Here is a 72,089-nt window from a genome sequence, read left to right as displayed (position 1 = left end):
TCAGATTTTTCTTAAGCACTCATTTACTTAACACTTTGTGTTAGGCATTGATGATTGTATAAAGACAAATAATTTAATGATTGAAAACTTAGACTTTAGAGTCCGACTATCTCAGTCTGACTTCCAGCTCCACTTGTGGTAAGTGGAGAGAGATTGGAAAGTTATTCAACCTGTCTCTGCTTAGTTTTCTCATCTGTTAAATAAGAATGACTAGAGTAACTTTCTCAGGGTTATCATGAGTATTACATGAGTTAATATTTGTAAACGACTTACAACAGCTCCTGACCAGTGAAAGTGCCATCTATTTTGCTACTATTAATGTTATTAGCCATGATACCTACTTTGAAGAGGGGAATGATTATAGAGATGAGAATAACAATATATTCAGCTGTTGTTCTGATAAAGTTATTGGTACAAAGGATACAGCAGTCAACTTGTGTATGAGCCAGAAAGTTAATAATAACTTACTTGAAATCAGAAGTAATCAATCAACCAAGAATTGCTATGGATCACCACCCCCTTCCCCACCAAAAAAAAAAAAAAATTGTAAAGAAGCTATTAATGTGTCCAGGCATTTCAGGTCTGGGCTGATGCAGTGTCCTGTTATGGAATAGGATCCACCAGGGCCCCAGAGCTCCTAAGTGGATCCCTTCAACTCCATCTACCACCATAAGTAGCATGGGTGAAGTGGGGAGCAATCCCAGGGAGAGAGCTGTGGGCCCCTTGTGGTGGTCCCCTTGGGGGTCAACTACTCAGTCCAGGCCAGCCGTCTGTATAATCCTCTCTCTTTTCAGAAGCACAGCAATCTATGCTGGCCTTTCCTATTGGACTTCCCCTTTCTTTTCCCAGATTCATTTCTCCAGAAAGAGAGATTAGGAAGAATAAAAAAATCGCACAACTCTTTCCTTTTCTGCCTTTGCTAAAATTATCCTGATGCGCTGGCCACAAAATACCGGTAACTCAAGAAGAGGAGTCGGCCAGGAGTGTGTTGGGATAGAAGATAAACACGAGGACCAGTTGGAGAAGGCAGGGCAAAATCAAGAAGGCAAGCCAGAGTCAGAGACCAGCTGTCAGCACTGCACTAACAGCTTGCAAGGGTATGGACACATGAAAGTTAAGCCAAAAAAGGGAACAAGCAGAGATAATTATTTCTAGGGTAATTTTTTTAAAAAAATAGTCATATTTTTAAAAAAATGTAATCAGCCTGCATTCATAGTTATCCTATGGGATTTCTTAAAGATACAATTTGCTAGGTTTGACACAGTGTGTGTGTGTGTGTGTGTGTGTGTAGCTCAGTAATAAAAAATATACATTTTATATATCTATAAATATATATTTACATAAATAAATACATTTTACTATTGAATTTTATGAAGAAAGTTATAGAGTCCAAAAAAATCATTAAAAATGTACAGTACTAGTCTTTCAAGGGAGAAGAAATTCTCAGTTTTTTCTCCCTAAATGCAGTTAACCATTATGAACAGACAGTCCATAGAGAGAAGCCCATAGAAGCACCATGAGGTTGAGTCAAGCAGCAGGGTAAAGTGGTGGGGGGTCTGGAGGCAGGATGACAGACCTCATGTGGCATCAGGATTGAGTGCCGTCCCTCTCTTGACCCAGGTGGATACCGAAAGCCCATTCTCGCTAGTCCTCACTTGCAGGTGCAGAAGCTTTCCTTTCCAAACTCCATTGCATTTCTCGATGTCAACGCCCCAACGTCTTTTTAAGAAACCTTTATGGATGTCTTGGGCCATTGAAGAGAGGGAAGTTCTGATTGAGGACACCTGGGATAGGACTGTCTTGGTTCACAGACAGTTCTTCCTGCTGAATGATCAACAAGTGATAGGTGGGTGTTTATCTTTGTATGATAGCCAGGAGAGTGATCGAAGTCCTCCTCAAGAGATGTGTACAGAGCTGTCTTAAAGGTAGTGGACCCTGCAATTATTGGCTCAGCTTGGAATGGATTGCCATGTCTCTGGCAGAGGTTGGGCCATCTTCCAACTCCTTTGCATCTGGTCCCTTCAGGTGTGGTCCCCTTGCATGGGGGTCCACTGACTTCCTCCCGGGTCATGTGCCCTCCACATCGCAGGCCTAGCTTCCCTTATGGGGAGATGGTGTTCAGGTTTTTCACTGAATCTCCTTGTAGGATAATATTAATGTCATAAACTCTATCCTCGATTCCATCAGGACCTAGTATTTTTTACTCTTAAAGTCTGTGTTGGCAATGTTCTTTTAAGAACTTGTTAATTTCTGTGCCGTTTGTCGGGCTGGCTGGCTGGCTGACACCTGTGCTGGATCTTCATTTCTGTCTCCAGCTTCTTGCTCACAATCCCTCCATAGAATCCCACATATATCAGAATATGGACTGTCTTTGGCCGTTTTTACACAGCTTACCCTGCATGTTGAGACCTAGAGACCCTCAAGCAAGAACCTGAGAAAAATAACCTTCCATTCCAAGTTCAGGCACAGCCTCCACAGTAGATAACTCCTGGGGACAGACAACTATGTTACATTCAATCAAATATTCTATGTTTGAAATACAACTTCTTCAGAATTGGAAGAAAACACTTTCAAATATTGAATTTCCTTCCATTAGGTTAGCATCATCTACTTTAGCCCTGGGCCTAGGGCTTCATCCTAACATACCCAAGCATTCTGGCCTCTACCTCGATGATACTAAAGTCACATCTTTTGCTTTTCATTATTTCTGACCCAAATTAAAGGAATTAAGACAGTTTCTCTTGCCTTCAGATTCCCAAGAACCACTGCCATGGCCCTCCAAGATTTCAATGGATTCAATATTTTAGGGTTTAGAGAATTTAAGAAGTGGAGGGTGAGATGCAAGAGAGAACAAAGAGAAAACAAAGACTTTATCCTTGCTCCCAAGCCATAGCCTCTCTCTTTCCCCTCATTCTCCTATTTATCAGCCTGATTTTCCTCAATAATTCTCTTCATTTGGATGATTAGGAGTTTTACCAGTTCCTTCTTTATGACTGTGTGGAAAGCAAGTTCTAATTAACATAAGGAGGAGGCCTGGCCCCTGCTCAGGCCTCAAGAGACCAAACCAGGACTTCTTCAGTTCCTCAGATTTTGGGGCGTATGGGAGCTCTTCAAATCCCAGCTTCATTATGTCATCTTTCACATTTGGAGAATATTTTTGAAGGAGTTGATCCCCTTAGGTGATTCTGGTGGAGGCTGGTGTGTGGGGAGACTTCTCCCCAGCTCCTTGCTCTAACTGCCCTGGGTGTGGCTGGAGGTCTCAGGAAGGCCTCGAGTCAGGAAGAGTACTGAAGCCCAAATTTTATTTTGTCCACTCCAAGGGCCATTTTGAAGTAGAGTGGTCACGTTCTGCTAAATCATTTGGGAAACATTTTCTGAAATTTTAGCTTGGGATTAAATGGTAGGAGGAGACCCCGATCTCTGGTGAGTTGAATGGAAATACACTTTTCCAAAACAAGTGGGAAAACTTCTTCAGCACATAACTGAAGACTGAAATATATGTCCTAAATATCTTCCACAGACTAACGGATTCTCCTCTGGCTAAAAGACCCCAAAATGCTAAATTCCTGGCCATGGCAGGACAAAGGCTGGCCATCTCCCATTTGCCTCCACCTCCCTTCTTGATAAATGACTGCCGGCTGCAGACTGGTTTCAACTGGTCTCCAGAGGATGCACAGTTCCTGGACTTGTTCCCTACATTTCACCTTTTACCATGTAGGACCTATTTATAATGCATTAAAATGTTAAATCTCCATCCCAAAGCGAACATGGGTCATTCGTCGCCATATGTCTCATACACATAATATGCATATGTTTGGTGCTTTTCATGAATATTCATAACATGTTCCTATATCCTATTGAATGTGTATGTTCTGCCTCCCCACTTAGCATAAATAACTACTTCTTCTTTCTCTCATTTGAATCATGGCTTTACATTCAAGGTTGGAGGCTCGCTTTCCACCTGCAGGACATACCCCCCTTAGAAATAAAGTTCTCCTTTGCATTTGCTGGCATTGTGACTCTTTTTTAGTTACATACATACCTCATTTCACTGTTGACCCAATCTGAGCATGGCATAACACATCCTATTTTTAGACCTGTGATGCTAATTTAAGACACTGATTTTACGTTCATTTATTCAGTTAACAGAAGAGCCTAAATTCAAGTGAGGGCACTGCCTTCAGTGCAATAAGACAGTCCTTGCAGTCCCCTTCTAAAACAACTAATTTGAATGCATTGCCTAAGCAAACCTTTTGAAGTTTCATATGGTGTAAATTAGGAAAGCAGTGGAACATAACATCATAAAAGCATTCCGAGAACTTGAGAATGAAAAATAATCTTATAAAGAAAGAAACAGAGTCCTAAAATGAGAACGTGAGACTAAAGTCATAGATTCACCAACTTCATAGCTGTCAAAACTCGAGAACCCATTCTGATTTTTATTTTTTCCTCTTTAAGTGATGAAATATTTCAAACACATAGAAAAGAGTAGAGAAGAACATATTGAACATTCTTCACATAAAGTGTTGCCCTATTTTAGCACAAAATCTTTCAACCTGAATTTTAGAGCCCTGTATACCCCTCACTGTCTCTATTTTTCTTTCTTCCTCCTCAGAGTTAACATCCTTCTCAGTTTACTGCTCATCATTTCCTGACATGTTTTTGTTTGTTTGTTTTTTCTGTTTTGAGACGGAATCTCGCTGTGTCACCAGGGTGGAGTGCAGGGCAGGATCTCGGCTCACTGCAACCTCCGCCTCCCAGGTTCAAGTGATTCTCCTGCCTCAGCCTCCTAAGTACCTAGGACTCCAGGCGCCTGCCACCATGCCCAGCTAATTTTTGTATTTTTAGTAGAGATGGGGTTTCACCATCTTGGCTAAGATGGGCTCGATCTCTTGACCTCGACATTTTAAATATAAATGGAGGAGCCCATGAAGAAGCCAGAAGAAACAGGAGAACAGAAGAAAGATTAAGGAACGTGATGTTGTCACAGCGCATCACTGAAGAGTTGAAGTGGTTAACACTGTCAACAGGAACAGGCGCTGTTTTAGGAAGTATTATGAGAATGCTCAGTTTTCATGTAGGAAGGAAGAGGGGAATCGAAGAATTTATTCTACCACAAGGAAGAAAAGCATTCAATCTTTTTCTCTGCCCACAGCCCCTAAAGCACACAATTAAGTTCTTTCGTTTAGAGAAATTTATGTGACAGTGCCCAGAATAAAAGAATTGCAGACTTTATAAATAAACTACACATGAATAGTCTCTGTGAAATAGTTCAGAGTACAGTTTCTTCTTATCTGTTAATATTTCCACCTATAAGAATATCACTTCAAAAAACATTGCTTATCAAAACTAAACCCTGTACAAATCCTTACCCAGTATGTTTTGTTGCCTTCTCCAAAAGAAACTTGAGAGTTGAGGTTTGGAGCCAGTTGGAATTCCATCATCAGCACTTCACTGGGCAACATTGGACATGTTATTTAACCACTATGAGCTTCAGCTTCCTCTCTCTTAAGTGGAAATAATAGGTTTGTTTTGAGGATAAGTCAGTTAATACATGTAGTAAGTGCTTAACAAGTTGCAATAATGCTAAGCTCTCATAGATATTTTAAAATGTCATTGCTTTTCCTTTTGGTACCTCTTCTTCTCAACATCTGTATCCAACTTTTCTATGTTTGCAACCTATGGCTTTTGTTTACATGTACTTATTTGTAATTGCTATTCATATAAACAGTGTGATGTCTGCTTGAAATAGTCGGGCTCCTGCCCGCCTCAGAACTTTTTTTTTTACTCCCAGCACTTGTATGGCATCTCACTCTTAGTATGTGACACAATAATAGACTGAAGAACAAAATCATGATAATCTTGGCAGAAGAAGAAAACGTGTATGATGAAATTCAACATTCATGATTTAAGAAAAACACATACTCTTAGCAAACTAGGTTAAAACAGACCCTTGATAATCTGAAAAAGAATATCTACAAAAAACCAAAAACAACAGAACTTCAGCAAATGTCATACTTAGTGATAAAAATAGAATTATTCCCTTTGAAACTGGGAACAAGGCACAGGTGTTATCTTTTCTATGCAGCATTTTGCTCAAGTTCATAGTTAAATAGTCAATATAATAAGGCAACAAAAAAGACATGAATGGTATAAAGTTCAGAGATAAAGAAGCAAAGGTAAACTTCTGATATATGCAGTCAATATGATTCTATGTAAAAATTAAAGTAATTCACAGACAAATCATAAGAATTAGAAAGAGTATACAGCAAGATTGCTGTATACAAAAATATTTAAAGATCAGTTCATTTCTCTATATTGAAAACTGTCAGAAAATAAAATTTAACAAATGCTTTTATAATAACATCACAACGTCATATACCTAGGAATAAATCTTAACTGAAGTTGTGTTAGGCCTCTATACAGAAAGCCACAAACATTAAGAGAAATTAAAGAAAACTTAAACCTACACTGTGTGTTATAAAATATGAATGGATTATAACACTCCATCTTATATCAATTATCCTCAAAATGATGTGATTAAAACTCTTATAGGCTTAAATCTTTTGTATTTTGGCAAGCTGATTCTAAAGTGTGTAAGGAAATTCAGACGAATTAAGATAGCCAAGACCATCTTAAAGAAGAAATGCAAGATGAAAAGACTTATTTATCAGACACCAAAACTTATCATAAAGCTACAGCAATTAAAATAGTGTGGTATTGTCACATGAATAGGCAAATATATCAATGTATATTAGAAACAGGCCAGAGAAACCAGAAATCATCTGCTGCCTATGAGAACAGCTGACACTGCAAAATACAGCTTCTCAGATCTGGCTGGACTCCACCTTGCACTGGAGTATTCTGATTGATTAGGGGTTCTGGGGACCAGGAGCAGCTGTGTTGGGATATGCTACACCTACTTCTGCTCAGTTTGGCTGCCTTGCTCCCATTACATTTCAGTGTCTTTGTCTAGAAAATTGATCTATAAGCCCATCTGAAATTACTTCATAAATGTTATTGGTGTAATGACCTCATCACTTTGTCTACAACTGGGGATGAATTCCAAGATTCTCTAGGAGAGAAGGGGAACCAGAGGATGTCAGGTTTAGATACAATAGTGCACGACAGGAGGCTGCTGGTTGTTTGGGGTCAATTTTTGTGAGCAAGTCATATCAGTTGAATTTGTCTACTAAACCCCTAAATTCGACTGGTAGGGCTTTGGGGATAAATAAAGAAGGACAATTGCTACAAGGAATAGATAGATACCCCTAGCTCCCAATATTGGTAGCGAAATGCTATGAGCATAAATCACCCAAGCTTGAAGGATGATTACAATCTCCAAAGGAAGTTGAAACAGCAAAGGGAGGAAAGACTGGAGTTCAAGTTTCACAAGCAGAAGTCCCATCTCCGGGAGCCTGAGATGATAACATTAGGGAGGAAGGAAGATCTGAGTCTCTCTCAAGTACTTGGTGAACTGGCATTTGTGACTTTTCAATTAGAGAGTAATAAATGCTAGAATTGTGGATGCAGGAAGATGTGAGTGGAGCTTTCATTCCCCCTAACCCAACTCTCCATCTAGAAGGGGCTAGACATTCAGAGGCTGACTACAAGACAAAATGGAGGTTTTAATGCCTGTGTTACTTCTTTTAGTTCAATAACCTTGTTTATACATGGAAGTTAATCTTTTTATTCTTCCCAACAACTCTTCTGCCTTTTGAAAAAGAGCTGGATGAAGCTCTCAACTAGTTTCTATAAAAGCATTTTGAGCTGTATGACATTTAAAAAATTTGTGTTCAGATGATAAAGTCTCAAATAGTTTCCTATTTGGAAAAGATACTCACAAAGTGGAACATTAAGGAATTTAATGAAGACATGGATCATTTATTAGTAAAGTACAAATATTTTTGATAATAATTTTTAAAAGGGAAACATTTTATTGCTGGATAAGGACAGAGGAAAAGCAATAGAGAGAAATATGCCAAAAATAGATTTTAAAAAGTTTTTCATTAAATGAAAAGTATGAGAATGGTTTCCGGTATAGCTGAATCCACATACTCTCATAACATGACCAGAAAATGATCTGTATTCATCTCTCATCTCTGAATTTCTTTTCACTATTTTCATTCTCTGAAAGACCCTTACTGCCTGGTGATAAAAATGAACCTGAACAACTTAAGTCTTCATTCTCCCAGCTTCGCAACTCCAGTGAAAAGAGTGCATTCCTGAGTCATGTAGATAAAAAAAATGTGAAGGAGGATTTTCCCAAAGTGATGCTATGCTGATAAACATATTTTTTCTACTGCAAAATAGTTATTCACTAAATGGAGCTGCTATAAACATCTCTCTTAGAAAGTATTTGCCGTGTTTGTAAACTTCATCAGTCTTGCCAGTATACCTTCTTTACTCTTGGAAGATACTTGGGTTGTCTTCACTCCTGACATTTGCCTCCTTTTTAGATCTTCACAATTTCAGGTGGGTAGAGGTCACTGAAACCCATGGTGTATCATGTTTTTTCCAGGGATTTTTTTGTGGTTTTAAAACCAGTGCTATGTTTCCAGTTGCTCTTTTCCTATTTAATAAAATATTTAATTTATGGAATTTTAAAGATGTGGCCCATAATTATTTGGCCCATAGTTTTGGCCAAGTCTGTCCTCAAAAGTATGTTTGGTGAGTTACTTTAATTCCAAAAGTAAACTTCCCCACCACTAAGTCATTCAACAGCCATTTACTGAGTGCTTGCTAATTACTATAACTATTTAGGCACAGAGTCTATTCATTAACAAATTAGGATCTCTGTCCACAAGATCCCAGAGTAATGAATCTATTTCCCCGACTTCAGATCTATTCCTTCCTTCCCTAATGAAACCTTAGACTTACCTCTAAGAAATTCAAACTTTGTCCCCAAGAGTTTGATATTTCATGTTAAAAAGTTATATTTTAAGGCAAGTATCAATAAGTGGGGTCTGATATAAATGACACCATTCATAGCAAACAGAAACAAGACACTTGCCAGCTTTGAATCGTGTTTTGGTAAATTGTACATGCACCCAAACTCTCATCCCCATGTAATATTTATGCAACTTAATTAACATAGTAAGTGTTAGAAACTCCTTAAAGCTAGCTTACATATGAGAAACTCTAACTGAAGTGGTCTTACCAGGCTCTGTGGTAATTCTATATTCTTCAAACAAGCTATAACAAAAGATATACATAGATAGACAGATAGACAGATAGATGTTTTTTTTCTTCTGCTATCCTTGGTTTTCAGGAAGACACAAAAGGCAACCTAATGAATTGGAGACAATTGGTGGTAGTTTATAATAATTTAGTCCAAAGGTAAGTTGGAGTTTGTAGAAAATAGCATGGAATTATCTCCCTTTGTTCCTGCCTAGGCTCTTGGTGGCTGCCAATGTTCTCAGTTCTCTTCAGGTCAAGAAAACCTGCAGACAACTAGAAGAATGCAAGTCACAGCATCTAAAACATACAGTTGTTACAGTAAATACAAACACAGTCAAAGACTACTGCAAATTGGCATTTTTGAAAATAGACACATCCACGTGCCATGCTCGGCAGGGGGCATATGGGCAACAATCCAGGCTGGCCACTAAGTGAGAAACCAGCTCTCTTTGGTCTTGTTTCAGGGATCAAATTTCCTTTGCGGACTCTGGGTAAGCTTTGAGGACTCTGGGTAAGCTTTGAGGACTCTGGGTAAGTCTTGCCTGCCTGGCTGACCTGGAAATCTATACCATGCATCAAAGGAACTGGTAGGTGATGAGATAGGGTTCAGATTTTTCGTCTTCTAGATAGGATCTCTCCACTTCATTCCAGAAAAAAGTCAAAGAACTCACCCTCTGCAAAACTGACAGAAGGTTTTCCAAGGGAATACAAAATCCAAGTTCAGCTTAGATTCAGAAAGTCACTGCACCAAAGAGTCCATGAACCTCTCTCCCTGCAGAATCGAGGGAAGCAGTTCTGGGCCAACCACGGTCACATTTCCTAAGCAAAATGGCCTGCCTTCCTTTCACCTTCTTGTGTTTGCAGCTCTGAGTTCAAGAGCAAGCTGATGACACCAGTCTAGAGGCATAGAGGGCTGTTCCTATTCATTGTTGGCATCTAAGACAGTAGATATCAGAATGGAAAACTATTAAATTCAGAGATTTCACCCAAATGTCTGTTATACGCAAAGCACTTTTAATGACAAAATGCTGGGGAGGATTTGATGAATGAAACCAACCAACTCACTAATGCATTTTTAAATCCCTCTTTCATTCATATTCATTTGTACAGTGAATACACTTGATAAATTCAAGCAGAGGCACCCTGAGATTTCTTAGAATAATTCATAAACAAGTGGTTTTGCTATTATATCACTATTCCTGATGACCCCCAGTCTAAGCCTTTCTTTGTATATTGTACCCCATTATTATTTATTCTTTCTATTATGTGACTTGCCTTTTCAGCCTTTTCCTCCAAATAAAACAAACTTTAGCTTATGGCTTTGGCATCTATTTAAACACAAGTTCTCATTCAGGTATTAATCAATATGATTACTCTTTTCTGCTAAGATGTGAACTTTAGTATCCTATCAGCTGGGTATAGAAAAGAATAATCAAAGGCAGGGCCCAAAATAACCCCAACCAAGTTCACCAATTTGCAGACTGCCAACTAAATCTGTACTGAAAATATTTTGTTTGGCTGGCCCAGTTATTTTTGTTTTGTTTTGTTTTGTCTTGGTTTTGTAATTGAATTTGAATGACTTCTGGCAGAAGATACTTTCTCAAATTTCATAGGCCCACCACTCTCTATTGCCTTATACCCCATCCTGGTTCAAATATTTATGTAACCTTCATGAAACTTACAGGTATTTGGGTTTGTGATGCCTGTTCTATACAGTAAGGAGTGGTAGCATGTATCCATATTTCATTCCCAATCACATGAGTAAAGCTGTCACCTCTCACTTTAATAAGATTATTTTTTGTTTACATTTGTATGTTTTTGAGATGCTCATTATGAGATTTAAAAATCTTTCTATTTCTAATGTACTATGTATGAGTCACTATGAATGTGTGTTGAATTTTACCATGCTTTTCCTGCATACATTGAGAAGACTATATAATTTTTTTCTTGTTAATTGCAAAATTACACTGCTTGATTGTCAAATGTTAAACCAACATCATATGCTCAGAATAAGTCCTTCTTGCACATGATATATTATCCTTTTTATATATAGCTGGATTGTGTTTGCAAGTGTTTTGTTTAGAATTTTTACCTAAGTTGAAGAAAGAGCCTTGTCTTTAATTTTCCTTTTTAGAAAAGAGAATGTCTTTGTTGGGTTGTAGGAATCAAGAAAATGTTTAGCTCTTAAGTAAGTTAGAAGGCGTTTCCTCTTTTTTATTTTCTGGAAGACCTTGAGTAAAATTGATGTTATTTCTCAGTGTGTGAAGGGTTTAAATTTCAAATTGAATTTCTTTAATAGATATAGAGGTATTTATAACTTCCTTTACTTCATATGACAATAGCAATTGTTTTTCTAGAAATTTGACCGTTTTGAAAAATAAATTTTAAAATTGGTATAGTGTTCTAAATAATATCCTCTCATTATCTTCTTGATGAATGCATGATTAGTAATGTTTTTCCTTTCTAATATTGGTAATTTAGAGTTTTTCTCCTTATTTTTCATCACTCTTGCTAGCAGTTTATTGATTTTATTTATCTTTTCTCAGAACCAACTTTTGGCTTTATCTTCTCTACTATATTTTTTTAATTTAATTAATTTTAATTCCTAATTACTCAGATACAACTGTGCCATAAGACATAATTAAGCATCCAGATGTTTGCAGTTACATGTAGAGTCATTATGAATGTGATAGTACAAATTCTGCCAACACAGGCATGTTGTGTAGGTAGCCCAAATATCCTGAGCAGCATTGCTATCAGTAACATAATTTTCTGTTATGGTGAACAGCTTGAGAAAGTTGTCAGAGTAAAAATGAAGTCACTAATACTAAGAAAACCCAACTGGGCATGATGGCTCATGCCTGTAATCCAGCACTTTGGGAGGCTGAAGCAGGTGGGTCACCTAAGGTCAGGAGTTCGAGACCATCCTGGCCAACATGGAAAAACCCTGTCTCTACTAAAAATACAAAAATTAGTCAGGCATGGTGGCACGCGCCTATAGTCCCAGCTACTGGGGAGGCTGAGGCAGGAGAGTCACTTGAACCCAGGAGGCAGAGGTTGCAGTGGGCGGAGGTTGCAGTGAGTGGAGATCGTGCCACTGCACTTCAGCCTGGGTGACAGAGTGAGACTCTGTCTCAAAAAAAAAAGAAAACCCTGACAAATAGAGCCAGGGAAAGGCATGAACAGAGGCTTCTCACACTTGTGTGCCTGATAACAAAAAAGACGCTAGAAAAACCACAAAATTGAACAAAGGCCATTTGCAATCTTATACAAAAAAATACTTATGCAAGTACATCCGCACAGCAACTGCCTGTCCAAACTTGGCCTGGCATCACCCTCCTTATTGCTCTTTCTAGGCAATTAAAATAATTACTTTAAAACAATTAGGTAATCCTCCTCATTTTTTCCTTTAAAAACCTTTGTCTTTCTTTACCTCCCTGAATACGCACATAGTTTGCATATTCCTATTGCAATGTCCTATTCCCAAATAAACATCTTTTCTTTTAGAAACTTCTCTTTGTTATTTAGGCTGTCAAGTTTATGGAATCATTCCAATCAATCCAAACACAATCTTCTCTCAATTTACAGTTATTGTTGGAAGACTCAATGTATGCTCAAACTATACAACAATATTTTGTGTTTATTTATAAAAGAAGTTGGGCTCTAGGCTCAGAAAATATAGGTAGAATTTACTAATCTAGGTAAACATCTAGTGAGATAACTTGGAAGTTGTGCAGTCTGTAGCATAATTATTTGATTGCAAGATGCATTATATCCCTGACTTTTCTCACTGAATCTCAGCATTTCTGAGTCATTGTGACCAAAGGAAAAAAGCTTCCTAAAATTTTGAAATGTCCCTGGCTGGCTCTACCATCTCCATTGAGGTATAACATCTGTGATAAGGAGAATTTATGTGGCAGATTACCCTCATTTTTTCATTGTCAAAAGCTGCTCTTCCTTTAACTCCTCTATATCCACTATCCTTTGGCATCCACTACTTGGCTCCACTTTGGCTTTTGTGCTAGAACATGCTGTGATTTCCCAAGGACTGCCATAGCAGCAGCTTCCTCTAGGATATATTCCATCCTAACTAGGTAACAGGGCTTGCTCGCTGCTGCTGCAGGGAAGCTAGTATAGTCTCTTCCCAACCTGCATTTCGGTCCCTCAAGGACCTTCAGTGTATGCTTCCACTACACTTCTTTTTGGGCCTTCCTAGATTGACTTCCAGTATACCTCGGGCCCTTTCATTGCAGCAGATGGTCCCCTCCCTAGAGACCCTGGGTGATTTACAGATCCAATATTTGCATCAGGGCTGAGTGGAGAATCAACAGGGTCCTGACTGGGTTTCATGCTTAATTTGGTACTCATATTTTAAGTACTCATATTTTAAGAACATTACCATGGACTGTCTGTCAATTTCAACTTCCTTCACCCATGCTTTAACCTGGTTACTACTTGTGCCTCTTTTGGCCCTTAACTACCTCCTTTCTCAGGCCAATGTGGTACTGTGTACCAATTACAAAGCTGGCATTCTCTAGGCTAGTAGCAAATTCTAGGATGATGATAACCCACCAAATTACAGGGACTACAGTTTCCAGTACCATAGCTAGCTGGGATTTCCCCCACTGTGGGTCCCTGCCACTAATGAATTCAACATGTGCTTGATACTAGTTGATTCCCTGACACCCTCAGCTCAAGGACTTGTGGCACCACTTGTATTGGGACAGGTTCCCTCTTGCATGACGACCTACCCAGATCATACACCAACTCTCTTCCGACCTTTTCCTTGACATGAGTTGCTGCTTTTCTACCAAGCTAAACACGAGGCCATCATTATTAGCAATTTGACCAGTGGCTTTCTGCTGCATGGGCTATCCAGGTACTCACCTGACCTCATGAAATTCTTCCCTGGGGGAATAAACAGCTATTCCCCATTGACCCAGAGATTCTTATAGCCAAGCAAACCATGTCACCAGTTGCTCACCAATACATTGCCAAAATCAGAATTAAAAGAAAGTCTGATCTTTGCAGGAGTATCAATTTTTGTTTTTGCTTTTTCTTTTAGTTCTGCTTTTCTCATCCCACTTTCTTTTTGCTATGACCCAGCAGCAATTATCAGAGTGATCTACATAAACCAATTTCAACACAACAAATGGCCGATAAATTGTTGGTCTTTCCCCAAATGTAAGCCTGGCTCATAAGATGAGGCAGACCTGGGTAAAGCATTTTTCTGTAAGGGATGCCAGTTATCTAGGCAGGTTTTCCGATACCAGATCCTTGATTGCACTTACATTCGTATCACCTTTTTTCATGTGTGTCTCTGCATTTTTATTAACTGTCCTAATCTTCTGTATCCTAAGAAAAATACTAAGTTCTGGAATTCAGGTCTTAATCTACCTCCCCCCTTGCCAGGGTTGGCACTATTCATCTTCTATCAAGTGCAGACATCCAGGCCATGTGTACAGATGCCACATGTGAGTGGCCTGTTGAGAAGATTGGCTTTATTCCAATTTTGGCCACTCCTCTTGTGTGTAAACTGCTCCTAAATTAGTTGTTTGAGATAGGCAGTACCAACAATGCATTATGAAATGAGAACATGTCGAATGGACTCTGGGGAATATCAGTATGTGTAAGCTACATAGACACTGACTACATCTTTTCTTTGTAAATGTTTTCCCTATAGTTAGTCACTAAAAATTACAGAGCTTTGGTCACCAAAAATGTATTTCTTATGCATAATCATTGACCAGAAATGTAACCTGATTCTGAATTTGAAACAGGGCATTTTATTCTGGTTTTCTTCATGGGAAGTGGCTGAATTTGGTAGAGTAGAAATAGAAAGTTAGGAGTTTATGAAGAAGAACGAAAGATGCATAATGCACGAAGTACCCATTGTAATGTTCAATATATCAAATTTTATATTTAAAATTCGAAAGGCTAAAGAATATTATAACACTGGCTTTTAAAAGAACCAAGCTATACCTGAGTCAAACTTTTGGCTGCTCAAAAGCTTTCTAAAATATCTAGGAGGGGCTTTGAGATGTCTAACCTGAAGCATCTGGTACTTGCCTTCTTCATAAAGGGGAACCAAAATAGCACGTAGAGAATTACACTTCAAATACATCATCTAAAAGAGAACATTCGAATTCAACAAAGAAGTGACACAAAACATCAAAAGCATGGAAGGAGAGGGGAAGCAAGGCAGCCTGCTTGCCGGGGATGGGCTAGGAGTCTGAAGAGGCTCTCCAAAGTGAGGAAGGGGTAAGTGAGAGACCTCTAATGATTTACATTCCCACCACGAACTCCTAAAATCCTTGCCCTGAAAGAATCCCTTAACCACCATGAGCCGTGAGATTAATGTAGGGGGCTGCCTGGAGACCACACAATTGCATTGATCGAGACAGGGAGCTCACACTGTGTCCTACACAACTCTGAGTCCTAAGTAGCTACAGCAAGGCAGCCCCTGAATCTCCATATCCCTGGAGACTCATTGAAATTCTCTGCTTGCAGCTACTGCTGTGGCTGACTGCTGTTGCCAGGGCTGAAGCATGAGCCATTGACAGTGACACTTATGCCCCAAGCAATGGAATCACCATGCATTTTCACATGGCCCAGGGACAGACTCTCTTGCCCACAGCTGCTGGCACCAAAGGGCAAGCCACTGGCAGCCACGCTGCTTCCCCTAGCAGCAAAGCCACCACACATTCATAAGCACCCCGAGGATAGGCTACCTCACGTACAGCGAACACTTGAGGCCAAAGAACACACTCCCCACCTGCATATAGCTGCTGCCACTGAAAGAAATCCCACACTCCCCAGTAGCAGGACCACAGCACAGCCACTGCTGCCCCCAGTCTCACATTCAACCATGTGTCTGGTGATCACCCCACCTGCCTACCACAGCCAAAGCCTCACGTACCACTGGGAGGCCTGAGGACAGGTCAGCCAGCCCAGCCTTAACCACCACTGTTGGGACCTGAACACTCCTCCCAGGAGCCTGCGTTTGGCCCTGCCTGAACTGCCACTACCACCATAGCTGGCACCCACCTGCCCCTGCCACCTGCAGGCCTGGGTATTGGTCCACCCAGCTGATCACAGCCACCATCACACCCTGCATAGATCACTTGGGAGACAGGATTCTCCCACATTGTTACTGCCATCGCCCATGCAGCATTTCAAGGGACCTGAGGGTCCACCTACCCACCTAGCCCACCATTGCCACTACCTACACCTTAACAAGCTGCCTGGAGGCCCAAGAATCAGCCTGCCTAGACCTGCCAACACTGGTGCCAGCGTATGCCACCTTGGAACCCAAGAAAAGGTATGCTCAGTGCACTGCTGCCACTCCTTGAACTCAAGAACTGTTCTTCCCAACTTGTTGCAGCCACCTCCAACACCAAAGTGGACAGTTTTGGTTCCAGTGGATTGCTCCACCATTGCTACTGACATAATTCACATCACATCAGCTGCTGAGGGGCTTGAGAACCTGACCACACACTTGGCCTACTGCTGCCACTACCAGCATCTGAGAAACCCACCTGGAGCCCAAGAATCAGCCTGCTTAAACCCAGTAACACTTGTACCAGTGTAAACCACACTGGGGCCCAAGGACAAATATGCTCAGTCCACCATTGCCACTGTGTCCAGAATTGGTGGGTTCTTGGTCTCACTGACTTCAAGAATGAAGCCGCAGACCCTTGCAACAAGTGTTACAGTTCTTAAAGATGGTGTGTCCAGGGTTTGTTCCTTCAGATGTTCAGATGGGTCCAGAGTTTCTTCCTTCTGGTTGGTTCGTGGTCTCCCTGACTTCAGGAGTGAAGCTGCAGACCTTCGTGGTGAGTGTTATAGCTCATAAAGGCGGCACAGACCCCAAGAGTGAGCAGCAGCATAACTTACTATGAAGAGCGAAAGATCAAAGCTAACCCCAGCTGGAAGGCGAGGGAGCGGGTTGCAGCTGCTGGCTCCGGCAGCCTGCTCTTATTCCCTTATCTGACCCCACTGACATCCTGCTGATTGGTCCATTTTACAGAGAGCTGATTGGCCCATTTTACAGAGAGCTGATTGGTCCATTTTGACAGGGTGCTGATTGGTGCATTTACAAACCTTGAGCTAGACACAGAGTGCTGATTGGTGCATTTGCAATCCTTTAGCTAGACACAAAAGTTCTCCAAGTCCGCACTAGATTAGCTAGACACAGAGCGCTGATGGTACCTTTGCAAATGCTGAGCTAGACACAGGGTGCTGATTGGTGCATTTATAAACCTTTAGCTAGATATAAAAGTTCTCCAAGTCCCCACCTGACTCAGGAGGCCAGCTGGCTTCACCTAGTGGATCAGGTGCTTAGTGGATCCCACACCCGACGGAAGGTGGGGCTGCCTGCCAGTCCCATGCAGGCACCCGCACCCTTCAGCCCTTGGTGGGGGGCGGGGATCCTGCAGGCGGGCTGCAGGTCCTGAGCCCTGCCCGGCAGGGAGGCAGCTGAGGCCTGGCGAGAATTTTGAGCATGGCGCCAGTGGGCCGGCAGTGCTGGGGGACCTGGCGCACCCTCTGCAGCTGCTGGCCTGGGGCCATCACTGCCTGGGGCCAGCGGCACTGGCCGGTGACTGGGAGTGCAGGGCCTGCCGAGCCTGCGCCCACCCGGAACTCACGCTGGCCCCGGTTCCTGCCATGCCTCTCCCTCCACACCTCCCCGCAAGCAGAGAGAGCCGGCTCCGGCCTCGGTCAGCCCAGAGAGGGGCTCCCACAGTGCAGCAGTGGGCTGAAGGGCTCCTCAAGCGTGGCCAGAGTGGACGCTGAGGCCAAGGAGGCCTGAGAGAGAGTGAGGGCTGCTAGCACATTGTCACCTCTCACCACTACTGGAGCCTGAAAACTGGCCCACCTGGAATCCTGGTTTCCAGAACAACTTTACCACAGCCTCTACTGCAACCACACCCAATGCCACTGCAGAAATCACAAATACCACTGATGCTATTCACAGATAAATAAATCATTCAGAATGATTTGGCCCCCAGAATCAAAGTCAAAGTGCCCTGCACAATTAACACCATAAATACACCTTCAGGAAAATGTCCTGCCCTACAAAAGCAAATTTTTAAAAAATGGAAGAAGTCATTATTACACTAGATGCACAGAAATAAATATTAGGACAAAAGGAACATGAAAAAATCTAGGCAATATGACACCTTTAAAGGAACACAATAATTCTCCAGCAAAAAATAAATTTATGAAATCCTCAAAAGAGAATTCAAAATAATATTAAAGAAGCTTGGTGAGATACAAAAGAACACATAAAAACAGTACAAAGAAATCAGAAAAACAATGCAGGATATGAATTAAAAATTTACCAAAAAGATAGATACCATAAAAAGAAACCAAACAAAAATTCTGGAAAAAAAAATTCATTGAATGAAGTAAAATTACATTCAAAGCTTCAACCATAGGCTAGATCAAGCAGAAGAAAACATTTGAGACCATGAAGACATGTCTTTTGAAATAATCCAGTCAGACAAATATTTGAAACAGAATGAAAAAGAATGAGCAAAACTTATGTGACATATAGGTCACCATAAAGCAACCAAATACTCAAAATTTAGGTGTCCCAAAAGACGAATTTAAAATAAAAAGAATAAAACAAATCTATGTAATGAAATAATAGCTGAAAAATTCCCAAGTCTGGCAAGAAATTTAGACATCCAGATAAAGGAAGCTCAGAGATCTCAAAAGAGATACAATTTCAAAAGGCTGTCTCCATAGCACATTATAGTCAAATTGGTAAAAGTGACAGACAAAGAGAAAATTCTAAAAGTAACAGGAAACCATCTACTTATGTGTAAGGAAACCCTCATCAGACTAACAGAGGATTTCTCAGCAGGAATCTTACGGGCCAGTAGAGAATGGAATGATATATTCAAAATGCTGGAAGAGAAATATCTAAGGATACTATACCCAGCAAAGTTATCCTTCACAAATGAAGGAGAAATAAAGTCTTTCCTAGACAAGTAAAAGCTGAAGGAATTCATCATCACTAGACTGGTCCTATAAAAAATGCCTGAGGGAGTTCTACACCTGGAGGAAAAAGAATGATATCTACCATCATGAAAATACACAAAAGTATAAAACCACAGGTAGAGCAAATTTGTGTTTAAGGCAAAGAAATGCAAAGAAGGGACTCAAATTTACCACTACAGAAAATCACCAAACTACAATGATAAACAATATAAGAGAAAGAAGGGAACAAATGACATACAAAACAATCCTAAATCAATAAAATATCAGAAATAAGTCTTCATGTATCAATAATATTGTTGAATGTAAACAGATTAAACTTGCCAATTAAAAGGTACAGACTGACAGAATGGACTTTAAAAAAAAAAACCCATATGACTATATGCTATGTAAGAGAAACTCATCTCAATTGTAAAGACACATATAGACTAAAAGTAAAGAGATGAAAAAAGATATTCCATGCAAATGGAAACCAAAAGTGAGCAGAAATAGCTATATTTAGATAAACTGAACTTTAAGTCAAAAACAGTAAAAATAGACAAAGAAGGTCATTAGATAATGATAAAAAGATCAATTCAGCAACGATATAACAATTCTTAAACATGCATGCACCCAACACCAGAGTACCCAGTGTTAGATCTAGTATTAGATCTAAAGGAAGAGTATATATCCAATATAATAATACTTATAGACTTCAATATACCACTGTCAGTATTAGACTATCTAGACAGAAAATTAACAACAACAATCAAAAAATCATTTTCCTTAAAAGGTACTTTGGACCAAATGTACCTAAAAGACTTTTACAGAACATTTCATCCAACAGTTACAGAATACGCATTCTTCTCATCAGCCCATGGAACATTCTCCAGGATAGACCATATGTTAGGACAATGTCAATAAATTTTTAAAAATCAAAATCACATTAAGTATCTCTTCAGATAACAATGAAATGCAACTAGAAATCAGTAACAAGAGGAATATTGGAAACTTTACAAATACATGGAAATTTCACAACATGTTTCTGAATGACCATTGGGTCAAAGAAGCAATTAAGGAGAAAATAAAAATTTTTTTGAAACAAATGAAAATCAAAACATGACGTACCAAAACCTATGAGATACAAAAAAAGCAATGTTAAAAGGAATGTTTATAGTAATAAAGGCCAACATCAAAAAAGCAGAAAAATGTCAACTAAACAATGTTATAATTCACCTTTAGGAACTAGAAAAACAAGAACAAACGAAACCCAAAATTAATAGAGAAAAGGAATAATAAATATCAGTGCAGAACTAAATAACATAGAAACTAAAAAATACAAAGGATCAACAAGACAAAAAAGTTTTTTTAAAAAAGGTAAACAAAATCAATAAATGACTCTCTAGATTATCCACAAAAAAGAGAGAAGGCCCATATAAATGAAATCAGAAATGAAAAAGGAGACATTACAACTGATACCACAAAAATACTAAACATCTTCAGAGACTATTATGAACAACCACACACTAACAAACTGGAAAACCTAGAGAATATGGATAAATTCCTGAACACACACAACTGCAAAAATTGAATCAGCAAAAATTTAAAAAACTTGAACAGACTAATAGTGAGTAATGAGGTTGAATCAGTAATAAAAAGTCTCCCAACAAAGAAAAGTCTGGGACTAGATGGCTTCACTGCCAAACTCTATGAAACTTATAAAGACCTAACACAAATTCACCTCAAACTATCCCAAGAAATTGAAGAGATGAGAATTCTCTCTAACTCATTATATGAGGCCAACATTACCCTAATACCAAAATCAAACAAGGACACAACAAAAATACAAAACCACAGGCCACTGTTTCTGATGAACATAGATACAAAAATCACTAACAAAATACTAGCAAATTAAATCCAACAGCACATGAAAAAGATAATACACCATGACCAAGTGGAATTTATTTCAGGGATGCAAAAATGATTCAATATATGAAAATCAATAAACAAGATATATCACATCAACAGAACAAAAGACAAAAACCATATGATCATCTCAATAGATGCAGAAAAAGCATTTGATAACATTTAGCCTACCCTTACGATAAAAAAAAAAAAAACTCTCAACAAACTAGGCACAGAAGGAACACACCTCAACATAATAAAGTCCAAATAGGACAAATCCACAGCTAACATCTTATCAAATGTAAAAGCTGAAACTTTTCCTCTAAGAACTGTAACAAGAAAAGGAAGCCCACTTTTACTATGCCTATTTAGCATAATATTGGAGGTCCTAGCCAGAGCAGTCAGTCAAGAGGAAGAAATAAAGACATCCAACTTGGAAAAACGAGGTCAAATTGTCCCTCTTTGCAGATGATATTGTTTTATATCTAGAAAAACCTAAAGATTTCACAAAAAACTATTAGATCTGATAAATTCAGTAAAATTGCAGGATACAAAATCAACATACAAAAATTATTAGAGTTTCTACATATGAATAATAAACTAGCTGAGAAAGAAATCAATAAGGCAATTCCATCTATAATAGCTAAAAAAAATTCTAAGAATGAGTTTACCCAAGGAGGTGAAAGGCCTCTACAAGGAAAACCACAAAACATGGATGAAAGAAATTGAAGGGGATACAAACAAATGGAAGGACATGCCTGTTCATGGACTATTAGAATTAATATAATCAAACTAACCATGTTGCCTCAAGCAATGCAGATTCAAAGCAACCTTTATCAAAATACCAATGTCATTTTTCACAGAAATAGAAAAAAAATCCTCAAATTCATACAGAACTAAGAAAAACCTTAATAGCCAAAGCAATCTCAAGAAAAAGAAACAAAGCTGGAGGCATCACACTATTGTACTTCAAAATATATTACAAAGCTTTAGCAAGCAAAACAGCATGGTATCAGTATAATAGAAAATACATAGACCAATTAAACAGAATAGAGAACCCAGAAATAAATCCACATATTTACAGCCAACTGATTTTTGACATAGGCACCAAGAACATACATTGAAGAAAGGACACCCTTTTCAATAAATGGTTCTGGGAAAACTGGATATCCATATGAAAAAGAATTAAACTGGACCCCTCTCTCTCACCATATGCAAAAATCAACTCCAGATGGATAAAATACTTAAATACATAGACCCAAAACTATAAAACTACTAGAAGAAAGAAAGCACAGGGGAAATGCCAGGTCTAGGCAAAGACTTTTTTTAAATTTTATTATTATTATACTTTAAGTTTTAGGGTACATGTGCACAACGTGCAGGTTTGTTACATATGTATACATGTGCCATGTTGGTGGGCTGCACCCGTTAACTCGTCAAAGATTTTACGGCTAAGTCCTCAAAAGCATAGACAACAAAAACAAAAATAGAGAAATTGGAGTATATTAAACCAAACAGCTTTTTCACATCAAAGCAAACAATCAAAAGAGACATGGTTGACTGAAAGAAACTATTTACAAACTATTCATTTGACAAGGAACTGATATTCAGAATACATAAGGAACTAAAGCAACTCAATAGCAAAACATAAATAATTCATTAAAAATGGGCAAAATACATGAATAGACCTTTCTTAAAAGAAGACATAAAAATGACCAATAAGTATATGAAAAATGCTCAACATCACTAATTGTTAGGGTAATGCAAATCAAAACCACATGAGATATTCTCTTATCCCAACTACGGTGGCTATTATTTTAAAAAAATAGCAGATGCTGGTGAAGATGCAGAGAAAAGGGGACTTACACACTGTTGGTGAGAATGCAAATTAGTACAGCCGCTGTGGAAAACAGTATAAAAATTTTTCAAAAAACTAAAAATAGAACTACCATACAATCCAGCCATGCAACTACTGGGTATTTATCCAAAGGAAAAGACATCAGTATATCAAAGGGATACCTTCACTCCCATATTTATTGCAGTACTATTCACAATAGCAAAGATGTGGAATTAACTTCCATCCATCAAAGGATGACTGGATAAAGAAAAGGGATATATATATATATATATATATATATATATATATATACAGATTATATATACACATATAAATGTATATACAGATTATATATACACATATATGTATATACAGATTATATATATACATATATATGTATATATGTATATACATGTATATATGTATGTATATACATGTATATATATATAAAAGGGATATATGTGTGTGTGTGTATATATATATAAAAGGGATATATATATATATATATATATATATATATATATATATATATATGTAATGCTGTTTGGTCATACAAAATGAAATCCTGTCATGTGTAGCAACACAGATGGAACTAGAGGTCATTATATTAAGTGAAATAAGCCAGGCATAGAAAGAGAAATACTGCATGTTCTCACTTGTTTGTGGGAACTAAAACAGTTGATCTCACGGAAGTAGGTATTAGAATAGTAGATAGCTGAGGCTAACAAGGGTATGTGGGTTGAGGGAAGATGAAGAGAAAGGTTGGTTAATAGGTACAAACATACAGTTAGATAGAAGAAATGTTCTGATGTTTGACAGCAGAATAGTGTGACTATAGTTAACAACAATGCATTGTATATTTCAAAATAGCTAGGAGAGAGGACTTGAAATGTCCCCAACACATAGAAACGGTAAATACTCTAGGCGATGCATACCCAGAATACCATGACTTGGTTATTCAACATTCTATGCATGTAACAAAATATCACAGGTACCCCATAAATATGTACAAATGTCATGTATCAATTAAAAAATTCTAGTCATATAGATTCACTTGCTCAAACACAGCCAACGTTGCAGATGCACTTGTAAGGTCACGATTCCAGATCACACATATTTCTTCTCGATGTCTTTTTATATTCCATGACTCTGTCACCAACGGCCAGAACTGATATCTGACAAAACATTTTGCCATGTGACAGAAATCCTTTTTAAGGAGAATTGCAGACTAAAAAAAAAAAACAAAAACAAACCATGTCACTAACAGAAAAGTCTGCCATGGATATAAGAAAGTCTGCAATGAAAAGTCAATAAAGTACTCGTTTTTTAAGGAGCATAAACTGTGGGACATTAGGAAAAACAATTTAAAACATACAAAAATTCTACTTCTAAGAATTTTGACACATATTTCCTTAGTATAAAGATATATATTCAAAAAATCAACAAAAAATAATATATGACAGAAAATTGGTTAAGAACATTCATACTCCATACAACAGAATACTATGTTATGATATTTCTTAATGTAGATCGATATTAAATGTTTTTGAAAATATTTAAAAGAGTATCAAGTGAAAAAAATAAGTCATGAAACATACCGGGCTGGTTAAAGTTTTATAAAATATATTCATATGTTTTTATAATATCTGAATAGAGATACATCAGTACGTAAAAGTGGTGATGACCTCTGAATGGTGGGGCTTTAGGCAACACTATTTATTTATTCTCTACTACTTTTAATTATTCTGCAATGAATTTGGATTGTTTATATAATAAATATGCTGAGTGCAATAAAAAAGGATATTTCCCAGCGCCCAGTCCTTAGTCACTATGAAATGAAAGTAGGTCCATAAATTTGTAGAGTAACCTTGTGGCCTTTCTAACTTTTGTGTAAAGTACCAGCTCCTTTGCTTTGGAAACTCCTGTCCTACATTAAATGCCAGATGGGTCAACAGAAAACCCTTGATGGCCTTAGCTTTTACTGTAAGTGAAACGACCTCATTTTAACATGTAGTTTGAATAAAATTTACAGTCTAGATATAGAATGATTACCTCCTCTTGTTTTTTTTTAATACAATCTCACTCACATCTGTCTGTGGGATTTAACCTCTTCCTAGTTCCCTCTTTTTATTAAAACATTTTCTCCTCAACACGGACAGGAATACTCATCACCACTCACTGAATTCCATGATGGAGAGTAAAAAGGCTTTTTTTTTTCCCTGCATATTTATATCATTCAATACAGTCAGAATGGGAACATGATCTGTTTCAGAAATAGAAAATTTTCTGTGCATGTGTACTTGTTTTCAAGAGAGAACGTTTACTTATTTAATGCTTTACAGTACACTCAGAACTAATCCTAAGAGATGGGTACATTTAACAAGTAAAATAAATAAAGCATAAGGAGATTTTTGCCCATCAAGCTAGAAAAGGGCAGATCAAAAAAGACTTGATTGAGCTCATATCTTCTGATTCTAAAGTAAATTCTTTATACTATATAGCAATGATCAATCAAGTGTATACTTCATAGAAAGCAGTCCAAAACAGCTGGTTACAAGCATAGCCTGAGGTTATGTGCCTTAAGGTTGCTTCAATGTGTTTAATTGCATTTTAATTATTCACTGCTGATTTTAAAACAAAAGACCAGGAAGAGAGGCCATTTCCTACATATTTAGCTTAAACTATGCAGTGTGGCATATTCTGTATTCTGTGTCCTTTAGAACTAAGGCAGGGCTATATTTTCTCTAATAGCATAATCTAGTGTACTTACCTTTGCCTCCCTCTTAGTATTAGTTATCTAAATACTGAAATATGAAAACTCATAAATACTTCAGTTTTAATAACATATAATTATATAAAAAACCACTAAATTTAAATTTTTTTACTATAAGAGAAAAGTTATCTGTCACTATTGATTTGTTTCAGGTTTTTCTTCAAGAGGTTGAGTTGATCGTCTATAGGAGCACCAAGTAGTGATATTTACATAAGGAGAAAGAGGTCTAATATCCAAAAATGCCTTTACTCAAAGTCAAGTGGCGGAAGTTGCTGATCATAAGAAAGCAAATGTGAAAATGACCATTCTTCCACATATTGAATGTATACTGTAGGCTATGTGCTTTAGGCATTATCTTTAAACCTCACTGCAATAGTGTTTGACAGGTGAGGGAAGCAAAGTACAAGATAAAGAATACCCAACTCAACAAGCTGAGAAATGGCAGAGTCAAGATCTTAGACAATTTTTGATTGATTTCAAAGTCCCACTTTCCATGAAACTGAAGAACCCCTATAATTCCACCCGGCCCCTACAGTAATTCCTATGCTTTTCCCAATGTTGTCACATAATAAATATTTTACATATTTGTTGCTGAGATAGCAATTAAAACAAGTGTTTATCATTATATTCACATGTATGGCCAATGGGAATTTCTGCAACACACAAAAATCTAAAAGACATGAAATTTTTGTTACTATAAACATAAATCCTGCATATTCTTTCCTGAAAGGTGTAATACAAAATATTTAAACTTGCTGATTGAGAATAAAGAAGTTTTCTGTTCAGCTTTGAATCAATTCCAAACCAGTGAAACTCTTGTGTTGCGGTTTGAAACAAAGCGCTGAAATGATACATGTCCCTTGCTAGACTGTAAACCGCAGTCCCTCCATTCAGATGACCTCAAGGCCTGACCAGAGAGTACTCAGCTGCTTCTTCCGGTTACCTTTTTATGCTGGCTTGTCCTTAATATAGCTAATGCTCCCCAGATGTATCAGCCACTGGCCCTCTTTAACCCTTGCTGGTCTCTCATGCCTCACTGACTGCTTTTCACAGAAAATGGAGAAAATAGCACATCTTTTCAGTGCCCTGGGGGCAAGGCAATGGCATGTAGGAAAACCTACCAAATGCATGGGTTTTTATTTTAAAGATTTTAATTTTGATCATTTCAAAAATGTAAAAAAAGGATCAGATAATAAACCCCCTATATGCCATTATCTAGCTTCAGCAAACTTGTTTTATGTATACCCTTACTCGTATTCCCCATCCCAAATTATTTTGCACTAAATCCAGACATTTTACTTTATAAATAAACATTTCAGTACGTAACTCTAAAAGGAAAAATTATTTTCTTTTGACATAACAACAATACCATTATTATACCTTAAAAATTTAATTCCTGAATATCATCAAATATTAAGTCATTGTTCAAATTTCCAATTATCTTTTTTTTTCTTTTTGAATAAAAGGAAGAAAAGTACACTTGGAAGAGGGCCAAGTGAGCAGCTTGAAAGACAAGTGACTCCAATTAACTTTTTAGTGTTACAATTTTTTCTAGTTTCTTTGAATCAGGATCCAAATAATGCCTACATGTAATCCTTAATATGTACTTTATACACTTTTTAAATCTTTTATCACCTATTGGTTTCCTCTTTCCATCTTTCTTTCACCCTTGGCAATTTATTTGCTGAAGAAACACAATTATTTGTCCTGCAGGATTTTTCTGCTTGCAACCCCATAATGTAGTTTAACATGTTCTCTGTCCTTTGTATTTTCTGTAGTTAGTAATTGCATATAGAGGACTGATCAGATTCAGGTCTGCTTTTTCTGAAAAGACTCCTTTATAAGAGGTGCTTTGTTTCTCCATCAGGAGGCATCAGATATCTGGTTATTTTTCCCTTTTTGATATCGGCAATAATTGATGCTTCATGCCTACATCCATAATTCATTTTGAGTTACAAAAAGGCACTATGCCAACTCTATAATTTATTTTTCATTAATTTGCTGAAATGCCACAATAAAGAAAATCTTGCTCTTGTCTACTATTTGATTACCCAGGGGTTCTGTTGTCTATGAGTTTTCAAAATAATGAGTTGGTTCATTAATGTCTCCCGGTTACTAACCAATGCTTTTTCAGTATTACTTTGAACTCACAGGTTTAAATTTATTTGATGTATTTCAGTCTTTTGCAGTTTTTCCCTAATTGATCCTCATATTACCTCATCTTTGACAGTCTCTGTTAGTTGACTCTCAAGTCTTTGACCTAAAGCTAGTAATCTTTGATAGCTTCCTTGTCATCTGGTGTGACAAGAGTTTCCAAGATGATCTTGTATATTTCCTGTCCCCAACCTGGCCGTAGCCATTTCTCTGGGGAGCTCTGGTTCCTTTTTGAAGGAAATTGGATTTCAACACCAAACTTTGAGTATTGAGGGCACTTAATGCTACCGAGTGTGTTAGTATTTCTAGGCCTTTTCAGTTGAAAAATTAGAATTTTTTAAGCAGAAAATGTCATCAATTTAATTGATATTTCAAATTAAGGAGTAAAAGGTCCTACTGAAGACAGCTTTTCTCAAATGAGCTTAACTACAAAGCAAATGCTGAGGCTTATAGTGTTGATCGTACAGTCACCATGGTTGCTGCATCCCAAGGACATGGTCACTTCCTTAACTACCTAGCCTGCCTGACTACCACCTATATATTATTACTGAAAACTGTCTGTACTTTCTGTGGATGACATGGTTTGGCTGTGTCCCCACCCAAATCTCATCCTGAATTGTGGCTCCCATAATTCCCACGTTTTGAGAGGGACTTGGTGGGAGATAATTGAATCTTGGGGGTGGGTATTTTTCATGTTATTCTCGTGATAGTGAGGAAGTCTGACAGGATCTGATGGTTTTATGAAGGGGAGTTTCCCTGCACAAGCTCTTTTCTCTTGTCTGCTGCCATGTGAAACTTGCCTTTCACCTTACACCATGATTGTGAGGCCTTCCCAGCCACATGGAACTGTAAGTCCATTAAACCTCTTTTTGTATGTGTGTGTGTGAATTGCCCAGTCTTGGGTATGTCTTTATAAGCAAAGTGAAAATGGACGAATACAATGGAGTATTTTTTTTGTCCTTAGGGAATATATCATTAGAGATGTACAGTTACACACTATTTTTTAAAGTTACTTGGATTAGTTATTTTCTGTGTGATTATGCCAACAACTAGTTACACATTTATATTTATTTATTTTATTTAAATATTTTTAGGAATTTTTAAAGTGCACTTTTTATCATGTAAAATGCTTACATGGTTTCAAAGTCAATTCTGTAAAACAAGATATATTCAGTGAATCCATCTCCTATCCTTGTTCCTTCACCCTACTCACTCTGTGCCCTTAGAGTGAGATAGCAACATTAGGATTGGTATGTATAACTACTACATACTATATTTTTTATTTTATTACAATCACATATTCATAGTGCTACAATTAACTATATACCAATGCTCACCACCAGACCTTAAGTTGATACATTTCTAGTCATTTTAATTGTCTGAAAGTTACTCTCTAGGAGATACTTCAGGAATAACTCATTGGATGTCCATAAAAGTTTGGCTTTACACTTGAAAACCAGTTATAAAATACTTGGCTCAGATTTTCTTTTCTTTTTTTTTTCTTTTTTCTTTTTGCTTTTTATTTATTTTTTATTTTTTTTTGACGGAATCTTGCTGTGTCGCCAAGGCTGGAGTTCAGTGGCACCATCTCGGCTCACTGCATGCTCCGCCTCCTGGGTTCACGCCATTCTCCTGCCTCAGTCTCCCGAGTATTTGGGACTACAGGCGTCTGCCACCATGTCTGGCTAATTTTTTGTAATTTTTTTAGTAGAGCCAGGGTTTCACTGTGTTAGCCAGGATGGTCTTGATCTCCTGACCTCGTGATCTGCCCACCTCAGCCTCCCAAAGTGCTGGGATTACAGGTGTGAGCCACTGCACCCGGCCCAGATTTTATTTTCTAGTTTTCTCTAGAAGGCATAAAGTATTGCTATTGAAAATTTTAAACAGTCTAATCTATTTGTTACAAGTGACTTAGATAGTTTGTACAAATACAAAAATAATTCATTAACTTTTTTAAAATACTAATCATTTTAGTAGAAGTTTCTCAGTGTTCTCAGTCTACTTTCCCAAATACATGATGTGACTTGTTAACATATATATATATACACACACACACACACATATACATATGTATACACACTTAACTTTAGGAAAGTTTGTTTTTAATTATAGATTTTTTTCATATTTCTCTAACTTCATTACTTGGATTTTCTTTTTATTATACATATGTTGTTTCTTCTTTTCGTATCTTCTATAAGACCAAATGTGTCAGAAGTTTCCAGAGGGCTGATATCTGAATTGTGCCCATCAGTAACCCAACTTTGAGTGAGAAAGCAAATTTTTGTGAACATAGTCCAAGTATAGACACGATTGACAATAGGGTAAGTTGAGTGCATATTCTCTATGACTCAGACAACCAGCAGGCTGTTTCCTAGTAATCTTATGTCTTCTTATTTTGTTAAGTGGTCAAAATAAAAAAGTACATGAAAATTGCATTTGAGATTATACAGAGTTTCCAAAGTAAAGTTTACTAAACAGTCCCAGGGGAAATTATTTATAATTCATTTCTAAGCAAAACTTTGTTTTTCTTAAGTGCCATGTTTCCTTCTCTTGATGACAGTCATCATAACTAGGCTTTCCGTTATCCCCCCTGGCTGCTAGAAATCTTAGCCAAATTGTGGCTCAGTCTTGCAATAATAAACATAATTATGCAGAGATTCTTGTTGCATGCATGTATTCTTTAACTTGGTCCTAGCTTCTACTTCAAAGATTTTTCAAGCTTGCAGAAAAGTTGTTATACAATATTTAGTTTGAATATGTATTTTTTGGAGGGAAAGTCTGGATATTTCACTAGATTCTGGCTCCTAGAAGGGGTCTGTGATGCAGAAAGAATGTTTTTATATTCATTATTTTACTTATGAAACAGAAGCTTCTCTTCTAGTTTAATTTTAAACCCTCAATGATTTATATCAAGAAGAGTGGTTTACTTTCTGAATTTTGTTTCAACCAAATATAATTAATAATGAACTGATGAGTTTACAGTTTCAATCACTGAAAATAAAGTCATGCTTTTATAAGTCTAGACCATGTAACACAGGGAGAAAAAACACTAAGCTCTTTCACTACAAATATTATTAAGAACGTGATAAAAATTTATCAACTGGATTCAGTTTTCTTTGGAAAGAAGGTTAGTATTACATGTGCTTATTCTAAATAGTATCCTCCTTAAAATAGGTTGAGACATGAAGCACTTCAATAAAGTCACTTATTTCTACATAAGTTAATTCTATAGTCTTTTTATTCTAAATTTCTCTTCCTCCTATCATTGCATTGTGTTTCCTTGAGCATGGATACATGTCTTGCAGTCTTTTGGTGAACATTTATTGCATTGGTCACGGACTTATTACCATATATCAGAAACCTCTGGAGAAATGCTTCCATCTACTTAACCAAAAATTTAGGTCTACAAATATTTCCCTTGTTTCATGATGAAGACAAAAAACATTGCAAGATAGCGTCCTTAATAGAAGGGTGTTACATCAAATATATATCTGGCTCTTACAATGACTATATCTAAAATTTGTTAATTTTATCCCCAGCTATATTTTAATATGGTTGCTTGTTTACAGACCATAATACTCTGAGACAAACTGAGATGTAGTAACAAAATATTATCTGGAACATGGATTGATAATGTATCAAGCTTCAACCTCATCGAAGAAGAGAGTTAGACATTGGCAACTTGGAAATCCAGTGATCAAACATTAATTTATAGATGTCAGTTAGAATGTGTAGGCAGTAACCTCAAATACGTATGATGAATTATAACAAACACTACAATTCTATTATCTATCCATCTCTCTACCTACCTATCTATCTATCTGATATCTCAGAATGGGTGGAGAAAGGCATGCAGTACTTGTTAAATCAATGCTGACCTAACTTGGAAGGTATTAATTAAGTATCTCAACTAAATGTGTAATGGAATGAATTCACTTAGCTGGAATGCATTCATTTGTGTTTCACCAATTATTTATCTTTAACTATTTGTAGCAACCTTTTCAGTCTTTTTCTAAAAAATTGACTTGTGATTGACAAATAAAAAATTCTATTTATTTGAGGTATATAACATGGTGTTTTGATATATCTTGTGTAATGATTCTTACAATCAAGCTGACGTATCTATCACCTGACCTAATTATCATATTTTGTGGTAAGAATACTTAAGATCTACTCTCTTAGCAAATTTCAAGTATATGATACATCACTATTAACTATATACCATGTTATGTATTAGATCTCTAGAACTTATTCATCTTAAAACTGGAAGTTTGTACTCTTTGAACAACACTGCCCCAGTCCCCCAGCTCCCCAGCTCTGGTCAAGCACCATGCTACTCTCTGTTTCTCTAAGTCTGACTATTTTGGATTCCACATGTAGGTGATATAATGCAGTATTTGTCTTTCTGTGTATGCCTTATTTCACTTGGTGTAATGTCCTCCAAGTTCATCCATGTTATTGCAAATGGCAGGATTTTCTTCTTTTTTAAGGCTGAAAAATTTTGCATTGTACATATATACGTACGTATGTTTCATAATTTCTTTGTCTACTCATTCATTGATGGACACTTAGATTGTTTTCTTATCTTGGCTATTAGTATACAATAAGTTTGTAATTCTGTGAACAACAGATTAGCATTAAAAAAGAGGTTTGTTCACTTGAGAAATAATATTAACTTCTGATTTTGAACCCATTGGAAATACAGTTGTAATTCACATTTTCCTTGGAATAGCCTAAGAAGTTAACTCTGAATAATTTCTTCCTTCCTTGCTACTTGGTGCAATTAGATTAATCTCTTTAAAATTTAGATAATTTAGATTTGCCCTGACATTTCGAAGTATTTAGAAAGTGGCTGATGATTAAATGTTGAATAGTATTAATATATATAATTTTCCATGACATTAATAAAAACATCTAGGTAGAATTTCCCAAATCAGTTGCACTTTAAACAAATGGTTACACAGTTTTAGTTTGTTGAGTTATTCAATTGACTAGAATGAATAGTTAACTTGTAATTTGATGGACCTGAGGTGGGGAGAAAAATATTTGAGGTTGGAATTTGTTTATGTAAATTTTTAAAATAAATTGTTGAGTCAGCTTAAATGCCAAAAGTGGACTCTGACACTGACGCTCTTTTCTTTCTTCCTGCTGATTCGATTCACGGAGCCAGTGGCACTTAAGTGGCCAGATAGTTAGGTTACAAGCTTATTAAAGTAAGCAAAGGCTCACCCATTGCTTGTGGTGAGACATGTGATTTTAATTATAGGAGAGGTCAATAAACATTGATGCTATGGTTAGATAGGAGCTCATTAGAGCTTATGGCTTGCCAGTTTACACATACACAAACATAAGTACTCTGAAATAAAGGCTGGTTTCTGTATTTCTTTCTCTATTCTACCGATAATCTTCTAGAGGGATCATACAACTTCAAATGTAACACTGTATTAAAAAAGTGAAAATACAAAGACCAAACATGGACTAGCTTTCAGTTTACCTCTCTCACACCCATCCTCCAACTCCCACTCCTAAGTCTCATTGGGGCCATATTACTCAGTTATTTATCCTTAAGTCACATGATCCAATTTCTCTACTGCTTCACATTTTCCCTATCTGTACTCTAACTCCAGCCAAAAACAAAAGACAAAAACATCAAATCAAATAAAAGAAAACTCCATAAAAGTTTGGTTTAACTTCCCTCCGACTCCTCCTCTCATCAAATGAATTCCTTAGGAGTCAGATCATGATAAATAATGCTGGCTTTCAGTAGAATCATTCTACTAATTTAACAGAAATCAGAATAATAAAGATGGAAAATTGGCCGAGCGCGGTGGCTCACGCCTGTAATCCCAGCACTTTGGGAGGACGAGGCAGGTGGATCATGAGGTCAGGAGATCGAGACCATCCTGGCTAACAAGGTGAAACCCCGTCTCTACTAAAAATACAAAAAATTAGCCGGGCCTGGTGGCGGGCGCCTGTAGTCCCAGCTACTCGGGAGGCTGAGGCAGGAGAATGGCGTGAACCCGGGAAGCGGAGCTTGCAGTGAGCCGAGATTGCGCCACTGCAGTCCGCAGTCCGGCCTGGGCGACAGAGCGAGACTCCGTCTCAGAAAAAAAAAAAAAAAAGAAGGAAAATTGAACGCCGTTCACATTTTCTTATTCTTCTGCATTTTATGCTATCGTCCTAAAAAAAAAGGATCCCAGATTTTTACTGTGTCATCCCTACATCTGAAGCACAGCAGAGAAAATTTATTAAATGTAACTTATTTTTCAGTAGCCTCATCTGGCTTAATTGATGTTATTTTTCTTTTTTTTTGATTTTATTTTATTTTCAATTGACAAGTAATAATTGTATTTATTTACGGGGTACAATGTAACATTTTGATATGTGTTTACTAAGGAAGGGGAAGAAGAGCAGGCATTTGAAGTTCAGGAAAGCTTCAAAGAAGAGTTGGATCTTGGGCTGGTGTTTGAAGGAGGCTGCTACTCTTTCCCTTCTCTTCATTGCTGGGAGGAAAATAAGTCTAAGTTGGCTGCCCATACTCCTTTACTTTTCACTCTTTATTGTATCAGCATCTTGTATCTGGTTTTAGGACTCCACAGAAAATTACATTTTTTAATTACCAGAACCAATCACCTGCCCTCGATATTAATCTTCCTCGACCCCAACCTTTTAAACAATTTTCCCTCTTTACCAGTTTTAGGTGTCCAGTTCCGTGGTAATAAATATGCTTATGTTCTCTTTTTTTTCTTTCAACCATCATCAAACCCAATTAAAAATTATATGCTTACTAAATAGAGTGTGGATAACTTTTCATCTCTATTTTCTACTTCTCCATACTTTCTGTAGTCCCACTATCCAAAACTAAGCACTGCACAAAAGTTTCCAAGGCTGTGTGATATTGATCAGCTTTTTGAACACAGGAGATAGGCAGGAAGTATATGCCACGTTCTATTGCCTCTGAGTAACCATGTGCACAACTGACCATCACTGGCTGAAGGAAGGCTCTGAATCCTGCAGACAAGATATCATGTGTGGTTACAGACACCATTTGATAGATTAGATGAGCTTTCATTTGCTTTGGGCAAGCTATGTAAAATAAATCTGTTCTAGAGACTCCACCTGCCACATAGGGTGGATTATACAGTTTTATGTAAAAACTATCAGTGGGAAACAAAATCCTATTACAACGGCTAAATTTCAAACAGAACACTTGCCAGTATAATGCATGTTGATTCCCACATTGTTATCTGCTTTGGGAGGACCTGTAAAACCACAGTACCCTTAATAGGGTGAAGTCTACTGTATGTAAATTATAGCTAAACAAAAAATTTATAACTAAGTACACTGGATTCAAGAAAAGTTATACACACATCATCTGTTCATACTAAAATACTTGAAAGTACAGACAGTGTAGCAGATATAAGGCAGTAGGTTGGCTTTGCTACTTTTCCAAAATTAAGTGGCAGCAAAACAGAAAACACATTTCTCTATTTTACCAGATGTGCTTCTGTAATTTAAAGGCATCAGTAGTGGGATCCTCTGTTAGCCAAGGCTACAGGAGAAGAGAGAGAGAGAGGGAGAGACAGTGACCAGAACCTGGCAGCTGAGTGGGGTTGTTCATGAGCTCATGGGTACCACATGCAATACTTGAGAAAGAGGCCTTATGGACACTACATTTGCAGGTGGGCAGCAGATATAGGCAATTGTGTCTGTATTATAACGTTTGATGTACTTGTTTTCACAATTCTTCCCTATGGTCAGAGAAGTTTATTTAGGACTCAAAATACTCAAGGCTGTGCTATAAGTGGTAACAAATACATGGAAACAAATTATTTTTCCACTGCCCACACTCATATTTCTTCAAGGGAGATTCTGAACACAAAATTACAAAGTAGAAAATAGTTTCATCATTTTCCAAAATATGGAAAAATGTTCAAAAATACATTCATATAGTGTTGAATATAAATTGTAACTAATATGATAAGCACTTATAGGAATGCATAAATAAAATGCTTTCCCAAAGATAATGTTATCACTTTGAGTAATAGCCATTTGGTTGCTGCCTTTGCTTTTGACACAGTGATAGGAGCATGTTATGGTCTCTGCAGTTTGATAAATGACTTTCCCATCATATTTTCATTTTGTGGCTTTAGGTCAGACACCCTATTGTGACTTGGTTGGTGTGGAGGCTGGTGTTTCACTGTATTTTTAGAATATTTAGTCTATTTAGAAAGTTTACATAATTTTGGTTACAGTGACTAAAGTGACTAGGATTAAAATAAGACTGGCTTTTACAAAAACAAACTCTTATAGCATTAGAAGATGGCAGTTCAAGCCAGTGTGCTTTTCAAAGTCCTTCAGATTCCAGGATTCAGTGCTTGAGATTGCAAATAGGGGTGCCCAGGGAGAAGAGACAATGCTTTGTCTCTGTTGTTATAGGAATGCAATGTTCCTGAGAGGCAAAATGAAAAAAAAAAGTCTATTTGATCAGGGTTTTTGGTCTAGTGTAGAGATGGCAAGTGAGTTTCATTTGTTTAACCAACTCTGAAAAATTGATAGTGGCTTCCTGAAGTATTCTATGGAAAAGGACTGAGATAGAGATTTACTAGAAAAGATAGCTACCAATGGTTGAGCATTAGAAGACAGTCAGGCTATGTGTAACATATTTTGATATTTCTGTACTAATGGGAAGCCAGAGAGGTAAACTCAAATACTCCATTTCTAGCTGATCTTTTCTGGAGAGTTGATGCCATACTTCAAATCTATTGAATTATAAATTCCCTGTGGGCTGATTTTTCAAAATAAATTCTCATATTTATAATGTATAAAGATGTAAAATATACATTCACAGCTATTACCTGTATATGTGTGAATGTGTGCATAAGTTACATATATGTATGATGCATATATTGCTTGCTTTTTAAAAACAGTAAAATACTTTTAATTTTTTAAGAATTGTACTTGAAAAATCTAGTTGAGATGAAACCAACTTTTGCTTAACAGTTAAATTAAACGGTATGTTAAGAGTATTTTTTTAGATGAGATTTTAGTGAGAGTTGAAATCGCTGGAAATTATACAGAAGGGTTCCTAGATGAGCAATATGTATGAGTGGTGGTCTATATTCAGAGTCTAAAAACCAACAAGCACCTTTTCTGCCTCAATGGGTATATATCTAGGTAATATAAATTTTTAGACACTTCCAGTTGTATTACAAGTTGTTTCTAAAAGATTTATGTTCATGTTACAAAATATGTCTGCTCATGTCTTTTTTTATTATAGAAGTGAAAGTGTTAGTGTTTTCTTAGTCATTTATAAGATTTCCTTATATATGCTGGTTACCAATCCTTTGTAACTGAGAATTTCAAATATATTTTTCCAGTTTGTGGATTACTTGTTCATTCTGTTTATGGTGACTTTTGATGACAAGAAGTTCTTAATTTTAATATAGTCAAATTTCTTCATCTTCTTCTTTGTGGTTTATGCTTTGTTGAACCTTGTTTAGGAAATTCTTCCCTACTCTGATGTCATAAAGATATTCTCTTATATATGATAAATGAATTCTCAAGACACAGTTACTAAACAATCTATCCTTCCTTCAGTGATATCTGAGGCACACTGTTGTGAATTGAGTTTCCACATATGTTTAGGTATTTGTCCAGTTCTCTATTCTTTTCCATTACTTATTTATCAATTTTGGCAGCAGAATTATACAGTCCCATTTCCTACAGCTTTATAAGTCTTCATATCTGATATTGCAGGCCCACTTAATACCACCACCCATTTCCCAACATGGTTTGTCTTCAGAAGTTTCTTGGCTATTGCTGATTTTGTACTTTCATATAAATTTTAGGATCAGCTTGTCAACTTCCATGGTAAATGCTTGTCTTTGCTTAGGTTCCCTACAAAATGGACTCTGAGATGGGAAACCCCTCTGTGCAGGGGTTTATATTCATGCAATCAATACCAGAGGAGTGAGACAAATGGGAGAAGAGAGAAAAATTGAATTGTGGCACAGATGCATCAGAGGCCTCAGTGAATATCATGGGGAGCTCTGGAGCTGGGAAGATTCTTCAGAGAATACCCAAATCAGGTTAAAGGGGCCAAGTGTCTTAATCCCCATATCTATGAGTCATTGCATGTGGACTGCTTCTGCGGAGGAAATAATATTTGGCAAGGCATAAGGTGTAAGGAAGGGATCCAGTTTCAGCTTTCTACATATGGCTAGCCAGTTTTCCCAGCACCATTTATTAAAAATCAATTCAAGATGGATTAAAGACTTAAACGTTAGACCTAAAACCATCAAAACCCTAGAAGAAAACCTAGGCATTACCATTCAGGACATAGGCATGGGCAAGGACTTCATGTCCAAAACACCAAAAGCAATGGCAACAAAAGCCAAAATTGACAAATGGGATCTAATTAAACTAAAGAGCTTCTGCACAGCAAAAGAAACTACCATCAGAGTGAACAGGCAACCTACAACATGGGAGAAAATTTTCGCAACCTACTCATCTGACAAAGGGCTAATATCCAGAATCTACAATGAACTCAAACAAATTTACAAGAAAAAAACAAACAACCCCATCAAAAAGTGGGCAAAGGACATGAACAGACACTTCTCAAAAGAAGACATTTATGCAGCCAAAAAACACATGAAAAAATGCTCATCATCACTGGCCATCAGAGAAATGCAAATCAAAACCACTATGAGATATCATCTCACACCAGTTAGAATGGCAATCATTAAAAAGTCAGGAAACAACAGGTGCTGGAGAGGATGTGGAGAAATAGGAACACTTTTACGCTGTTGGTGGGACTGTAAACTAGTTCAACCATTGTGGAAGTCAGTGTGGCGATTCCTCAGGGATCTAGAACTAGAAATACCATTTGACCCAGCCATCCCATTACTGGGTATATACCCAAATGACTATAAATCATGCTGCTATAAAGACACATGCACACGTATGTTTATTGCGGCATTATTCACAATAGCAAAGACTTGGAACCAACCCAAATGTCCAACAATGATAGACTGGATTAAGAAAATGTGGCACATATACACCATGGAATACTATGCAGCCATAAAAAATGATGAGTTCATGTCCTTTGTAGGGACATGGATGAAATTGGAAATCATCATTCTCAGTAAACTATCGCAAGAACAAAAAACCAAACACCGCATATTCTCACTCATAGGTGGGAATTGAACAATGAGATCACATGGACACATGAAGGGGAATATCACACTCTGGGGACTGTGGTGGGGTGGGGGGAGGGGGGAGGGATAGCATTGGGAGATATACCTAAGGCTAGATGACGAGTTAGCGGGTGCAGCGCACCAGCATGGCACATGTATACATATGTAACTAACCTGCACAATGTGCACATGTACCCTAAAACTTAAAGTATAATAAAAAAAATATGTATTTGGCAAGGCAACTTCCTTCAGGCAAAGGCAGTTCTTACAGAAAGAGTCAACAATAAACTCTCAGCAGTCAACGCTGAAGGCAGCTTGGAGAAAGATGTCTTAGTCAGTACAGGCTGCTGTAACAAAAATACCATAGACCAAGTAGCTTAAGCAACAGACATTTATTTCTCACAGTTCTGGAGCCTGGGAAGTTCAGGGTCAAATTGTCAGCAGGTCTGGTGTCTGGTGAGAGCCTGCTTCCTGGTTGGCACTCATTGCTGTCGGTGAGTTCAGTTCTCCAGTAACAATTCCAAGCTTAGAGAGAAGAGTTTCTCAGTGATGCTGCTGTCTGGCTCATGAACAAACTATTTATTGTCTAACAGTTGGAATGTCCTCAAGGCCCGCCTGTGAAATCACGTGGCCTTATAGGTTTTTGAGGGTGTGTTTTTGTTTTTGTTTTGGCTTTATATAGTGTATCCACTTTCACATGCCCACATCTCTAAACTTTTTGATCCTTTCTTTTGCTGTTAGCATTCCAGCATCTCTACTTTACTTGGTGGGTGCTACTGAATTTTCCAGGCATCCAAGAACTAGCATAGCAGTGTATTAACATTATTTCCTGGGGTCCTTGCTCAGTGATTAAATCATGTAATGTACAAATGTGTTTCCAAATTTGAAAAAGTCTCCCTCATTCAAATTATGACTGACTGGCTTGACTCAGCACCTTCAGATGCACTGCGTATGTCTTCCACCACCTTTGCCTACACATGTTGACCAAGCCCTGCAGCTCCACAGTGCTCTCTAGAACATTTTTTGGTATGAGGTTGGTGCAAAAGTAATTGCGAGTTTTGCCTTTGCCATTACTTTTAATGGCAAAACAACAACTACTTTTGTGCCAGCCTAATCTTTTTGGGGGACTGTTCATTGAATCTGTAGTTTAATGTAGGGAAAATTGAGGTTTTATTCAGGAATAGTTTATTTCTTTCCATTTGTTTAGGTCTCCTTGATGATTTTTAATCAAAATTTCATAATTTGCTATGTTAGGGGTTTGTATGCCTTTTAATAGAATTATTCCTAGTTATTTTTGTATCTTTATTTGCCACTGAAAATATCTTTCTTTTTTATTTTTATTTATTTATTTTTTTGAAACGGAGTCTTGCTCTGTCACTCAGGCTGGAGTGCAGTGGCATGATCTTGGCTCACTGAAACCTCTGCCTCCCGGGTTCAAGCAATTCTCCTGTCTCAGCCTCCCAAGTAGCTGGGACTACAGGTGCAAGTCACCATGCCCAGCTAAGTTTTGCATTTGTAGTAGAGATGGAGTTTCAGCATATTAGTCAGGCTGGTCTCGAACTCCTGACCTCAGGTGATCCACCCACTTTGGCCTCCCAAAGTGCTGGGATTAAAGATGTGAACCATGGCACCCTGGAAAATATCTCTTTTTAAACTGTTTATAACTGCTTGTTCCTAATGCAGAAATACAACCAACTTTTCTATATTTTCATTATCAAGAAACTTTTCAAACTTTTTTATTAAATTTCTTAGTTTTTCTGTAGCTTCTTTTAAATTTTCTACTTATATATAAAATTATATCACCTGCAAAAAATGAGAGTTTTGATTCTTCTTTTTTTTCTTATTGCTTTTATTTTTTTCTTATTTGATTGAACTATAGATTCTATAGTCAACGGTTGAAGAGAAGTGATGGTAACAGGTATCCTTATCTTTCTCCTAATCTTAAAGGAAATGCCTTCAACATTACAGTTAGGATTGGTGTTTGTTCTAATTTTTTTATTTATTTGTTTTTACTTGCCTTTTATAAAATTAGTGGTTTCCTTCTATTCCTAATATGCTAAAACATTTTTTAAAAATTATCTATATATATATATATTGAACTTTTAAAAATGCCTTTTCAGCATCTATTAAGATAATCATCTACCTTTCTCTCTTTAATAATGTAACACATGCCATTAATTGATTTTCTATTATCAAACTAACATTGCATACCTGGGATAAATTCACCTTACTCATGATGTACTAACTTTTTATGTATTGTTACATACAGATTGTTAATATTTTATTTAATTACTAATATTTTACATTTTTGTTTGAAAGTGTGGTTGTTGTATCCTTTTTCTTTATGTGACAGTTGTAGTCAGGTTTGGGCCTAAAAATGCTGAACTCATAAAATGAGATAGATGTGTTCCTTCTTTCTCTATTTTCTGTAAGAGCTTTATAAAAAAACTAAAATTATTATTTTTTCCTTGAAATTGTGGTAGAACTACTCTATAAAGTTGTCTGGGTTTGATGTTTTCTTTGTGGGAAATTTTTATTGACTTTGAGTCATCTTTGCTCAAGGATAATATGTATTTCTTGCTATTTTCTGAGACATTAAGGGACCGGCAGGTGAATCATAGTACTATTACTTTACCAAATTATACCAGCATCATTATCTATGAGAAAGAATATACTTACTGAAGTTCTATGAACAGTAGCTGGAAAGTACTGAATATTTTTGTTTCTATGGCAGAATTCCTGGCATCTCATTAGATACTACTTTGCAACTTACAGTCAAGTAACAAAAAATAAATTGTTAATGTTATCTGTATATTTTGTATATTTGCATTTGCAAAGTAGTGACGTTAGGACAGAAGATAAATTTCCTGAGTAGCAAAATTGTATTGGCATTATTACTGATTCAGACTGATTTTCAGATTTTTAAATCATTTTTATTTGTGCACGGCTTTACTTTCTTTTCACCATTCTCTGGATATGATAGCTAAAACTGGACTCTACTCCCTGGATGTGGGTAGACTATGTAAGGTCTACTGTCTCCTCACTATATTTAGGTACATATCTGTCATTATGATTTTCCAGTCTGACATGTAAAGAGCTTGGAAGTCATCACTCATCTTCTCACAAAAAGACAAAAACTGAACAAACTGAAAATCAACAACTCTTCTTAGAGGCATCAGATAATTGAGAGCAGACCGCTGCTGCAAACACTGGAGAGAGAGTCAGATACTAAGAATCATAGTTTACAGGAGCTGAAGCTGAGGAGCAGAAGCCAGAGGCTGGAGCCGGTGCTGGTAAGAACATTTAAACTATAATTGACAAATTGCTATAGGCTCAATGTGGATAAACTTGAGAGTTACAAACTCTGGGGGCCCAGCTCTGGGAGGGCCCACATGTTTTTTGTTTTACCTCCAAGAGCACCACCATGTTCTTTTGGTGAAGATTGGAGAAAAAAATCCCAGTCTTTCTGGCAGGGAGAGTAACCATTTTTAAATACACCCAAAGCTCTCTGTTCTCCTTAATAAAAGCCTGCCCTCAAAGGAGATTGTTTTGCCAGAGCCTAATCTACGGAAAGGGAAATACCCAACTCCAGCCCCCTTTAGCCTTCCCTTCTCACCTAAGGGATGAGGAAAAGCTGAGAAGCACTTGTGAAAGTCACAGTGCAGGGCACAGCCTCACTATAAAACTAAGACTTCATTATAAAATTACAGAATGGTTCTCTTCTTCCATGCTTTACCACCACATCAGTAGGTCTCCTGTATAATAATGATGGATTATGAGAAGAACTGCAGGGCTCAGAAGATATTTATGGAGTCTCTAGGGAAACACAAAGACAAGTGAAACAAAAACCAAGACACTGAAAAATAATTCCAGCCTCAGACACCTACAGCTACAGCAAACATTAAACATGACCTAGCTCTTAGACAGATAAAACTGTAATTCTAATATTGCATTGAACGTGTGTGGTCACTCCCATTTTGACTTAAAGAGGCAGTTTTTGACACTGTTGTTGGAGTTTGTTTTTGTTGTTGTTTCTTTTTTATCAGTGGTGCTAGTAAGTCACATCCTACATTTTATACATTTCATCTTACTTTTGGCTCTGCTTATTGGATATTTATGCTTGTTAATGATCAGTCACATTTTAAGGTTTCTTGGCTCTACCTTGACATTGTCTATTCCATGGACATCTGTCATTGTCCATTCCAGTTTTACATTGTCTGAATTAGATGAACATATTAACTTTATTAGGCTTTTAGATCTGTTAAGTTCTAGGAGCTCCTCTCTAAGCTGAATCAAGCCGATTAACAGCCCTCCTGCTTACTCATCTCCAGTTATCTTTGGTCATGATGGTAAGAATTTCCATAAGAGAGACTTTCTCAAGCTTCCTTGTTAAAAAGCTTGCTGAAGTTCAGATATATTGGGACAGTGTAAGTAGAATATACAATTAGCAAATTCCAATACAGAAAGCGATATGAGTTTAGTGTGACAAATACAAACTGATTTCAACATTTGGCAACTTCAAGTTCTCCCTAATCGGGTTGTTGTTTTCATTTTCAACGATAAGTAAGAATAAAGCCATACTGGGTCTTTGTGATAGATGAGAAAATTATAAAGAATTTTAGAAGACAGGATTCTAAGAAAAATATATGTCTAAAAATATCGGTAAAATAACACATATAGGCTTTGGAAGAATTATGTCTATTTTTATCAGGAGAGAATCAACATATATGTAGCTTACAGATGCTCCAGGGTCTGGGTTCTGAGAGGGGCTACCATGATTGTTAGTATAACAGCTTTGCTGCATCCAGCTGCCATTTAGACTTTCAGAAATGGACTTAGCCCCTGTTAATTTTCCATATCTGTGAAATGTGGATAGTAATAGTTCCTACCTCAAGGATTGCTGTGATGATGACTACTGGAATATAGCAAGTGAACAGTAGATGTTACTTCTACCAGTTTTCACAGAAACAGGGATGTCATGGTATGGACCATATTTCTGGAAGATAAGTAAAAATTGGTGCGGATGACAGGCAAGTAGCATGGTTAAAGAAGAATAGTAAGAATACTAGCATTAGCATAAGAATACTCATACTAATACCAAAAGGTATCAGGATCTAATTGCAGCTGGACAACAAACTTCAACAACTTGGGCTAAATTGTCTTGATTATATATCTTTCCAAGAGCACGCAACTGAATGGAGATGAGACTTGGCATGGTAGGGTGGGCAGTGGTGAGGGTCCATAACAGGAAATTCCAAGGAAACTTCCCAGGAGGAAATGAAAAGTTGTTTCATTCTTCCCATTTTATTACACAGCATTGCATTTCAGGACACCTCAAAATTCTATTGTGAAAAGAAATGACAACTTTCTCTAGAGACAACCCAAAGTAGATTAAAAACCCATCTCCACTAAAAATACAAAAAAATTAGGTGGGTGTGGTGGTGCGCGCCTGCAGTCCCAGTCCAAGGGGGCTGAGGCAGGAGAATTGCTTGAACCTAGGTGGGGGGAGGTTGCAGTGAGCTAAGATCATGCCACTGCACTCCAGCCTGGGCAACAGAGCAAGACCTATCTCAAAATTATAAAACAAAAACAAAACAAAACAAAACAACAAACCAAAAAAACAAGTGGAAACACACACACACATGCACACACACACACACACACACACACACAAACCAAAAAAAAAGAATGGCATCTCTCTAGGAAGAAAAGTTAACTATAAACCACCTAATAAGAAAAGTTGTCCAGTCAGTGGCCTTAGCTATCCAAGACTCTAGGTCATCACTCAGCCAGGGCCCTTGGAGTAAACAAGTAAACATGAGGTGATAGGCCCATGGGCCTATCTAATTTGTTTTAGGATCAAGAACCCAATAATGCTGCCACTTGCAGCTAAATTGCCTTAGTTATTTTGTTATAACCTGCATATCACCCTTTAGTGGATGTCTTAGCTAAACATGGATGCTGACACAAAGGCTAAGAGGGAGCTTATGGGGACCCCGAAATTTTTGGAAGCATGATGCTAATGTGATGTTTTTTTAAAATCTTTCAAAAAAAGCTTATGTAAGATCCTCTGTAGTACTAAGAGTTATATGATATTTTGAAAAATATGCAATTTCCCATTTTTCCTTGCTTTTTATTATTCATGAACTTTTCCCAATCCACCTATTATCTATGAGAATATTAAGTACAAGAAAACAGTGCTCAGCTTTGACTTCAAAAGCAAACTCCCCAAAACTGCCTAAAAGAGCATACAGTTTAATAAGTGATGGGTGGAATGCCTCAGTTGGGAGATAAAGGATGTGAGTGTTTGCCTGGAGGCCTGTGAGGAATCTTCTGGACTTAGAAGAGAAGAACAGAATTAGTATTCAGAGTCTGCACAGCCTTTGCTCTGTCAGCTCTATGCAGCACTAAGGAACCTTTTGTGAGCCAAGCCAATGATGCCCATGGGCCATCAATGCCCTCCAGGTGAGCTCCCACTGCAGGTGTCTGCATTGCCCATTGATTGTGCAAGAGGAGAGTTCCCTGCTGCGCTGACGGTCAACTTGTCTAAATTACCTCAGTAAGCAACCAACCCGTATGCCCAGGATACTTCCAAGCCCCCCAAATAGAGAATGGTTTTAAGATACTCAAGGAAGCAGTGGAAATATGGAAAGTTTTGGGTGGTATTGTTTAGATCCATCTCAAAAACCCTTCACCTGCCCCACCACCAGCCCCCAGAAGAGGGAAGCCTTTGGCCCTGATGAAGGAATCATAATACAACCATGAAAGAGCACAGACTTTCTTTTATCCTGCTAGTGTCTGTTTTCCAACCATTCTGCTGTGAATTTACTCTAAAAAAAATAGCTACTGGAATTGGAGTGGACATGAGTGGCAGAATATTTAATATCAGAGAGGACATATAACTTGGTAGAAGCACATTATTTAATATTTAAAAGTACACATCTTGAAGCCAGGATCGTCGTATTCTTAGGTTTCCGGCTTTGAGTGAACTACTCATATGAGCCTGTGTTTTCTCATTTGTGAAAGGAAAATAATGCTGTCCTCAGCCTTATAAGACCTAAATGGGATGTTACACCCACACACCCATACATAGAGCCACACAGTAGACCTGGTCACATCATGCTCATCTGTTGTCAACACGCTCATCTGAATTTGTTGAGCACATATTATCTTCAGCTGCTGTGAATTGCCTGTAATGGAGATAAAATTCTAAGATACCAGCAAGCACAGGGATGCCTTAGTGTTCCTGGATCCCCAGTATTCACATGCCTGAGGTGTGCTTTCCCTCGCAGGAGGAGTGCACTAAGGAGAAGGTGCTAATGGACTACTGATTTCTTATCCATTCTGTGCTATTTTAAGAGTGTGCACAAAATATTCTATGGCCCTGGATATCTATTTGGAACTCCAGCCAATAACTCTATCACCTTGGTCTCAAGTTTTGAGTGAGTTGGGAAATGAGAGATTTTGTACAAAATATTTTATTTTATGAAGATCTGCTTTTGAATATGTTATTCTATGTGTAATAGGTACATAGTATATCAGAAGGTAGAAATGACAAATACCCTGTTTTGTCTTTGAGAATCTTACAATGCAGTGGGAGAAACTTATTTGGTACTTTCCAAACATGCAAAATAACCATAAGGCAAGGAGATTTAGATTTTTTTTTCAGTGTTCAGTTCTTCTGGACACACATCCTAAATCAAAACTGTCATTTTTAAAAAGACACAACTTACAAATGTCCTTTCCTGAGTACGTTTTCAATGAGATTGCAATAAAAGGTTAAAAAAAATGTATAAAGAAGAGTAGACTATTCAGGGCAGAAGAAACAGATCTCAGGCCTCTACCTATAACTCATTCATCACATGGTTGGTCAAAACCACAGCTTTGAGGGAAGAGGCAAAGAGGAAGAACACTCTAATTTTACCAGAGCTAAAATCATAAAAGTGTCTTCCTCTGAGGGAAAAGAGAGAGGATAGGGAAGAGAGAGAGAGAGAGAGAGAGAGAAAGGAAGGAAGGAAGGAAGGGGGAAAGGCTGGCATTATTTTACTTGCTAATTTGTAAGTGCAATTAAGGTTAAAGTCATACTTCCCTTCACAAGAAAACATGACCCAAAGCTGAATGAGCAAAGAAAGCTTTGTTTGTAAAGAACTTTTCAAGACGCTGTTTTTCTCCTGGAAAATGTGGTTTATCTAATTGATGGCTGAGGAAAACCATCTTTTTAAACTTCCCACTCAGTGAGTCACTCTGGGGTGTGTCTGCCTTGTAGCATCCTGTGAGATCCAGTAATCTAAATTGGCATGACCCAGGCAGCCCCAACCTCATGCGTCAAGCCGAGCTACCAGCGCTGGGAAACCAGAGAGAGCCCGGTTTTCTAAACAGAGTGGTTAACAAAATTGCATGTTATGAAATGGGGTTTCATCCTTTAAAGGATCATTACCTATTTTTAAAAAGAACCTGTCGAATAATTCCTATCACCCCCAGATGTCTACAGTTGCCAGGTCATTACCCCAATGGAAGGGCAAGTATTATTTCCTTAGGGTTTCTTCATGTTTACCTTGAAGATAATTTCTATGCTGCCAACAGTTGCATTGAATGGAGGTGAAATGGAGAATTTGGACATGTTCTTCAAACTTAACTTGAGACGCCGACAAAGCATTATGAATTCTGAACCAGACAGCCAATGGGACATCAAAATCTGGGGAAATAAATGCAAAACTAGTCTGAAAGTCTTAGCCATTAGTACAGAGTCTTGTCCGGTACAGCAACTCAACCATTTTTGACAGCTAAAAATTTTTAATCACCAGAGTGTTGTAGCTGATGTGTATGAAAGTGCAATGTGCATGGTGGACCTTAGGAAAGAACAAAATAAGGGGATTAAGTTTTCCGAAAGAAGAGATGTATGTGCACAGATGGCTTAGGGGAGTTATTGGTGGAGGGTGTCCAGGTTCTTGGCTTTTTGAAGAAAGAATTGGACAAAACACACAAACAAAGCAAGGAAATAATAAAGCAACAAAAGCAGAGATTTGTTGAAAATGAAACCACACTCCACAGGGTGGTAGCAGGCCAGAACAACCAGCTCAAGGACCCAGTTAAAGAATTTTCTGGTGTTTAAATACCCTCTAGAGGATTCCTATTGGTTACTTGATGTACACCATAGGTAAATGAAGAGGATAAAGTAAGGTTACAAATTTATTTACTTGGTGTACACCCTATGCAAATGAAGAGAATGAAGTGAGGTTACAATGTTATGTACTTGGTGTACACCCTATGCAATGAAGAGGATGTTTCCTGCCATAGCTGAAGTAGAGTTACAAAGTTATTTACCTGGGCTTAGAAAGTTTAATTTAATTCCATTTAAATTAGTTCCAGGAAGTCATTAGGTTCCCTGCCTCCAGACCCTGTTTCCTGCTTCAGGGGTTTCTGGAGGAGAACAGAGAAGATAAGGGGTTAGAAATAATGTCAAGCCATCCTTTCTGAAAAAAATAGTCTACCTTCTTCATTATCTTTATTATCTGGGTATCATATGAGAATGTGGAAAGATAGTACTTTGGATTCTTTGAAATTTATTTAGCCAAACTTCCAGGGTTAATTATTTGGAATAAGATGTAGAGGCTGCAAAGTGAGCCAACAAAATTTAAGTGTTACCTTGGACTGGAAAGCCTTTACTCCAATCCTCAGGGATTAATGAATGAGGTAAGGAACGGTCTTGGAGAGAATAAATTGAACACCAGATAAGTTATACAAGATAAGTTATACCAGATAGTTTAAGTTTTAATCGAGGTGCTTAAGTCTGTATGGGATGTTCTTTTGGGGAGATGGCAATGTATAAGGGCTGTCTTTAACTTCTCTCACCTCTCCCACATGATTAGCACTAAGAAGAAAATGTAGTAGACATTGGGTAACAAAGTTAGAGAAGGAAATGAGTTGAAAAAATAGCGTTGCTATGTTAGATAAAAGAGGTGTGACAAGAAAAGTTCTCAATGTTGGAATGAGATAAATAATATGATCACAACCTGAGAACTCTAGGAACCTTATTATAACATGCAAATGATGAGCCTCTATCCACTTCAGGCAGCATTTTCAGCACATTTGGGTGTTTAAAGCAATCACCACATTAGAGACCTAGAAGGATTCTCCAGAGATTTAGGCTTGAGAAAACATATGTTTTTTGGTTTTTTGGTGTTTTCCTGACTTCTCATTAGCAACAGTGTAATTTTCACTGCTCTTCCATCCAATAAACATCACAATTATATCCCCAGATCACAATGATCAGCTCTGGGGACCGATGTGGAAACTCATGGTCACCATGAGAGACTGTGAAGTCATAGTTGGCTGCTGGAAATGAAGACAGAGGACTGGCAAAGTACTCTATTGTGACTACAGATAGAAGTCCTTTAGGATTGTGAATGTCTAATGAGTCCTTTATACTGGCTTTTGAACCTCCTCCTTAATATTTCCAAAAAGCATTACTTCAGATTATCTGTTTTTCTCTGAAAGCATGACATACATACTACTGGTAGTAGGCAAGATGGTTTTATGTGGTACATGATCACATTAAAAATAAGATAATGATGAGTTTAGATAGAGAATTCAGATAGGGAGATAGTAGGTGAATAACAATACCAATGGTACTATGGATATGACAAGAATCACACAATTTTTGTGTGAATGGCTGAAATCTGTCCTGTTCTATACTTTTTGTTAGGTGTGTCTCATAGTTGTATAGATGGCAATTTCTAGACTCAAAATTATGAACTCCTAAGCAACTGGAAAATGAGCAAAGCTGGAAATTTGAACTTGATCATACAAGCCTTCCCTGCAGACTGACAGAATTAAATTTCTTATGGAGAACCACAAGTCCTTAATAATTAATCACATATCATGAGCTTCTTATTAGACAGGGAGAGTGGGTTGGGGGAATGTCTACTTTTGTAAACTGAGCTGGACAAACTTCATAAATCGGTGAGGGTAGATTTTATTCAGTTTCAAGTTTAATTTTATTATCCCTGGATTATTGTTGATTTTGTTTAAAAGTGTGTTGTACTAGCAGAATTGCATTTGCACATGTGTTTCCAACCCACTTGGATATGACCACATGTGTTTCAATGGAATCATTCAGATACAAGAGTAAAGTTAATCAATCAGCAAACACAGATCAAAGTCCATCTTGCCCATTTCCCAAAAATGAGAAATGTTTTCAGCAATTTCAAGCCTGATGAAATGAAATTGGATGGGGGAAAAGGAGACAAAGATAGAATAATTTATTCTACCAACATATGCCATGAGAGAAAAAATATAATTTCTATCAAGTAGTTAGGGAGTTACCAAGTTGTCCACTGACTTAGACACAAGCACTTTCCTCACTAGAACTGCCCTACCACTCTCTCTCATCCCAATCCAGTTAGAACTTGTTTAGTGAGAAGGTACCTCCCTGAAAATTGTTGATGTATTGATGATGACTGTGGTGTGGCTGGTGCAAGTTCACTGATCTCAGATAGTCCCTATAAGTAGGTTTTAAGTAGGGATGAGAGACAGGAAGAGCTGAGTAGCTGAAGCATTAGAAAACAGAGCACAACTTTCCTCATGTCAGCCACCAGATCTCATCATGATGGTCTTGGATTATATTGTGATGTTTCTCAGACTGTAGAGAAGCGAAAAATTACATTGCTGCTATTGAGTAGTCAGAAAAAACACTGAAGAATCAAGGAAACTTAGTTTTCTCAGATTCAAATCTCTGGAGGTTTCTCCATTCTAGGTGAGGATCATCCTAACCATGCTAAAAGATAGAATGATGAAACACACAGAGAGTATCAGAGCGAGGTTGTGAAACAGAAAGATATATAGACTCTTAGCTGTGTCTGAAAGACTGTCAGATAGTAGGGGTTGAGCTACAAGGTTTGAAAAACCTGTTGCTCAGTTGTAGACATGAAGAGGAGATTCACGTTGACTTTGGTTTACCTTTCACATGTAAAAAGCTTGGAAGTCACCACTCCCATCCTAAAAACAAGAAATAAATCTGAGAAGACTTAAAAAATCAATGACATTTATTAGAATCACCAGAGACTTGAGCTCACAAGACAGACCACCACCTCGAAATCTGAAGAGACAGATGAATACAAGTAACTGCAGCTGAAACTTTTGTACCAGAAACGAAAGCTCTTGAAGATGTATACTGATAAGATGGTTAAATGTGAATTTTAATAAATTCTTTGAGGTTGAGTGTAGATTAGCTTGAGAGTAAAAATCCTGCTAGGCCAGTCTTAGTTTTCCCCACACTTTGATGAGTTTTAACTTCAGGATCCCCAGTGGTTTCTCACAATGAAACCTGGAGAAGAAGAAACATCAGGTGATCATACTAATTGTTTCACAAAAAGCATTTGACAAAAATCCAATACCCGTTCATGGTTTAAAAAAATAAAAACCTCTCATCAAACTAAGAACAGAGGGAAACTTTCTTAACCTGTTAAAGAACATCTATGAAAAACCTACAGCTAACATCATACCTAATGGAGAGAAAAACAGATGTTTTCCTCCCAGTTGGAAAGAAAGCAAAGATATTCTCCCTTACCACTTCTAGTCAATATTGTACTGCAAGTCCTAGGTAGTGTGACAAGATTTGTAAAAAGAAAACAAAAGATATAAATATTAAGAAGGAAGAAGCAAAACTGTCTTTCCACAGATAATAAAGTTAAAAAATAAATAAAGTAAAAATAAATGAAACTGTAAAAATAAAATAGAAAATTAAAAAGTAACAAAAAAAGTAGAAAATGAAACAAAAAATAGAAAAAAAAATCTTGGAACTAATAGCAGATTATGGCAAGGTTGCAGGATACAAATTAATAGATAACAGTCCATTGTTTTCCTATATACCACCAATGGAAATGTTGGAATTTTCAAAGAAAAACACAATACCATTTATAATAGCATGAAAATAAAACACTTACATAGACATTTAAGAAAATATGTACAGAATATCTATGCAGAAAACTGTAACACTGTAATTAAAGAAATCAAAGAAGATCTAAATATATAAAAAGATATTCCATGTTCATGGATTGGAAGACTCAACTTTTTTTTTCCTCTGAGATGGAGTCTCACTCTGTTGCCAGGATTGAGTACTGTGGTGTGATTTCGGCTCACTGCAACCTCCAACTCCCTGGTTCAAGCGATTCTCCCACCTCAGCCTCCCAAGTAGCTGAGATCACAGCCATGTGCCACCATGCCCAGCTAATCTTTTTATTTTTAGTAGAGAAGGGGTTTCACCATGTAGGCCAGGATGGTCTTGATCTCCTGACCTCGTGATCTGCCCACCTCGGCCTCCCAAAGTGCTGGGATTACAGGCGTAAGCCACCACGCCCGGCTGGAAGACTCAATATTTTTAAGGTGTCCATTCTTCTCAACTTAGTCTAGATATTCAATGCAATTATAATCAATATTCCAGCAAGCTATTTTGTGGATATTGAAAATCTAATTCTAAAGTTTATATCGAACAGCAAAATACATGGAGTAGTCAATGCAATACTGAAAAAGAACAAAGTCAGAGGACTGACAGTGCCCAATTTCAAGACTTAATGTAAAGCTAAATTAAGACAGCATTGTAATGATGAAAGAACAGACATTAGATTAATGGTACAGCATAAAGAGCGCAGAAATAGACCCATACTGATATAGTCAACTGATTTTTGACAAGAGCAAAGGCAATTCAATAGAGAAAGGATAGTCTTTTCAACAAAAGATACTGAAATAATTCAACATCCATATGCAAAAATAAATAAATCTAGACAGGAATTACACCTTTCACAAAAAAAATAACTAAAAATGAATCCTTGATCTAAATATAAATCATAATACTATATAACTTCTAGAAGAAAACATAGGAGAAAATCGAGGAGACCTTGGGTTTGGTGAGTTTTTAAATGTAACACAAAACCACCATCCATGGGAAAAAAATAGTTGTCTTTATTAAAATTTAAGTGTTTTGCTCTGTGAGAGGCAATGTTAAGACCATCAAAAGACAAGGCATGAAGTAGAAGGAAATATATACAAAACCCTTATCTGATAAATAATTTGTTTGTAAAACATATAAACAACTCTTGAAACTCAACAAAGAAAATAAGCAACCTAATTAAGAAATAGGCAAAAAATCTGAACAGAAACCTTACCAAAGAAGACATTTAGAGGCAGACAAACGTGTGAAAAGATGCTCAACATTATACGTCATTAGAAAATTGCAAATTAAACAATAATGAAATACCACTACACACCCATTAGAATGGCTAAAATAAAAACAAAAAACTGGCACTACCAGCTACTGGCAAAGATGGAGAGCAAAAGGAACTCTCATTCATTGCTATTAGAAATGTAAAATAACATTGAAACCTCAGAAGACAGTTTAGCAGTTTCTGACAATGCTAAAGACAATGTTACAATCCAGTCCCACAATTACGCTCCTAGGTAATTAAACAATTGAGTTAAAAACTTTTGTCTGTACAAAACCCTGCATGCTTATGTTTATAGCAGCCTTATTCATAATCACCAAAAACTTCAACAGGTGAATGAATAAACAAACTATGGCATATCCATACAATGAAATACTATTCAGAAGTTAAAAAGTAAGCTATCAAGCCACACACACACACACACACACACAAAATATATATATGTATAAACCTTAAATGTAGCCAGGCATGGTGGTGCGCACCTATAATCCCAGCTCCTGTGGAGGTTGAGGCACGAGAATGGCTTAAACTTGGGAGGTAGAAGTTGCAGTGAGCCTAATTGCACCACTGCACTTCAGCCTGGGCGATAGAGTGAGACCCTGTCTCAAAACAACAACAACAACAACCAAAAGAAACAACAAGAACAACAACAGCAACAACAAAACCCCAAACAACAACAATAAAAAATCTTAAATGCATACTGCTAAGTGAAAGAAGCCAGTCCTAAAAGATTGCATACTCTGGGGGTTCCTCCCCAGCCTGTGCACCTCCCATCTCTGAAAAAGAAGCCCCAGAGCCCCACCTTTTCCCCACCCCTCCAGGGCTTGTCTGTGGACGGTGACAGGGTTTGAGGAGTGGTGGGGACCGCTGAGGCAGGTGTCAGAGGGCAGTCTGGTGGTTCTTATTCTAGGAATGAGTCGGGGCTGGATGGCAGTGGCTGCACCTGTGGCCAGTCAGCTGCTGCTGTCCATACCACAGCCCTCTCCCTCATGATGGGAAGGGAATGGTCAGGCTGGCTGCTGCCATTTTGTCCCTAAAAAAAAGAAAAGAAGGAAAAATGAAAAGGCTGTGTATATTGTATGATCCAATTACAGGGCATTCTGGAAAAGGCAAAACTATAGAGGCAGTAAAATGACCAGTAGTTGCCAGAGGTTCCAGGATAGGATGAAGCACAGATGATTTGGGGGAATTTTATGTATGATATTACAATGGTGGACATAAAACCTTATATATTTTTCAAAATCCATAGAACTTTATAACCCAAAGAGTGAACACTAATATCTGCAATATTTTAAAAACAATTTAGGACCTTGGGGATCTCAGAAAGGAATACAGACTGTGACGAGAGCATCTAACTGTAATGCAAATGATGAAACAACTTCCCTGCAGGGGACGGAGGGAAGACGTGCTGACCTAAACGAGTAGAAATAAGTGGAATCTAAGGCTAAAGGCAAAAGAAACTGCACATAAAAGTTATATAAGTGGTAGCTAAACAATAAGAACACATGGACACATAGAGGGGAACAACAGACACCGGGGCCTGCTTAAGGGTGAAGAGTGGGAAGAGGGAGAGAATCAGAAAAATTACGTATCAGTTACTACGCTTATTACCTGAGTGATGAAACAATCTGTATGCCCAGCCCCAATGACACACAGTTTGCCTGTATAACAAACCTGCTTATATACTCCTGAACCTAAAAGATTTTTTTTTTTAAATGAAGAAGTAAAAAGGCTCTACAAGACAGTTAATCACTTCACTTGTAGGAAAAGTCACAGTATTCAATATTTTATGGCAACTGAGAAGAATGCAGGATAGGTATTTTTGTGCTCACTAGAGAAATAGAAATCTTTTGAAATGTTCACACATCGTTTTTTTGCATTCTATTTGATAGATTAAATTCATATATAATTTTTTAAAAATGTTTTCAAGGTTGAGGGGACAGAGTTGACCACAACCCAATGTTAGACAGCTAATATCCTGGGCTTTCCCATTGTTCACATTTTGGAAATTCCTGTTGCCTAGTTACTGTTTTTCATTCCCTGTATCTTTCTTGGTCTTTGTTCATTCACCAGTCTTAGTGCATTTTATTGTCCAGTCACTTTCTAATAAAAACTGCATAAAAGGCAAATGTTCCAAAATATGCATGTCTCTAAATATTATTACTCTACACTCACCCTTGTTTGGTCCAATGGCTGTGTATAGAATTCAAAGTTGGAGACGATTAGTTGTTAAAATTTTGCAAACATTCATTCCTTGTTTTCTTATTTCCAAACTTGCTGTAAAGGAGTTCAAAGCCTATTTCCTTTGTATTTGACCTCTTTTATCTCACTAGAAGATTTAGGGATATATTTAATCCATTACTGGTTGTGGAGTCATATTTTAATTATCATAACAGACAGTTGGTGAGCCTTTTAACCTGCAAAGTCATGTCATTCAATTATGGGAAAATGTATAATTGCTTTGATAATTTGATCTCCATGTCTCTTTTGTCCATTTTTTCTTCTGTAACTCTCATTTTTCAGATGTTGGACTTCATGGGTTGCTCTCATAATCTTAAGTTTCTTCTATTTTCATTCATTTTTTTTTTAATTGTGCATGCTGAGATGTTTTCTCAGCTTCATCTTCCAATCTTCTACGTATAGAAAAGAATGCACAAATATATATATAGCCAACTAGTATGCATAAATTAATGTATATGAGTGTATGTATATATGTAAAATTTTCTTCCTCGCTGTATTCACTTTCTCTCCCTTAATCTGTTTCTCCCTTTCTCTGTTTTCTCTTCTTTCTCTTCCTCTTTCTTCACTCTCTTTGATTTATCCTTCTTCTTTTGGTTTTTCTTACTCTAATTCCATGACTCTTTCTCTTTTAAATTTTTAAAAAATTGACAAATCACAGCTGTATACATTCATGTAATATGTGTACAAGGTGGAATGATAAAATGAAGTTAACATATTCATCATCTCACTTAACTCTTTGTGTTGAGATGTTTGAAATTCAGCATCTTGTTTATTTTGAAATATGCCATCTTACTTATTTGGAGATGAATAATACATTGTTATTGACTACAGTCACCCAGCTGTGCAATAGATTTAAAAATTTATTTCTCCTGTCTGACTAAAACTTTGTAAGCTTTGACCAACAACTCATTTTTCTCCCTTTTTTTCTCCCCAAGCCTCTGGTAGTCATTATTCTACTCTCTACTTCTATGAGTTATTTAGATTTCCCCATATAGTGTAATTGTGCAATATTTGTCTTCTTGTGCCTGCTTATTTCACTTAACATAAGTGAATATGTCTTCCAGGTTGATCCATATTGTTGCAAATGGCAGGAGTTCTTTCTTTTTGCAGGCCAAATAATATTTCATTGTGTGTATATACCTCATTTTCTTTATCCATCTGTCGTTTGGTGGACACTTGGGTTGCTTCCACTTCTTGGCTATTGTAGATAATTCTGTATTTTCTACAAAAATGACAAGAACACACAATAGGGAAAGGACAATTTTAAAAACTAAGTTGTGCTGGGGAAATTGGATATCCACATGTAGAGGAATAAAATTAGATCCTGATCTCACATCGTAGAAAAAAATTAACTCGAAATGGATTAGATATTTAAACATAATACCTGAAATTAAAGAACTGCTAGAAGAAAACATAGGAGGAAAACTCCATGACATTGGTCTAGGCAAGGATTTTTTGGAGATGACCCTGAAAGCACAGGCAGCAAAAGCAAAAATAGACAAATGAGATTGCATCAAACTTAGAAGGCTCTTACAGAAAAAAAAAAAAAAACGATTAACAGAGAAAATATTTTCAAACCATACATTTGATGAGGGACTAATATCCAAAATATATAAAGAACACAAACAACACAATAGCAAGAAAACAAATAATCCAATTTAAAAATGGGCAAAGGACCTGAACAGACGTTTCTAAAAGAAAGACATAAAAATGACCGGTGAGTTCATAAAAAAATGTTCAGCATCACTAATCTTTAGAGAAATGCAAATTAAACCCACATGAGATATCCCCTCACACCTGTTAGAATGGCTTTTATAATAAAGATGAAAGATAACCGTTGGTGAGGATGTGAGTAAAGGAAATCCTTGTACACAGTTGGTAGGAATGTAAACTGGTACAACCACCATGGAAAATGGTACCGAGTTTCCTCAGAAAAACTGAACATAGAACTTCCATAGGAGCCAGCAGTTTCACTTCTGGGTGTATATCCACAGGAATTGAAATCAATATGTCTAAGGTATATCTGCACTCCATGCCTCTCTCTTTTAATACTTTATTTCAATCTCTCTCTTTGCTTTCTACCTGGTTTGACCTATGTTTTTGCCCTTATTCATTTTTCTCTTTTTGTTTTTTTCCACTATTTTCTCCTTTTGTTTCCCTCTCTCTTTTTCTCTCACCACTGGTTCCCTTCCTCTTCTTGTCTCTAATTTCCTGAATCCATGAAACATCTCCCCCACATCTGTTTCTGTCTTTATTTCTCCACTTTACTTGATATCCTCCCTCTCTCCTCTTAGCTTTACTCTCATTACCACTCTCCATGCTGTCCCTTCTCTCTCTCCATCTGCCCCTTCACTCTCTCTACACCCCTCTGTTTTCTCCCTTTCTCTCTTCCTTGTTTCACCACATCTCCCTGATTCTCATTTCCATAATTCTCCCTCTCCCATCTCTATTTTCAATCCACTATCCTTATTCACATTTTCTATATTGCTCTTGGTATTACATTTTTATTTCCAAAACCTCTTATGCATCTTCTGATTTTCTCTTAAATACATAAAGCATCAATGTCTTGTTTCATGGATTCAGGATTTTTTTTTTTTTTTTTTTTTTGAGACAGAGTCTTGCTCTGTTGCCCAGGCTGGAGTGCAGTGGCACAATCTTGGCTCACTGCAAGCTCCACCTCCTGGGTTCACGCCATTCTCCTGCCTCAGCCTCCCGAGTAGCTGGGACTACAGGCACCCACCACCATGCCCAGCTAATTTTTTTGTATTTTTAGTAGAGACAGGGTTTCACTGCGTTAGCCAGGATGGTCTTGATCTCCTGACCTCATGATCTGCCTGCCTTGGCCTCCCAAAGTGCTGGGATTACAGGCGTGAACCATTGCTCCTGGCAAGATTCAGGATATTCTTACCTTTAAGGATATTATTTTATCTGCCATTATCTCTTCATGGGCATCTTGTTTTGCCTATGCCCTCTATATTAATTTTTCCTATTTCCTCATTGGTTTTCAGCTCTGTTTTTCATATTAATGTTTTCTGATCCTACTTGGCAGTCTGTACCTGCTGATTTTTTTTGAGTTAACTTTTTTTAAATTTTATTGTTATTATACTTTAAGTTTTAGGGTACATGTGCACAACATGCAGGTTTGTTACATGTGTATACATGTGCCATGTTGGTGTGCTGCACCCATTAACTCGTCATTTAGATTTTTTTTATATTTTTTTCTTTCTTTTGAGGCTGGGTCTCACTCTGTCATTCAGGCTGGAGTGCAGTGGAGAATCTTGGCTTACTGCAACCTCTGCTTCACGGGTTCAAGCCATCCTCCCACCCCAGCCTCCCAAGCAGCTGTGACCGCAGGTGCAGACCACTATGCCTGGATAATTTTTGTATTTTTTGTAGAGATAGGGTTTTGCTATGTTGCCCAGGCTGGTCTCAAACTCCTGAGCTCAGGCAATCCACCTGCCTTGGCTTCTCAAAGTGCTGGGAATACAGACATGAACCACCACACCCAGCCTGTAACTGCCAATTTCTACTTAAGAGCTGCACTAAAAAACTGTTTGAAAGTTTAATGTGCAAGGATACGACTTGTTAATTAGTGGTTGTCACTGTAGGGTAACTGAGCAGGATCTGACAAGTATTTTGGGAACCTACAATGTGGATATCTATGGGCATTTTTCTTCTAGCCAGTCAGAAAGGAATCTTCAATAAAAAAATACATTCTTCAATCTTCTGTATACAGTATAGAAACCTAGATAATAGATTCTGGCACCTACAAAGAAGAGGACCTGCAAGTTTTACCATTTGTCATGTTGACTTTAATTTAAAGCTCCTTTTTTTCCATGTAGAAACTCACTTTTCTTTCAGCGCTGGCTGGGGTCTACAGGTCCAAACTATCTGGTTTATTCTTTTCAATGAATAAATATCCAACCTTCTTCTAGGTTAAAAGATGCTGTTTTAGCCTGGGTTCTCTTAAAATAAAAGCCTGAGACTGAGGCATAAATAAACAATAGAGGGAGAAAAAGTAAATGTTAGGGGAATTAGGCAGAGAAGATGGGAGAATAATAAGGAAGGACAAAAATATAAATTTGATGATTAATAACAAAAAGCACTGCCAATACACCAACATTGGAGTTAGTGTTGAAGTCTTTAACGTTTATATAAAAATTCCAGTGTTTAAAATGTTGCAGAATATAAAAATATGGAAGTTTTCTTCTTACTTCATAAAGCTACTACAAAGGACAGAAAAGAGACTGCATATTAAAAGAATGAAACAATGACCATGTAAAGATTTTCCTAGAATACAAGAATAGTTTAAGATTGGAAAATTAATAGAATGTGTCAGTCAATCAAGATCTCCACAGGGTTTTGATAAAACATCCATTCCTTTTATAAACTTCATAGTCTAAGAATGAAGAGCTCTTTCCTTAATAATAAACATTCTTAAGCCAACATTCAATATAAACCTTAACAATAAAACATTGAAGGCATTCCCATTAAAGTTAGAAAAAAGATATGAATGCAGGCCATGACTACAGCTTAATTTTGGTCTGGAAATTTAGAAGAACCCGTGGGTTCTTTATCACTGTGAAGGTGATATTAAAAGGTAAACATCTGCAAGTGCCAACTCCTCTGATCATATAATTACTTTCTTTCTGAGAGGCTCTATTTTCATTGAAGACAATTCTATGACCTCTCCAGAGCTTTCTAAAAGTACAGAGGAAAAGGGTGAGGGAATGCACAGGTCATTTAGGAATTTAGCAAAAAATAGTTTACAGAGTGAAGGTCTTTATGTGCTGAGACTGAGAGCCAACCACAGCAATTCCATGATGACTGGATAATTGTAGGCTTTACACACACATTCCAGACACTCCCCAGGCCCTATTACAAGCACAATTAGAAGCATCCTTATGTGATAGAATAGCATTCCTCATTGGAATTGTGACTAGTTGTGGAGAGTTGTCATGGGTGCATAAAAAGAAAGTCTTAGAATTTTTGAAGGTAGAAAGGGAAACCCTAGTGCCTCTTTTGATGGATTTAAATATAAGATGTCAGTCAAATGGAAACAAGACTTGAAAACCACTATGAGAGATGGGCAGATCACGAGATCTTTGAATTAAGAGCTCTGGACTCAAGATTATCTATTTGCTGTCTAATGTTGGATAAGTGAATTACATGCCTTCTTGGACGAGTTGTCAGACAGGTGAACATCTGGCTCACAAAAGCCCCAGTATTAAATGGAAAAAAAAGTTTCTCCAGCTGAAATATTAATTCTAATATTTTTGAGAAACATTTATTTGATTGTTTTTTCCTTTGTCACCGCAAATGTAACAGAGATTTCAAGAAACTGGTAGGCCTGAGTCAGAGCTGGGACTGCTGAGGCTGCAAAATCCTATGGTGTAAGATTACAGGTTCTGCCCACCTGTAGACCAGGTTCTACAAATTGAGGAAGACAGTCTTTGGTTTCAGCAGCAAATCAAAGGGCATAATGCTAAAGATTCTGAACAGGTGAAGCCAGTGACACCACAGATGGGGCCCGTGCTAGATTTTGTCCATAAGTTCCAATAATTCTTAGGAGAATAATGATGATGATGAAATAACTACCTACATTTATTGGTGTGCTACATAAGAACTATTAGTTTTGGGATTCAGTCCCTTCAACTCTGAATTTCATGGCCTGAACACTTGTTAGATTCATACCCTCCAGTGAAATTGGAAGAGTAGAGGCAGACCACGCAACATGTAGGTATGACATTGGTAGATCTCTTCATAGGGAAAACTAAAGGAGCACAAATCTTGGAAATAGCTCCAGTTAAGCACATCGAAAAGATGTTGTTTTAAATGAGATTATCTCCATACATTAGCATATTAATTTTCATTTTGCTATCCCAGCAACTGTGTCAACTCCATTTCCAAACTGTAACCACGGTAACATGTGTTTAAGTACATAAGCTGATGTTCAAAATGTGAAATATGACATGTCAACCTGAGAAACTTTTTTATAGATCAGGTTTAGTTAGTACTGTCTTGGTTGATACATTGAATTTTTGAGGCTTTTTCTGCTTCAGTAACAATTTCTATGTAATCACCATTAGAATCTTTGATCAAAGTACAGTGCATTTAGTCTTTTAGTAATACAGAGCAGAAAATGATCATTCAACACTTAACTGTAGAGACTGGCTAGGGCAAACTGTATGAAATTACTCCAAGACATAAAGCAATTTAACTGTGAAGATCATGTCAGATAAGCAAACTGCCAACATCAGTTAAGTTGGAATGTAATAGATAATGTGGAACTTTGTGTAGTTTTGTTGGAATTATAAACTGGGAACATATTTGCACCAAATCTAAAATTTGTACACATATTGGCCATTACTTCATTTATTTTGTTCTATAGCTACATAAATCTTATTTCATCTTGCTTAAGTTTTAAAAAGCCAATAAATTTAGTAATATAGTCTTCACTGCTTGTAAATGTTATTTTCTACTGTTCTGATAAAGTAAGTGAAATCACTCTTTTATCTTCAGCATTAACCTTTCTCGAACAGATATTTTATTTTTACTTCAAAATGCATCCTCAGCATATGCTCTTTTTCTTTTTTCTTAACCTAGCTCTTTCACTCTATACTAAATGTTGCAATAACTCTCTCATATGATAAAAAATGAGGTACTCTTCTACTTTGGATGACTGAGAAAGTATTTAAAGATTTATTTTTAATTTAAAATAGCTTTAAAATGGGTAAATTCAAGTGTGAAATCAGTATTATTCAAAGCAAGACCATAACATTTGTGTGAAACTGTAGGAATAAAATTTTTATAAGTTAAAGTATTTTTTCATTTTTTGCTCAGATTTTTAAAACTCAAAAAATATACTTTGTTTATTCATACAAAAACCCGTGCATTGTGCTTTTCTTTTTTTTTTTTTTTTTCCTTTTTTAGATGGAATCTTGCTCATTTGCCAGGCTGGAGTGCAGTGGTGCAATCTTGGCTCACTGCAACCTCTGCCTCCTGGGTTCAAGTGATTCTCGTGCCACAGCCTCCCAAGTAGCTGGGATTACAGGCACGCACCACCACACCTAGCTGATTTTTGTATTTTTAGTAGAGATAGGGTTTCACCATGTTGGCCAGGATGGTCTCGATTTCCTGACTTCATGATCCGCCCACCTCAGCCTCCCAAAGTGCTGAGATTACAGGCGTGAGCCACCATGCCTGGTGCATCGTGCTCTCCTTATGGTAATTCTATGATAAGCATATTTCACTATGATTTCTGGGTATATTCTATTTTTTAATCTCTTTTAAATAAGCATATTTATTACAAATATCCACATTAGCTCAATTTATCGTGAGTTCAGATGTGTCCCAATGTTTTCCAGAAACTTTATTCCAACTATAGAGTCTCTGAGCTTTAATGATTTTCTGCACCAGAACTTGTGGCAGACAGGTCATTTAACACCAACGGAATGCCACATCTCCTTCTGGTAATCAAAAATATCCTAGCATATGTGATTATTAAATTTTTTACAGTGAACATTAATTTTGATTTAGCTAGTTATTGTTTGTTTTTACTAACCTCAGACCTTGTGTAAAATCAGAACTTAAAACTGCATCTATATGATTATCATATGTGTTATGACTAATGAAATTCACAAGGATGAACACCAACTTAGCCTTGACTTGCCAGATGAAAAACATGTTTTCCAACAGAACTAAACATTATTACTTTGCTAAATACTAACTGCAGACACTCAGTATTCTTCATGCCCCCTTCAGTTCTCTTGTATTTCTGGGACTAGAAGCCTGGGAGCTACACTCCCTAGACTCCCTTGCCAGTAGGGTTTTGAATTTATGTGGGGTTCCACCAAGGAGACACCCTGCCACAAGATTTAGAAGGCAGACAAAGCAGAAGCCATCTCTATGACAGTGGGTGTAAGTGTGGGTCTCCCAGGCATGAATGTTTGCAGTAGTTTCTGCATTCTCCTGCCATTCACCTTTCTGGATGATGGAGTTATAGAATCTGCAGCAGATTTCTGCAGGTCACTGACTCTGGATGGCAGTACCTCTGTCTCTGTAGCACGAAACCTACAACTAATATATTTTGCCAGTTCAGGCTCTTAATGGTTTTGCAAGCACCTAATTCTAACCTAGCTAATAAATAATAAATTCTGGCTTTTATTGGGAATTCTACTGCCATATGGAGCTAGGGAATCAAGATCTGGCTCTTGACACTTCTTACCATATAGAAGGCAAGATATTAGAATAGTTTTTAGCACTTAAAATGAATATGTCAAATGTTTACTTGCAACTAAACCTGATATGCAACCTTGTTAACTTCATTGTTTTTCTGCTGTGTAATGTGATATTTTAAAAATATTGGATTAAACAGTTTAAGTACATCCTATTTCTCTAACCGAATGCACCCATAAAACCCATAAAGAATGCCTGGAGCAGCTATATGAAAATTCTGAAAGTAAGTAAGAGCAGGTAGACTGGAGAAGATGACTATAATTAGAAGTATTGCAGAACCTATAATGAGCTGATCATTTTTTGCCCCCCAAAAAAATTTTTGCTCTCTTACCATTTTTTGCTCTCCATCTGCCAGCCTGGGTCCAAGGAAGCCTGAATCCCAGAAGTGGGTATTGATATAGAAAGAGAGAGAGCAATGGAAGTCTTCTAGTTCTGGCTCAAGATGTGAAAAAAACAATCTTTGAGTGCTCAGAGAGAGTGGAGAAAACTTCTTATTTTTCTTTACCTTTGTCTTCCTTTGGTTATCTTGAATCCCTGCTCCATGGCAGTAGCAGTAAGGATATTGGTGACAGCACAGACCTGAAGGTGCCTAAACTCTGAGGGAAAAGAAATTTTCTCTGTGATCAGTGAACCTGTTGTCTCAAGAGAATGGGATGGACTCCTGTTGCTTTTTTCCCTCTCCGTCCTGCTGACTTTTCACCCAAATATGGGTGTATCTGTGGGAAGAGTGCAGCAGAGCAGGGCAAATAAAACTCGGGCTTTACTGCTGGAGGACTAAAAAAAGGAACTTTAGGGAATCAAAAAGTAGAGACAGATTATGGAGAGAGAGGAATTTGGGTAAATGAACTCTATAAATTTGCTTACGAACTCCTGGGCTCACTCCTAAGCTGTGCATGCATGGAACCAGGCCCAAACAGCATACCAATAACTTTTCGAATTGAACTAAGGGATTACCACTACCCAGGTCTCAGACTGACTGCTTGGTGACACACATCCAATACCAATCCAAATAGCACTACAAAGTCAAAGTCTTTAAAAATAGAACAGACATTGAAATCACCACCCACAGAAGGCTAGTTGGACCTTGCAACACGAATCTAACTGGACTGATTGCCTAATAAAAGAAATGCCCTGACTTTTATGTTATAATTTTCAAAATTATACAGGATACAATCCAAAATTATTCAGCATATGAAGAAACAGAAAAATCTCAACATACATGGAAAAAAATCAATAGCTGCTAGTGCTAAAATGACACAGATGTTAGAATTTACTGACAAAGACTTTAATGCAGCCTTTAATGCATTGTTATAAAAATACTCCGGAATATAAAGTCAAACATTCTTGGAATGACTGCATAAATAGAAAGTCTGAGGAAATAAGTAAAGGATATAGAAAAGAACCGAAGGAAAATTTTAGAACTAAAAATAACCTGAAAAGATTCACTAGATACACTCAGTAGTTAAATAGAGAGAACAGAGGAAAGAGTCAGTTAACTTGAAGACAGACCAATGGAATTATTCATTGATAATTTAGCAGGGAGAACAATATTAAAAACAAAAAATTAGTAGAGCCTTAGGGACCTGAGTGACAATACCAAAATATCTAGTGTTCATGTCACTAAGGAACTAGAAATAAAGGAGAAAGATGCAGTATAGGAAGAGTATTTGAAGAAAATATATTTGAAGAAAAGTTTTCATATTTGGTGAAAGATTTAAATCTATCTACTCAAAAAGCTAAGTAAACACCAAACAGGATATATCTTAAAACCATAAAACAATCAAATTCTGTGAACCAAATGTAAAGAAAATACCTTGAAAGTAGCCGGAGACAAGGCATTACATATAGAGAAACAACAGTTTGAATAACTGGATTTGTCATCAAAAACTACATGGAGAAACTAGGAAAGAAAGCGAGACAACAGTTTTCAAGTGCTGAAAGAAAAGGACAATCAATTTAGAATTCTACGTGCAGCAAATATATCTTTCTGGAATAAAAATTAAGCAAAGACATTCTCTGCTGAAATAAAACTAAAAGAGTTTTTTTTGCTAGTAGACCTACACCAAAAGAATTCCTATAGAAATGTTCTCAGATGGAAAATTATACCAGAAGAAAACTTGAAACTTTGAGAATGAAGAAAGAGCAATAGACATGGCAAATAAATGGGTAACTCCAATAGACTATTTTTCTCCTCTTGAGTCCAAATATGTTTGATGATTAAAAGCAAAACTTTTTATATTATCTGATGGTATTTTCAATGAATATGAAAATACACAGGACAACTACAACATAAAAGAGGAAGGGTAAGACCTGTATTTTAGGTACTCGTCTATATTCCACTTGATGCAATAAAATATTGATTTTAAGTAGAGGGTGAAAAGTTAAGTATGTATACTGTAATGCCTAGATTAGCCACTAAGAAGTCTATATGGAGATATAATAGAAAGCACATAAATAAAATCGAACACCAAAAAAAAATAATTTATGTAACCTAAAACAAGGCAGAAAAGATAAAACATGGGAAAAAACAGAGGTAGCTAACAAAAATAAAATAAAATTTCAGGCCTAATTTTTAAAAACTCAGTATTACATTAAATGTAAATAGTCTAAACATGCTAATTAAAAGAAAAGATTGTCAAAGTAGATAAAATATGTGACTCAAGTATATGCTGTCTACATAAAAATCACTTCAAATATAATTTTATAGGTAGGTTAAAAGTAAAAAGATAAAAATATATAACATGTAAATAATTCTAACTTCAATGGTAAGATGTTTTATCTAATAAATAATAGCCCTCAAAGAGCCTGAGGATAAGGGGATGGAGATAGCAGGAGCTCCAGAGACTGAGTAGGAGCTATGGTGAAAGCTAGGATCCCATAAAATTATGAACCATTCCCTTATGCTCCCAAACCGTGGTCATGTAAGGCCAGAAGCTGACCAAAATAAATGGCTTAGTTATGGTCTCTCAAGAGAGTAAACTAATTTGTATGTATTCCCATCATCTCATCTTTCCAAAGACCTTTCTGAAGATTAAACAACTTTCTTTTTTCAACATTTAAAAAACTAGTATGCCATGGAAAAAAACACTCAGGTGCTCAGCTCCCTTAACCCCAGCTACAATGGAGCCTATCATGTCTCTTTGCCAAAGGTAGTTCATTTTAGTACAGTCCATCTCTGCAGAAGTTGCCTCTTTACTGAAGTTTATTGTTGCCATGCTTTTCTCCATCCCCCATCAGCATAGATTGAGGGTCTTATTTTCCACTCTCATATTTACCCTGCTATCTTCCAAGGAAAAATAATACTCTATTAATGTGAGAGAACAAGATCCTCTCATATTCTCCTTCTCCCAAAAACGTCTTGACCTAGATTTTGCCTGATTCATGATATTAGGAATGATAGGCATTTTAAGTAGTTTAGGGTCAAACATCAGTGTCATAACAGCTGGCTTAGCCTTCTTGTACTCTCACAGGGCAATCCAAAAAACAAAAAAATAAAGAAAAAAAACGCAAAGCAAGGCTCCTGTAGGATAGGGAAGCTTCAGAAAGACTTTGTCTAGTTCTGACACTGTTCACAAGGTCCAGAAGCCTGGAAACAGAGTCAAAGTTTAACGGGGTTAAAAGAATGGGCCACTGCCAAAAAACTGTGGTACTTAAGAAATGTGTTTGATAAAGATTTGACCTTCTGTCGGGCATTGTTAAGATTTGAGCTTAAATGGAATTTTGTCAGATATGTTGGTAGAAATCATATAGATAGAAGATTATCATTAAAACAAACAATCAAAAAACAGCATTAGCATGAACTATTGCCTTTTCCAACCACAGTTTTGCTAAAAGCATTGCTCGTTCAGATGGGGAAAGTAAACTACTTGCCCTTTCTAGGTATATATACTGTCATTACCCTGATTGGAGACTCTAGGCTCCTGGGCCAGCCTCAGATCCCGGCCTGAATTTTTGTAATAGTAGAACTTGGTATTTGAAAGGGAGTGGGGGAAAAGGTCATGAGCTGTACACATAGTCTTAAAATTAGTCTTCCTAAGAGCTCATTAATTCCTTGCTCAATCTCCCACTGTCTTCCCATTGAACTCAGGAGAAATTGCATGCTCTTTAAACTGGCTTTCCCTCAAAGCAAACGGATTTTGCTGTCCTTTGAGCAACTCATGCTCCTTTGGAAGTTTGTTCTCTGTTTTTCCTGGTGTTGCCCCAGTCTTGAGAGTCTGGTTTTCCTCTGTCCTTCTCCAAGTCTTATCTATCATATTTATTTGAAAAGCAACATTTTTTTCATTTTTATAGCATTTGCATATACGTATCACAAAAAAAGGCACAGCCTGTCTAAGCTCAGTGACCTATTGCCTGTATATATCTTGGGTCTACAAGAGGATCTTAAATCCTTAGAAGCCATGGTCTCTGGCTTACATTTGTTTTCCTATTGCTAAGGCAAAACAATTGAACTCTTATCTTAGCAAAGTTCAAAAGCAATGCCAGCTTATTTGTGAATGCTATTTTAGTCCATGAATCATAGTTTTCTTTTGCATATGCACATTTATGCTACTGGTATGTTTACATCTTGATCAAAACATATACCCCATATGAAGAGTAAAACAATGACTTTCTTGTTACAACATGGAAAGTTGACACTATGGGTGTCATGGCCAATACCTGTTTTTAAAATGGAAAATTACTATTATAGACAAAGCACATTGGTGAATAGGGCTTTTTATTGTTAACAGATGTTATATATTTATTATTAATTTGCAAGAAAATATTCTATACTCTTTGGGACATTTTAGGTGACAGATAATATGCTGAATACTTTGCTGCCTAACTTGTGCCGGATTTGTATTTTATTACATTACCTTGAGGCTCACTGATTGCACTTAGATCCAGTGTTTTTGTTGTTGTTGTTTCAGGAAAACATTTGTAACAATAAGCTTTTAGTAAAGGTAGGTGCTTTAAATTAACTGCTAACTTTAAAATATGAGACATTTTAGAAACTTCTAAAGACTAAACGGCATTCTTCCCCTCAACCCTAGTCCCAGCAGTAAGCACTATGAACAATTCAGTATAGGAGCTAGAAAACTACAGTCTTTCAACTGTTTTTGTAAATAAATTTTAGTAGAACCCATTTATTTATGCATTGTCTATGTTGGCTTTCACATAACAACAGTGAAATTAAGTAGTTGTGACAGAGACTGTACGGCTCTGCTGTTACAAAGCGTGAAATATACAGTAACTGGCCCTTTGCAGAAAAAAATGTGCAGATTCCTAATTTGCTATGGCATATACACTTCCAGATTTTTCATGTATGCTCAATATATAACTATGCTTTAAAAAAATCTTACTGAAGTGTAACATCCATACTCCAAATTGCACAAATCACAAGTGTATAATGATGAATTTTTACAAAGTGAATATGCCCCAAAAAACAGCACTCAGTTCAAGAAATAGAACATTACCTCTTTTCCTAATCGGGAAAAGAGGAAGTCAAATTGTCTCTGTTTGCAGATGACATGATTGTATATTTAGAAAACCCCATCATCTCAGCCCAAAATCACCTTAAGCTGATAAGCAACTTCAGCAAACTCTCAGGATACAAAATCAATGCGCAAAAATCACAAGCATTCCTATACACCAATAATAGACAAACAGAGAGCCAAATCATAAGTGAACTCCCATTCATAATTACTACAAAGTAATAAAATACCTAGGAATACAACTTACAAGAGACATGAAGGACCTCTTCAAAGAGAACTACAAACCACTGCTCAACAAAATAAAAGAGGACACAAACAAATGGAACATTCCATGCTCATGGATAGGAAGAATCAATATCGTGAAAATGGCCATACTGCCCAAAATAATTTATAGATTCAATGCTATCCCCATCAAGCTACCACTGACTTTCTTCACAGAATTGGAAAAAACTACTTTAAAGTTCATATGGAACCAATAAAGAGCCCACATAGCCAAGACAATCCTAAGCAAAAAGAACAAAGCTGGAGGCATCATGCTACCTGACTTCAAACTATACTACAAGGCTACAGTAACCAAAGCAGCATGGTATTGGTACCAAAACAGATATATAGGCCAATGGAACAGAACAGAGGCCTCAGAAATAACACCACACATCTACAATCATCTGATCTTTGACAAACCTGAGAAAAACAAGAAATGGGGAAAGGATTCCCTATTTAATAAATGGTGCTGGGAAAATCGGCTAGCCATATGTAGAAAGCTGAAACTGGATCCCTTCCTTACACTGTATACAAAAAATATCTCAAGATGGATTAAAGACGTAAATGTAAGACCTAACACCATAAAAACCCTAGAAGAAAACCTAGGCAATACCATTCAGGACGTAGGCATGGGCAAAAACTTCATGACTAAAACACCAAAAGCAATGGCAACAAAAGCCAAAATAGACAAATGGGATAAATAGAGCTTCTTCTGCACAGCAAAAGAAACTATCATCAGAGTGAACAGGCAACCTACAGAATGGGAGAAAATCTTTGCAATCTACCCATCTGACAATGGGTTAATATCTAGAATCTACAAAGAACTTAAACAAATTTACAAGAAAAAAACAAACAATCCCATCAAAAAGTGAGCAAAGAATATGAACAGACACTTTTCAAAAGAAGACATTTATGCATCCAACAGACTTATGAAAAAAATGCTCATCATCACTGGTCATCAGAGAAACGCAAATCAAAACCACAATGGGATACCATCTCACGCCAGTTAGAATGGCAATCATTAAAAAGCCAGGAAACAACAGATGCTGGAGAGAATGTGGAGAAATGGGAATGCTTTTACACTGCTGGTGGAAGTGTAAATTAGTTCAACCATTGTGGAAGACAGTACGGCGATTCCTCAAGTATCTAGAACTAGAAATACCATTTGACCCAGCAATCCCATTACTGGGTATACACCCAAAGGATTATAAATCATGCTACCATAAAGGCACATGCACATGTATGCTTACTGTGGCACTATTCACAATAGCAAAGACTTGGAACCAACCCAAATGTCCATCAATGATAGACTGGATTAAGAAAATATGGCACATATTTTCCATGGAATACTATGCAGCCATAAAAAAGAATGAGTTCATGTCCTTTGCAGGGACATGGATGAAGCTGGAAATCTCATTCTAAGCAAACTATCACAAGGACAGAAAACCAAACACCGCCGTGTTCTCACTCATAGGTAGGAGTTGAACAACGAGAACACATGGACACAGGACAGGGAACATCACACACTGGGGCCTACTGGGGGGTGGGGGGCTTGGGGAGGGATAGCATTAGGAGAAATACCTAATGTAAATGATGAGTTGATGGGTGCAGCAAACCAACATGGCACATATATACCTATGTAACAAACCTGCACTTTGTGCACATGTACCCTAGAATTTAAAGTATAACAATTAAAAAAAAATAATAAAGATAAGTAGAACATTACTAGACCCCCGGAAGTCTCCTTCATTCTCCTTTCCTGCCACGACCATTCCTTGACTTTATTCTGCTTTCTAGCATTGTAGGTTAATTTTATCTGTTTTTGGACTTTATATAAGTGGGATTGTAAATTATATGTTCTATGCCTCTCTTCTTTGGCTCAACATTAGGAGTCATCCATATTATTATGTATGGCAACACTTTGTTCATTCCCATAACCTATAGTATAATATTTTACTAGATAAATATGATACAGTTTACTTACCCATTGTACTTTTGGTGAACATTTGTGGCATTTTAAAATTTGGGTTATTACAAATAATGGAGGAATAAACATTTTTATGTGTCTTTCGGTGAACATATGTGGGCTTTTTGCATGCATTTTTTTAAATGATTAATAAACACCCTGTTCTGCAAGAATGTAGAGCTGCCTGAGTCTGTAACAACTGCATAGTATTTAATTGTATGATGTCCTGGAATATATTTCCCTGTTGGTCATTCAGTCACATGGCAAAAACCACTAGTTGTTGCTAAAATTCATTCTCCCTTTCTTATATGGCAATATACCCTCCACATTTTTAGCTAGGCAGATGGCTGCCTAGAATAAAGGTGCAACCATGTTACTAAGTTCTTAATAACAGGATGTAGGTAGAAGTATGGCATGGCAGACTCCAAGATCCTTCCTAAAGAGATGAATGCCTACACACTTTGCTTTTGTATCTCCCTTCCACAGTGCTGCCTATAAGCACATACTGCCATCCCCTACCTTGAGGTTGAGCTTCATACAGTGACCACAAGACAGAAGGAGCCTGGACCCTGATATAATCATTTGTTATATATACCTTAGACTGCCTATCTGGGCTTTGACAAGAGAGAGAAATGAATATTCATCTTGTTTGAGTTACAGTG

The 72,089-nt window shown here is 37.1% G+C and overlaps 1 long non-coding RNA gene across 3 annotated transcripts, besides 2 other annotated features; it reads right to left on the bottom strand.

Moving 5' to 3' along the window:
• Nucleotides 920–1,120: a silencer, noted in NCBI's record as "peak6493 fragment used in MPRA reporter construct". NCBI's record gives its function as "represses an SCP1 promoter by STARR-seq MPRAs in K562 erythroleukemia cells {active_cell/tissue: K562}" and the evidence as "EXISTENCE:reporter gene assay evidence [ECO:0000049][PMID:32103011]".
• Nucleotides 23,499–64,376, bottom strand: LOC105375236 (uncharacterized). Of its 3 annotated transcripts, none has more exons than XR_001745170.2 (3): nucleotides 55,426–56,622; nucleotides 54,053–54,283; nucleotides 23,499–24,134 (listed from the first exon to the last, which is right to left on the bottom strand). It is a non-coding gene; the product is annotated as an uncharacterized LOC105375236 (long non-coding RNA). The 3 variants fall into 3 exon arrangements; XR_927182.2 differs by lacking the exon at nucleotides 23,499–24,134 and adding an exon at nucleotides 51,058–51,356; XR_007060291.1 differs by lacking the exons at nucleotides 23,499–24,134; nucleotides 55,426–56,622 and adding exons at nucleotides 56,632–56,713; nucleotides 64,061–64,376 and having other exon boundaries at nucleotides 52,969–54,283.
• Nucleotides 34,720–34,920: a silencer, noted in NCBI's record as "peak6492 fragment used in MPRA reporter construct". NCBI's record gives its function as "represses an SCP1 promoter by STARR-seq MPRAs in K562 erythroleukemia cells {active_cell/tissue: K562}" and the evidence as "EXISTENCE:reporter gene assay evidence [ECO:0000049][PMID:32103011]".
• Nucleotides 64,377–72,089: the final 7,713 nt, after the last annotated feature.

The sequence above is a fragment of the Homo sapiens genome, chromosome 7 (genome assembly GCF_000001405.40).
Source record: "Homo sapiens chromosome 7, GRCh38.p14 Primary Assembly".
NCBI lineage: Eukaryota > Metazoa > Chordata > Mammalia > Primates > Hominidae > Homo > Homo sapiens.
Note: the sequence above shows the minus strand (reverse complement) of the source record. Positions and strands in the feature narration are given on the sequence as shown.